The following is a 71,159-nucleotide window of genomic DNA, read 5'->3' on the forward strand; positions in this document are numbered from 1 at the left end:
ATCTTTGTATACCTCCATAGGTCATCAAGAAGGATTTGAGGCTATTGATAGAATCCTCTCGAAAGATTCCACCATGACTGATGAACAAGCCAATTTTATCTTAGATAGTATTCATTTTATTTTAAGACACAATTTCTTTTGGTTTGAGAATAATTTTTATTTACAAAAGTGTGGAACCGCCATGGGTACCAAATTTGCCCCCAGCTACGCAAACCTCTTTATGTCGGTTTGGGAGGATGACCATATTTGGTCAATTGCGGAGCTGGGTGCAAATTTGGTCCTATGGCGTAGATTTATAGATGACGTCATTTTTATCTGGAGAGGAGATGAAGAGAGCCTTTTAAAATTCATTTCATATATTAACGATAATGATCTGAATCTTAAGTTTACCTGTAATTATAGTAAAGAGAGAATTAATTTTTTAGATTTGTCTATTTATATTGAACAGGGGGCCATTAAGACTATGACTTATTTTAAAGAGGTGGATAAAAATAATTATATTTTACCTACAAGTTGTCACCACCCGAGTTGGCTGAAAAATGTACCTTACGGACAATTTAGGAGATTAAAAAGAAATTGTACCGATGAAGCCAATTTTAAAATTCAAAGTAAGTTTTTAGAAACTAGATTTCATGATAAACACTATGATAGTCAGATTTTAGATTCAGCTTTAGAAAAGGTTAATAATATCAAAAGAGATGATCTGTTGAAAGATGGAAGTAATAAAATTTATGATAAAAAAATTATGAAAGATTTTAATTTTTCTTTTATTACAAACTATAACAGGCAAGCTGGGAAAATCATCAATATTGTAAATAAGTACTGGCATATTGTAAAAAATGATGGTATTATTGGTGACAGTGTTCCAGACAAACCAGTAATCATCTTTAAAAGAGCGAGGACACTTAAAGACAAGCTTGCTCCAAGTGCTCTCCCAAAAAATCCTTCTAGTAATAGATGGTTACCAACAATAAATGTTTTTTTTGGCTGCACTATGTGCAAAGCTTGCAGATATAGGGCTACAGATAAATATGGGTTTGTCTCCAATAACACTAAAAAGAAGTTTTTAATCAAGAAACACATTACATGTAGGAGTAATCATATCATCTACCTCATAGAATGCCCATGTGGGCTACAATATGTTGGGAAAACAAAAAGACAAATAAACATTAGAATTCTTGAACATATTGGCAATATTAGACGCAATGTTTTAACACATCTTTTATCTGAGCATTTTATTAAAAAACATAATTGTGATCTTACAGGTTTTAAATTCAGTGCAATTGAACAAGTCCTCCCCCATTGGAGAGGGGGTGACAGAGAATTGGAATTAACTAAAAGGGAATCCTTTTGGATTTATACATTAAAAACATTGGTTCCAAATGGTTTGAATGCTGAATTTGATTTTAAAGCATTTTTGTAATTTAGCTGTTTTAAAATTATAGATATTTTTAGATGAGTTTATTAAATAAATTTTACTATATTGATTGTATTCTATTATGTTCATCTCTTAATATGTTTCTTTCTCATCTTATCACCACCAGAATGCATCAATCGTCGAATTTGCTATTATTAATATTGGATTTGCAATATATATTAGATCCTGTAATGTTCATGCTGTTTGGGGGCAGCATCAACACTTTTTTATACTTTTTAATTGTTATACAATTAGTTATTTTATTATCAATAGTTTGTATATACATTAGTTTGCTGATTTTAGAATAAGACTCTTAAAATCAGACTATGTGACCTATAGGTTATTTTATTGTTATTAACTTATAGTGTGCATATATTTATTAGTTTGCTTACTGTGACCTATATGTTATTTTATTGCTATTGTCTTAACTTATAGCGTGCACATGTATTAGTCTGTTCATTGTAATGATTGGATAAAGTTATTCAAAATCGCGCTGTCAATAAGTAAAGCACCTATCACAGCAAGGTAGTAGGTATATATACCGAGCTGTTAGTACCCATAAGCCACTCCTGAAGAAGACGTCATCACGTCGAAACGCGTCGAGTCGGGCTTCCGCCGCCATCTTGGTAGAGGAGGGAAAGAAGCAAGGGAACTCTCACGATCCTTAGCTCCGGCAGGAAGTGACGTCACGATCCGGAAGTGACGTTCGCGGACGCCGCCAGCGGGTAGAAGCAGACGAGACGATCTATGCTGCATCTGAGATAACATCCCCAATGCTGTATTTCCTTCTAATGCCGTAAGCCTCCAATTGACTTACTTATTAGATAAAGTTTATTTCCATCTACACTATGGCTGTTTTCTATTTTTCCAAGATGTGCTGACCCATATACCAAACCTCCGGAACGAGCTGCATCACAGAGTATTATTCACTCACATGCTTATATTCCTGCTACTTTTGTGAGTAGGAACTTGTTATTCACTTTCACTTTTTATTGTTTTTTACAATATTACACTATCCACTGTTTTTTTCTTTTTATGTGATTACATGCTCTATGCCTGCAAACGACAAGACATTACTATTGCCCTTATGGCACTGTAGAACATGGGTGGCGACTGGGGTTTCTCTTGAGTTTCGTATGTCACCTAAATGTCCTAAGATACGTTTCTTTAACTATGTGTTTTTCCTACATATGCTTTTCCACAGATGCAGGTAATCAAGTAGATTACTCCCGTTGTTTCACAGTTAATAAAACTCTTTATATTATGTGTCTTTGTCTTTGTTATATTAGTAAATGTTTTTGTTAATTTCATAGCCTTACAGGCCTTGCAGTGTGAGCATGTATAGGACCCCAAAGGTTTGTCACCTAACCAAGTTCTAATAGTTTGTGTTTGGAAATGACTCTGTACTAGATTATCACCAATATTTCTTGCTCTTCTATAACCCATAGTAGGATAGTCCAAAAGGACTTTTCTCAAATCATTGTCTTCCAAAAGGATGTTCCAATATTTTTGGAGAATATCTTTAATTTCTTTGGACTGATTAGAAAATGTACTTATAAATCTTATATTTGTATTTATTATTTATTTATAAAATATTTTACCAGGAAGTAATACATTGAGAGTTACCTCTCGTTTTCAAGTATGTCCTGGGCCCAGAGTAAGACAAATAATACATGGTTACAAATAGTTACATAAATGAACAGGGTATACATTATATACAAGACATTGTGTGCACAGTTAAAGAAAATATATAGTATGGGCATATGAAACAGTTACAGACCAGATTAAAATGTGAGACAGCCTTAGATTTGAAAGAACTTAAACTGGTGGTGGATGTGAGAGTCTCTGGTAGGTTGTTCCAGTTTTGGGGTGCACGGTAGGAGGAGGAATGGCCGGATACTTTGTTGAGCCTTGGGACCATGAACAGTCTTTTGGAGTCTGATCTCAGGTGATAGGTGCTGCATGTGGTAGGGGTGAGGAGCTTGTTCAGATAGCTGGGTAGCTTGCCCATGAAGAATTTAAAGGCAAGACAGGAAAGATGAACTTTGCGCCTAGACTATAGTGATGACCAATCTAGTTCTTTGAGCATTTCGCAGTGATGTGTGTTATAGTTGCATTGGAGTACAAAATGACAAATTGGATTGTAGAGGGTGTCAAGTTTGCTAAGGTAGGTTTGAGGTGCCGTGCCATATACCATGTCTCCATAGTCAATAATTAGCATTAGCATCTGCTGTGCGATACGCTTTCTGACCAGCAGACTTAGGGAGGATTTGTTCCTGTAAAGTACCCCTAGTTTTGCATACTGCACCGACACACTTTATTCGAGCAAATACCCGGTATGTACCTGGCAGATACCTGGAATGCGCCGCTCCTCACCTCTGACAAGCCCCGTTGCATTTGCCTTCTCAGCCTGGGTTCATGCCTGGCTGATGGGCGGCTGATCTGTTAAATGATAATGATTAGGATTTAATAGGCTGCAATGCTTCGCGTGTCTACCAGATGGCATAAATTCCTGAATTGTAATGCAGTATATATATATATACTGTGCAGTATTGCAGCCAACGGGAATAAAATGCTTCAATCCCTGCCGGAAAATAACTCAATGCACTCGGGCAGAAAACAGTCACAAACCTCAATACACCCGGGTATACCCGAATTCGTGGGACTAGCCGAGCTCGAATAAAGTGTGTCGCCAGTGTAGGTCTTGGTTGTCAGGGTATCAATGTGCATTCCGAATGTTAAGTGGGAGTCAAACCATAAGCCCAGGTATTTAAAACTAGTGACAGCGGTTAGGGTGGTGTTAGCGTTGGTTCTAATCAGGAGCTCAGTCGCTGGAAGCTTTAAAAATTAAGTCTTGGTCCCAAATACCATTGTTACAGTCTTGTCAGTGTTTAAAAACAGTTTGTTTTGGGAAATCCAGTTTTCGAGTCTCAAAAAGTCAGACTGAAGTATGTGTTGAAGGTCAGAGAGGCTATGGCTGTGTGCATATAGGATTGCTGTGTGTTTGCAATTAGGAAAGATTAGTTTTGTTATCCCAATTTTCCAAAGTAAGTGTGTCTTTTTACTGTAATTTTGTGTAACATAGTTGTGTGTGTTCATTAGGTGAATAAAAGCATTTTATTTTTATCTCTGCTTGCTCAATCAATGATCCCGGTAATTAAAAGTGGTAATAAACTGGTTCTCCCGTGACAAGCTTTATTTAATGGTATCAGTTGGTCTCTGGTTTAGGTGCTAAGAGTCTAGGTCTGTTAGATATAAGAGCTTTATGGTAGGCTTTATGAACCAAAGTCTTACTATATCCACGCTCGTGGAACCTGGCTTTCATATCTAAGGCTTGGAGTTTGTATTCTGTTATTGTTGAACAGTTCCGTCGTAGTCGGAGAAATTGTCCGATTGGGATATTATTGGTGATGTGTTTGGGATGATGACTTTGTGCTGCCAAGAGATTTTTTGTAGCCGTTGGCTTTCTATAGATAACTGTCTGTAGTTCTCCGTTTTCCTTTTTTAGGACTGTAATATCTAGGAACTCAATGCTTTCTTTTCTCACCTGATAGGTGAGTTTTAGATTGTTTTCATTTTTGTTAAGTATATTGACAAATTAATGTAATAGACTTTCTGTGCCCTTCCAAAATAACAGAATATCATCTATATACCTCAGCCACAATTCTATATTGTCAGTGTATTTCTCATTATCCGCCATGAAGACCACTGTTTCCTCCCACCAGCCCAGATATAGATTGGCATAGGTGGGAGCACATGTGGTCCCCATGGCGGTACCTTGTATTTGAAGGTAAATTGACTTATCAAAAAGAAATTGTGGCTGAGAGTATAGTCTAATATCTTTATGACAAAGTCATTGTGGGGTATTGCTCGTTCATCCCTGGCTTTCAAAAAGTGTTTGACCGCTTGTAATCCCGATTTGTGTGGTATACTAGAGTATAAACACTCCACATCCAGTCCCACCATCAATGTGTTTTGGTCCAAATATATGCCATATAGTTTCAACAGCACATCCTTGGTATCCCTCACATATGATGGTAGGGCGCTTAAAAATGGTCTCAGGAAACGGTCCAGATAGACACTTGTATTAGATGTTATATTTCCTATACCCCATACTATGGGTCTGCCAGGTGGAGGTGCAATACCTTTATGAATTTTAGGCAGTTGATAAAATGTGGCCATCTGTGGAGTAGTAATTAGCATAAAGTTAAATTCTTTTTGAGAAATAAGTTTGTCATCCAAAGCTTTTTTCAAGATAGCATTGAGTTCCTTAATATAGATATTTGTCGGATCCGTTGGTAGTGTCTTGTAACATTTTTGATCTGTGAGAATGCATTTGCATTCTAGAACATAGTCCTCTTGATTCATTATTACAATGTTCCCTCCTTTGTCGGATTGTTTTATAATAATACTTTTATCTTTCTCCAAATCCCTTAGGGCCAGTTTCTCATAATATGTAAGATTTTGGTGACCCCTCTTAGTTGGTAATTTCAAAATATCTCTTGCAACAACATCCACATTATTACATGTCTTGGGTGGTGGTACAAAGGAAGACCTATTTTTAAGTTCTGTGAAGGGTCCCTCTCCTGGATTGCGTGTGTTTTCTTCCAATAAGCTATTCAGAATCCCAACCATTTCCTCATCTCTGGAATCAAAATCTTCATATGGTGTGTCCCGATTTTTTAGTTGTGTACGTCTATTGAAGATTTTGTTTAAATTCAGTTTTCGGGAAAACAGGTTGAGATCCTTAATAGTTTCAAATATGTCCATCTGATTTGTGGGACAAAAGGATAGACCCTTTGATAGTACTGTATAATGGTCCGGATTAAGGATTTTATTTGACAAATTGATTACTTGAGTTGTCTCATGTATCGATGGCGAGGACCCCTTTTCCTCCCTTGTTCTTGGTAAGCCCATCTTTCTCAATCCCGTAGATCTCTCTGATGGTAATCCCCCCTTCCCCCTTCTTGTTTTCCTCTTGCTGGTATGTGTGTATAGAGGCCCGGATCCTCTAAAAAAGAGGAAGAGGTTCCCTGTCTTTGGGGTAGGGGAAGAGGTAATTGTGGTGGTGGGTGTGATGGGTCTAAACTGTTTACATTAGGATCTTGTTCTGTCTCGCTTGCTGACGCATCCCAATCAGTCGAGGAGTCTTGGGGTCTATAGGTATGTTTATATGCGTTTTCGTATTCTAAATTGAAAAATTCTGCCCTCTTTGTAATCAGCAAAGTCACGTAGATATTTTTTATGTTTTCTTTCTTTAATATCCTTTTTAAGTTTTGCTATGTTTTCTTGTAATTTAATTTCTAATTCCACAAATTCTGGATTTATTTTCCATGTTTCTAAATCCGCCAAAAGCCCATCAATTTCTTTTTTTTATATTTTCCAGTTTATTTGATTCAAAATCTATAAGTAATTGTATCAGTTGTGCTGAACAATCCAGGAGTATTTTTTCCCAATTGGAAATAAAATTTACACCTGTAATTTGGTGAGAAGGAGGTAGTCTAACTCTTAGTCCTCTTGGTACCAAATTTGCGTTGTTATAATGTTTTAGACTTGTCACTTCCCACCAAATTTTTGTTTGTTTTGTATATGCTTTATCTAGATCATGAAAGAAGCCCTTTATATCTTTTGTGTTGGTACCCTCTTCAGGTAAAGCTATACCTGAGAAATATCTAAAGCTTCAGTGGTCCATAAATCAAAGTTCTGTGTTGTATTTAGAAAACCAGTCATTCTTGATATTTACCAAATAACAGTTTTTATTAAGCTATTTTATAGCCGTATTGAGTACTCTAGTTGAGTGGGAGCTAGAATGGTTGAAAGGGACACAAGTGTCCCTATAGGTAAGTAACTAGCAACAAAAATATACAATTCTGCTCTCCTATTACAGGTAAGTGTATAAATCAAGGTGCAAAAGAGGAATTTACAAATACCAAAATATGAACCTATTGATCCCCAAAGGGATCAAAAGAAAGACCCTCTAATCGCATGCACTCTATGATTATAATTGGTTTAAATGGTAAATACTATAGCTCCCTCCAAATAGATAGGATCTTAATAAAGTCCTTGATGACCTCTGTCAGTTCTTCTATTGTGAAATCCGTCTCTAGGGATTCTCTGTCCAATCTGCTCAATCTTGGTAGGCCCGAACTCCTTAGGAACTCCCTCAGAGCCGTTTTCGTTTTTAGCGTTCTGTGCCACTTTATCTCTGCTATATAACTTTTCATAGAAAGATTTAAATTTGTTTACTATTAATTTTGGGTTGGCCGTGGTTGTACCCTTTTTGTGTACGGATTTCTTGAATATTAAAATTTGGATGTCTGTTTCTCAATTTGCGTGCTAGCAAAGTATCTGGTCTGTTTGCTTTCTCGTAAAACTTCCTCTTTGACCAACTCAGGGAATTCACGGCCTGGGAGGTTAGCAACATATTCAACTCGGTCTTAATATCCCGTATTTCTTGTAATACTCGGGGATCCATTTGTTTCTTATGCCTATCTGATAGCCTCTCTACTGTAGTTTATTCCTTAAAATGCCCATTTTTTTCGTTCCTCTTTCTTTTATGCCTAGCAGCAACACTAATCAACACCCCACTCACTGTTGCCTTGTGCCACCCATAATGTAAACTGGGAATCCACCATCCCGGTATTCGCCTGAAAATAATGTTCGATCTCCTGAACTATGTTCTGACAGATATCTGGAATTTTAAGGATAGATTCATTCACTTTCCAATTTGCTCCCGGCCTATCCAAGTGGATGTGTTCTCACTGTAGCTCTATTAGTGCGTGGTCTGAGCATGAAATATCATGAATCCCTGTTTGGGCGACCTTTGGGACCAGTCTACTAGAGATAAAGAAGTAGTCGATTCTGCTATATGTTCTATGTGGATGTGAGAAGAACGTGTAATTTCTATCCCCAGGGTGTGTGTCTCTTCAGATGTCAACCTGCTGATTTTCCCATAGCGCCTTCAGTAAGACCTGCCGAGTCTTTTTGTTTATCTCTTTAGCCTGACCCGATCCATCCATCTTAGAATTCATCGCAAGGTTGAAATCCCCTCCTACAATTATCCTCCCCTTAGCGGTGGTACTTAATATTCTAAAGAATTTGTCAAAAAAAGTGGTGTCTTGTTCATGTACTGTCCCGATAATGATCAGATATCTCCCTGCTCTGTCTTTTTTGCTAGTTTCCACCACTAATGGGAACTTTATTATGAATTAGGATTGCCACCCCTTCTTTCTTTCTACTCCCCGAGGATAGAAAGAATTGCTGGAATTGCTTATCTAGAAATTTGGGAGAGCTTGCTGAACTAAAGTGGGTCTCCTGAATCAATACCATGTCTGCCCCTCTCCTTTTATATTCGGACACTGCTACTCTCCGTTTGACCAGGCTGTTCAGACCTTTAACGTTTTGGGATAGTACCTTAATAGATATCTGGGTCGGCCTGCTTCCCTATGTACCCTGAAGCTTCTGACTCACTCAGCAATACCCGTCCAGGACCGCTATGTTCCTTTCTTTCAGCTCCCGCACCACTCAGACCTGTCTTCTTGAGGACCCCCGGCTCGGAGAGGACCCAACACCCTTGGGAAAGGAAAGGCGGAAGGTAGGAAAAAAGCAAAAAGATAACAAAAAATAAACAACACATATAAGCGACGGACCAGGTCCAGACCTGGCCCATCCCTTGCGCCCTAAGGGGGTGTCGAACCCCTGGCTCTGCCAAACCTGGCTGCCACTGAACCGGGCACACCCGGTTACCCGTCTCCCTCGGGACTTTGTGATGACCATGACAACCCATCATGCGTCACTATCCGAGACGCAGACGAATCACCGGGGTGCTTCCACCTCCAGTGCCTACTTATCTTATCTGCTTCTCTAACTTGTGGTAACTTTGAACCCGTTTTTATGTGCTACTAACCCGAATCCCAGATCTCTGTCCCTGAGACCACTGTAACTTGTCAACTTCCCCTAACCAACTCAGCCTGAACACTCACCCCCCTTCCTCCTGGCTCCTCTAGCATAGCTAATCTTTGTTATTACTTTCCCGGTTTCATCTCCTCCCCTTCCCGCCACCCTCTCCGTTTTATGCCTCTCCTGGGCTAATCCCTTGGGCTTTTTTGTTGCTCCTGATCCTTAGATCTAGATCTCCACCCCCCGCTCATATGATGTTTCGCTCGATCTACCCTGATTGTAGGGAACCCCCGCTCCCCCTAAGATCCTCCTAGATGTGGTCCTCTACTCCTCTCTCATAAGAGCCCCCACCTCCTCTTCATCTATACCCACCTGGGACCAACCAACCCTCCCCTCTAGTCTCCATACCCCCTCTCATCTTCTTATCCCTACTTCTGTCCTCCCCATAATTTAGTCATGCCCCCTCCCTTACCCACTTGGCACTGCCCCCTTCCCCCAACTGACCCTCCTTCCCCTCTCCCCTCTCTATGAACCAGACCTCCCGGCCACTAGGCCCCCACTCTGCGCTCTCCCCCTGTGGAGGGGCACTCAGAGACCTCCTGCCTCCCCCTGAGTATCTCACTCCCACCCCCCTTGTGGGTCTCTGCAGCAGCGTTTGTTAAGGACCCTCTTCTATGTCGTTTGTGTCCTCTGTTGGGTGCCGGATGCCGCCCCAGTCCCTCCATCTCACCCTCCCAGTCCAGACCACAGAAGCCTGACCACCCGAAGAGGGGGCATATCACCACTCCGGGTAGGCACTCCTCGTCGGGACGGGCCCCAGAGGGAACAGGATCCACGTGCCCCAAGGCTCTTACTTCTGCCTGCAGGGCGAGCCAAGAAGATGGTCGCCAGGGGAAGCAGGACGTCGACCAACATGGCCGTGCGTTTCAGGCACCGGAACTAGCTGCTGTGCCAACTTTGTATTAACTTTGCACATGGCCGCCAAGGGGCGCAGGGCACCGTCTAAGATGGCTGCGCAAATTGACTTGATAATATGGCCGCCAGGGGGAGCCGGACATTCATCACCAAGCAGAACCGGGAGGCATGAAGCCAGGCACTCAAGTCTTGCCCCTTTAAGACCTTAATTGGGCTCAATTGACGGCAGCTGGCTGGGAATATCTAGCCCTTCCCGCGCAGCCGCTCCCACTCTGCTCCAGATCGCCTCGGGAGCCAGAACCTCCGCTGGAGACAGGTGAGTGGGGGATGTGGGACCCGGCCCAGCTTCCTCAAAAAGGCTTCTCTTCTGGGCCCCACAGCGTGTGCGTGACTCCATTCCTTGGCACCAAGAGACCAAAGGGGAACAGCCAACGATACCGGACCCCCTGGTCTCTCAACAGCCTGGTGATCTGTCCCAGGCCTCGCCGTTTGGCCAGTGTAGTTGGCACCAGGTCCTGGAACACCTGGAGCCTGATACCCTTAAACTCCAGGGACTTTGAGTCTCTAGCCTGCTGGCAGATAGCTTCCTTAATTTTATAATAGTGCAGCCGAATAATTCTGTCCCTGGGGGTGTCCCCCGCTTGCGGCTTCAACTGGAGGGCCCCGTGGCAACGGTCAAGATGGCGGTCTGCCTCCATCTTATCAGGGAACATGTGTTCCAGCCATTTTGTAATGAATTCGTCAGGGTCAGTAACGGACTCAGGAACCCCCCTCACCCCTATATTGTTCCTTCAGTCTCTGTTTTCGGCATCTTCCTGCCAGTCTGCCAGATCAGATATTTTAGTGCTCAGCTGTGCTACTATTTTATTAGTTTTCTGCAGCGCGACCACAGTTTCATCAAGCTTCGTCTCCAGAGCCCCCGTCCGCTCCCCAATACCATCCACATCTCTTCTCAAGTCCCACAACTCCTTCCTAAAAAACATCTTCATCTCCCTGCAGAACTCCTTTAGATCTTTCCGGGTGACCCATTCCTGATCCCCATCTGTCGTCTCCTGCGCCGACCTCTCACTCTCGCAGTCTGAGCCCGCGCTTTGCGGGGAGGGTTCTGCTACCTCCGCCATTGCCGCTCCGTTCTTTAAGAAATATTTGGAGACCAACTGGTTCTTCTTCTTCCCATTGGCCTTTGTGGACATCCCAGAACGTTCCACCTTTGAGAATATGTGTCTCCCACGGGTTTCACTTATTGTATGTACCGCTTATCTTAATTATAGGCGCCGGCAGGTAAGGAGCTCTCAGCTCAAGCTACCATTCACCCCGCCGTCGCGCATGCGCCGCCAACCAGTGTCTTTTAGGGTGAGATCAGAATCCCTTGTGACTTCTGTCTGCGTCCTGTTTATAGACAGACACTCCAAGTCTCACTGCTCATGTGTCCACGGTGCAGGGCCTGCAGAGAGAACCTCCCATCGCTGGGTAGAGCCATGCGTGCTGCTGGTGATGTCGCCAAGCGTTTCTGAGCACCAGGTGCATTCTGAGCTGACACTAATAGATGCTTGTTTGTGAGTATGTTTTTAAGCAATGTTATTTGTATATTAAACCTACTACACTATAGAAGATCTCTCTTGCGTTTCTTATTGCGGCTTTGTTCTATTCCGGAGGTGGTTAGAAGACCCCTCTATTCATGGAGTAGCATTAAGAGACTTTCACAGGGAATACTTTGTACACAAACTGTGGGACATTTCAGAGAATGGACTGTGAACTGAATACATTGGGTTCATTTCCCTTCACTCACGTGTTACAATGGACCCCCTTTCAGAGCGCTTTTCAGTCATTTTGTTTTCACATACTTTATACTGTAAGTAACCGTCCTTGCCCGGCTCCTAAGTAGTTTACAGCAAGTGTCTACTTGCAGTACATGGCATTGCTCAGTCTCCCGCATACTGTACCTCTCAGGGAACTGGATTCGTGCAGGTTGGGTGTAGATGAAGCAATGATGGAAAATGATGGGCACCAGGAACTTTAGTACAAACAGTAATCTTTATTATATTATCAGGTGGTTGTTCTCTTCACCTGTACACACATACTATATACATCCGCCTTGCTTGTTCTGGAGAACATCTCCCTAGTTACCCTCATCGTATTCCTAGTGAGGTACTGTGGCTTTTTCCTACTGAGTGTACTGGAACTGTCACTCCTCTTGGTAGCGCCCCTGTTGAAGCTTTGTAGTTGGGGCCTGTTGCAGGGCTTGTTTATTCAGCCTCAAAATATCGCATACAAAAATCATACAGCTTCTTTTCAGCATATGCAAACAAACAGAAAACAAGTCCTGAGCAGGGCTTTACCCTTTTCCCCACAAGGGCGGTTTAAAGTCCAGAGCAGCAATAAGCAACGATATACAGATGCAGCGGCCGTTATTCGAACATTTCACGCGTTGTATACCTCAGAATACCCATGTCATGGCGCGTGATTTCTCCCAACCGTACCGCCTTAAGACGCGTGTTGACTTGTGTTTTTATCGAGTGCAGAAAATGGCCTTTTAGTGTTCTGGTTTTTAAACACCTGCAAATTGGCACAGTAGCATAGTACTGTGCACATTACAATTCATTCATTTCTGCCACGGATACGCGAAGATTTGCACCCAAAGAAACAGAATCCATGAAATTCAAACACAGGTGTGCCTGGTGTGATTGGCGGCATGAATGCCGCGTGGAATACAGCAGAGCACACAAAAACGGCTCTGTGAAATGTTCAAATAACGGCCGCTGCATCTGTATCATTGGAAAAGACAGACCATGTACTGTAGCAAGCAGTTTTCCTCCAGCGTTCCATCTCACTGGTTCAGACAGACAGGCATGTGTGAGCAGACAGGGTTTTTAAAGCCCCTTAACGAGGCAGAAAAAGAAAAAGGACAGTGCGCAGCTAAAACAGGACCCACGTGAAAAGAGGCAAATGTTAACAAACTATTTGCCTCAGTAGTGCAAATATGTGCAGACAGGTAAGTAACCTTACAGTGATTAATATACTAGATTGCGTCTGCAGCCGTCGTAGGGGTGGCTCAGCACCCCTGGAGCTAAGAGAGTGAAACAAAACTATTTTGCGTTGTGTGCGCTGTGTTTTTACCTTAACGAGGCAGCTGGGACCTGACCAATTAACCAAACCTTTTCCCAGCTGAAAGTTAACCTGGTCACTGCTGCACTGCAGACCTAAACATAGGTCTGCCAGGCATAGGGCTGGTGTCTTATATTCTCCCTGTTACAGGGCCCTTCCGGGCTCCAACACACGTCCATCCCTTTAAGGATCCTTATTCCAGCTCCTGGCTCTGACTGAGCATCCTGGGTCTGAGTTAGGTACGGATCAGCCGCATGGGCCAATACTCCTATACCCTCGGTGTCCTATCTATGGGGCCTCTGTAGGGCATCGACTTCCTCTTACATATACACACTGTGTTTCTAGGTGTTGTCTTTAGGGGCGCTCTCAGTTGGTACTTTGTCTGCCTCTAAAACAATAGCCAAGTCCAAAAATGGTGCACTCACAATAGTTGAATGAACTGCCAGAAGGGCCCGGCAACAACGGTACTGTATGACAACACAAACCGACAACAGTCCAAGGAACAAAAAGAAGTCGCACCCCGTGGTCTATCGCAAAAAAGATAATAAATGTAAGAAAATGCGGCACACCACAAATAAGTCAAAAAATACTAATACCGGTGCTCCTAGTCCAGGGAAAAACCTGTGCAGTATTCCAAGTGTATATGGAAGAAGGGAGACGAGACAGGGCACTTCGGATTTAAATAGTAGTAAATAGTCAAATTCTGACTTCTCATTATGCCATTACTTCTTGAGAAAGGACTACATGGGCCGAAACGTTGATAAATTTGGCTAAATAAATTCACATTATTGAAATCTGAAGTGCCCTGTTTCGTCTCCCTTCTTCTCTATCACACAAAGAAAAAATGTATTGTGCCGAGAGCGATGTTTCTGTCCACTTGCGAACCTTTACTCTTAACTTCCACACAGGGGCGCTGAATTTTCTGGATGTACTGGTGACGTGAGAATGGAGGTCACCACCTTATATACTAAACCAACTGATAGAAACAGCCTATTGCACGCCACTAGTTTATCCTGCACTATTAAAAGCAGGGTTACCCTATTCACAGTTGTTGAGAGTAATGAGGCCCAAGTGAAATAGGCCCGAGTGCAGCAAAATTGCAAGCCCAAGTGAAAAAGTCCACCAGGTTAATCTTATTGCAGATAGATTTATTGCCGTAGGTTATAATAAATAGGAGGTGGTCAGGCAGGTGACTAGAGCACTATGAGTTGATAAAGATTAATTATTATGTGATCGAGTTAACGTATCAGACAATGTCAGGTTACCGGTTGTTACTACCTTCTCAGTACTTTCTAAGTATGTCAGAGGAACTTTTACTAAACCTTGGCATGTTTTGGCCAATGACTCTAAATGGAAGAGATATTCACAACAAAAGCTTTTATTTGCACTTAAGAAGAATCTGAGTCTGTGACTTGCATGTCCAAACGGATACTTCTGATAAATATGCACTAAAACCGTTCTGGGCCCGTTTAAACAGGGCTGTTACAAATGCCAAGGATGCATGATGTGCAGAAGAAGACTGATTGATGGGACATCGTTTAAACACCCAGTCTGGCAGAGAAATCAAAATCACGTCATTTCTCATGTCACTCTACGTCAGTGATTTACCTGATCCTGTGCCAGTGCAGTCTCATGTATGTTGGAAAGATGGACCAGACTTTCTGTGAACATATGAATGACAGCGGCCCAGTATACAGCTGGCTCTTAGAGGATGATACCTCGAAACCTGTAGCTATGCATTTTCTTGACCAAGGGCAGGGGCTGGCTGTAAAGTGTTATCTCAAACCTAACCAACTGGCCCTGGAACCAGGTAGAACACACACCAAACATAGATGCATGCTACACACATCGTACACACATGTACACACCACACAATATACATACAGATGTAATACACTTTATACTGTAGCACCCGATGGCAATAAATGCGTAATTGTGTGTGTATATATTGTGATACAATCACTGTCTCTAGGAGCTGGAATAGGGCAGCTATGGGACTTTCCAGTGTACAGAGAGTTAATTTCCCTAGAGAAGTCAGCAGCAGCTGCTAACTAATTGAGCAGGATGAACTCCTGATTGCGCATGGAGTTTTAAAAGTTAGGAAGTGACTACACGCTGAGAGAGACTGCTGTTTCTAGAGAAGGGGGACAGAGAAAAGTTCTCCCAAGCTGTGGAAGCTGACGCAGTCCCCTACGCTCGCTGGTCAGTGGTTGCGGAGCCTTCTGGGACTGCCTGGGTTATTAATCCCAGGAAGAAGAAGGATGGACGCTAGACCATGCTGAAGCAGGGATGTCCTGTCCTTAACATGGGACTTACAGAGGAGAGATTCTCTGAGCTCTCGTGGGGCTGTGCTTCCCTAGGAACAATGGACGCGAGACCTTGCTGAAGCGGGGACGTCTGCTCCATAACCTTGGAGTAACAGATAAGAGAAATGCTATATTGCTGTGTGTAGAGACTGTATATGTTTAGCTATAATAGTACCTGTTTTGGGGTGGTAACCAGTTTAGCTATCCATCCAGTTAGTAAGGGTTGAAGCTGAATGTGTAGTTAGTCTCCTAAGAGGAGTAGGCGTTTATTTTATGATTTGTTTTTTAATAAAAGGTACGGTGGGCCTGTTAGTGTTTTATTTGACCCTGTAAATGAACCCCATATAGATAAATGCTATGTCTCCTGCCTTAATCTGGGACATAAGATCCTACGCTGTGATGGAGACATCACTATATATATATATATATAATAAGAAAATTGTCCAGAGGTAAATAGCTGTTTAATGAAGAAATATATATACCGCGGCGGATTTAAAAAACCGAAGCCCCTAGGCATTTGCCTGTGTGGCCGCCTCCTTTCTGCCGCCCTCCTTTGGCATCCCAGCATCAAATGAAGCCACGAACGCAGGTCTCACGGCGGCGTGCTGCCATGGAAATGTGACATCATGACGTCATTTGCCTTGGCAACGAGACACCATGTGACGCCACATTCGTGACGTCTGTGGCGTCATTTGACGCTGGGATTCCAAAGGAGCAGGAGGGCGGCAGAAAGAGGCGGCCACACAGGCAAGTGCCTTCCCATTAGGTCCAATAGGCCCGAGAGTGCAGCAAAATTGCAAGCCCCACATTTTGCCGCCCTAGGCCTAGGCCTAATGGGAAATCTGACACTATATATATATATATACAGTGTTCGACAAACCTATACATTTGCTCGCCCCGGGCGAGTGGATTTTACTCCTGGGCGAGTAAATATTGGCCCAAGCAGCACACGTTTGGTACTAGGTGGCGAGTAGATTTTTTGGTGATTTGTCAACCACTGTATATATATATATATATATATATATATATATATATATATATATATATATATATATATATATATATATATATATTCCGGCGATGTTACAAAGCATTGTAACTCTCACTCCACACACACCTTGTGTAGAGCACTGTTTATACTGTGGGCTCTCCATTCATTTTTATTCACACTGATACACATACACACTCTTTCTTCACTTGCTTTCAGTTACCCTTTGACACCTCCAGCCATAAATCTCATCCACACCGGGGGAAGGACCAGCACAGATAACATTCCAAGAGACACTGTTTTTAAGTAATCCTTGCTTCATTCATTGTAACATCGCCGGAAGAAGAGATCAGTGTATCTCGAAAGCTCGCACAAATAAAAGCATTTCGTTAGCCACAGAACGGTATCATCTATTTATTTTTGATTATTGAAGCTCGGCTAACACGGTACTGATACCTCTACATGTATATGTATATATACACTGGCGACACACTTTATTCGAGCTCGGCTAGTCCCACGAATTCGGGTATACCCGGGTGTATTGAGGTTTGTGACTGTTTTCTGCCCGAGTGCATTGAGGTATTTTCCAAGCAGGGATTGAAGCATTTTATTCCCGCTGGCTGCAATACTGCACAGTATATATATATATACTGCATTACAATTCATGAATTTATGCCATCTGGTAGACACGCGAAGCATTGCAGCCTATTAAATCCTAATCATTATCATATAACAGATCAGCCGCCCGTCAGCCAGGCATGAACCCAGGCTGGGAAGGCAAACGCAACGGGGCTTGTCAGAGGTGAGGAGCGGCGCATTCCAGGTATCTGCCAGGTACATACTGGGTATTTGCTCGAATAAAGTGTGTCGGTGCAGTATATACATACATATATACAGCTGAACCCCGTTATAGCGCGACCCGTTATAACGCGGTTTTCACGTAGCTCCCGTTTTTTTTTTTTTTTTATTGTTTTAATTTTTTTTCATACTGCACACTGCCACACTGCCACACCGCCACACCACACACCACACACACTGCACACACTCTCACAGCACACTGCCATCACTCACTGCACACACTGCACACACTCTCACTGCACACACTCTCACTGCACCACAGCACACACACTCACTGCACACACACTCACTGCACACACACTCACTGCACACACACTCACTGCACACACACTCACTGCACACACACTCCCAGCACACTGCTCACAGCACACACTCTCACTGCACACTGCTCACAGCACACACTCTCACAGCACACTCACAGCACACACTCTCACAGCACACTCTCACAGCACACACTCACTGCACACTGCACACACTGCACACTCTCCCAGCACACTGCTCTCAGCACACACTCTCACAGCACACTCACAGCACACAGCACACACAGCTCTCACAGCACACACAGCACTTACAGCACACTCTCACAGCACTCAGCACACACTGCACACTCTCCCAGCACACAGCTCACAGCACACAGCACTCACAGCACACTCCTACAGCACACAGCACACAGCTCTCACAGCACACAGCACTCACAGCACACTCTCACAGCACACAGCTCTCACAGCACACAGCACTCACTCACAGCACTCACAACACACTCTCACAGCACTCAGAGCACACTACACCACACCTCCCACTCCCCCTCCCTACCTTTGGTGTCGGCTGCTGAGATCGGAGCGGAGCTGGCATCAGGAGGAGGGGGGGGTGTCAGGAGGAGGGGGAGTGTCGTGAAGAGGGGGGGTGAGTGAGGAGCAGGCTGGTAGTTGTGAGGCCTGGGGGGGGGAGGAAATGGATGCCTGTGGTGGGAGGTGAGGAGCAGGTTGCGGCTGGACTCACCTTTGCTAGGGGACGTGTAGGGCTTCCGGCCACCTCTTCCTTCCTTCCCTCCTCACTCCCTCCCTCCCGAGCATGCGCGTGGCGGCCATTTTTTTAAAAATTAGCGTGACCCCGGTTCTAGCAAGGTCGGATCGGGTGGCCCCCGAGGACCGCGCTATAACGGGGTTTAGCTGTATATATATATATATATTTATGGTTAACATAAGACAGACATAAGAGATAACAGTAGTAGCGACTTCAATAGTAGGGAAACTACTTGAAGGTTTAATACGGGATAATATTTAGGAATACCTAATGGAAAACAAAATTATTAGTAATAGTCAGCATGGATTTATGAAGGATAGATCTTGCCAAACTAAACTTATTTGTTTCTTTGAGGAGGTAAGTAGGAATTTAGACCAGGGTAATGCAGTTGATGTGGTCTACTTAGATTTTGCAAAGGCTTTTGATACGGTTTCACACAAGAGGTTGGTGTACACAATAAAGAAAATTGGACTCAGTAATAATATAAGAACCTGGATTGAAAACTGGTTAAAGGACAGACAACAGAGGGTTGTCATAAATGGAACTTTTTCAGGTTGGGCTAAAGTCGTGAGTGGAGTACCTCAGGGATCGGTACTGGGACCCCTGCTTTTTAACTTGTTTATTAAGGACCTTGAGGTTGGGATAGAGAGCAAAGTCTCCATCTTTGCTGATGATACTAAATTGTGTAAGGTAATAGAATCAGAGCAGGATGTAATTTCTCTTCCGAAGGACTTGGAGAGACTGGAAACGTGAGGAGAGAAATGGCAAATGAGGTTTAATACAGATAAATGTAAGGTTATGCATTTGGGATGCAAGAATAAAAAGGCGACTTACAAATTAAATGGAGATGTATTGGGGGAATCCTTGATGGAGAAGGATTTAGGAGTGCTTGTAGACTGCAGGCTTAGCAATAGTGCCCAATGTCATGCAGTAGCTGCAAATGCAAACAAGATCTTATCTTGCATCAAATGGGCAATGGATTGAAGGGAAGTAAACATAATTATGCCCCTTTACAAAGCACTAGTAAGACCACACCTTGAATATGGAGTACAATTTTGGGCACCAATCCTAAGAAAAGACATTATGGAACTAGAGAGAGTGCAGAGAAGAGCCACCAAATTAATAAAGGGGGTGGACAATCTAATTTATGAGGAGATACTAGCTAAATTAGATTTATTTACATTAGAAAAGAGGCGTCTAAGAGGGGATATGATAACTATATACAAATATATTCGGGGACAATACAAGGAGCTTTCAAAAGAACTATTCATCCCACAGGCAGTACTAAGGACTCGGGGCCATCCCTTAAGGTTGGAGGATGGAAATTTCACCAGCAACAAAGGAAAGGGTTCTTTACAGTAAGAGCAGTTAAAATGTGGAATTCATTACCCATGGAGACTGTGATGGCAGATACAATAGATTTGTTCAAAAAAAGGTTGGACATCTTTTTAGATGGGAAAGGTATACAGGGATATACCAAATAAGTATACATGGGAAGGATGTTGATCCAGGGATTAATCCGATTGCCAATTCTTGGAGTCAGGAAGGAATTAATTTTTCCCCTTAATGGGGTTTTTTGTTTGCCTTCCTCTGGATCAATAAGTAAGTATAGATTAGGATAAAGTATCTGTTGTCTAAATTTAGCATAGGTTGAACTTGATGGACCTACGTCTTTTTTCAACCTCATCTACTATGTAACTATGTAACAGTCTTGTTAGTGCCACTGATGTTAAAATGAGTCACTAGCCCAACAAAATAAAGGTGGTTAGTGGTGTCAAAGCTGTAAAAATGTTACAAAAAAACATTTAGTTATCAAATGAGTTTATTCAGAGTGCACACAGCGGAGACAGCTTCAAAACAAAAAGCTCTCTCCCAGATAATATGGTATGAGATAAATTTATACCCTAAAAACTAAAGCTCCACCCCTTTATGGGGGGGCTTGCGCGTCACTAAATATTACGTCATTTTGGAATACATAACAATACTAAAGCTTATGTAAGTTTGTAATACATAACAAATGATGTAAGTGTGCGTCAACTAAAATGACATAATCTTGTAATACATAACAAAAATGAAATGATACATACATTCTTTAAGGGGTTGAATGTGAGAAAGGATTTCTATCTCTGACTCCACCAGACACTTGAATGCTGAGAAGTCGGTTCTAATTCTGATCTCACTTATCAAGACTTCACCTGGCACTCAAATGTGAGAAGTCTTCTCCAATTCTAATCTCACTCCTCAAGGCTGTATGCCCCCTCCCTCCTTCTGCAGCTGGGCTGGCTAGAGCTAGTATCAGTAAACATTGAGAGTGAAACATCTTTTAACCCACTATAACTTTCATGCAGCGTTCATACAGGCCGAAGACAAAATGGATGACACAAACACAGCACATTACAACATAAATGACAGACAAGGACTAGAACAATAACAAGATGGCTGCCAAAAATAGTCAGACAAAATGGCTGCTTAGACCCTAATGCTGTTTACGTCAGACCCCCTAAAGTCTCAACTTAGTCAGTGGGTTAGGGAACCGGATGGAGCCAGTGACGCGCTGCTGCTCAGATCGTGTCTTGTTGTCGATTGGTGATTTGTCTAGAAGATCAGAAGCGTTTCTGTGCGCTTATTGCACAATAAGTGATTTATTGGGTCAGAAACTCACAATGTTCTTCATTGTAAAAGCGCATGTAAAGGTTTCCAGCTGTATGTGTAAGTGTATTAATGTAACACACAGTGATAGCAGTATGTGTAAGTGTATTAGTGTAATACACAGTGATAGCAGTATGTGTAAGTGTATTAGTTTAACACACAGTGATAGCAGTATGTGTAAGTGTATTAGTGTAACACACAGTGATAGCAGTATGTGTAAGTGTATTAGTTTAACACACAGTGATAGCAGTATGTGTAAGTGTATTAGTTTAATACACAGTGACAGCAGGATGTGTAAGTGCATTAGTGTAACACACAGTGACGGCAGGATGTGTAAGTGCATTAGTGTAACACACAGTGAAGGCAGGATGTGTAAGTGCATTAGTGTAACACACAGTGACGGCAGGATGTGTAAGTGCATTAGTGTAACACACAGTGATAGCAGTATGTGTAAGTGCATTAGTGTAACACACAGTGACAGTAGGATGTGTAAGTGCATTAGTATAACACACAGTGATAGCAGGATGTGTAAGTGCATTAGTGTAACACACAGTGATAGCAGTATGTGTAAGTGCATTAGTGCAACACACAGTGACAGTAGGATGTGTAAGTGTATTAGTTTAAAACACAGTGATAGCAGGATGTGTAAGTGCATTAGTGTAACACACAGTGATAGCAGTATGTGTAAGTGCATTAGTGTAACACACAGTGACAGTAGGATGTGTAAGTGCATTAGTATAACACACAGTGATAGCAGGATGTGTAAGTGCATTAGTGTAACACACAGTGATAGCAGTATGTGTAAGTGCATTAGTGCAACACACAGTGACAGTAGGATGTGTAAGTGTATTAGTTTAAAACACAGTGATAGCAGGATGTGTAAGTGCATTAGTGTAACACACAGTGATAGCAGTATGTGTAAGTGCATTAGTGTAACACACAGTGACAGTAGGATGTGTAAGTGCATTAGTATAACACACAGTGATAGCAGGATGTGTAAGTGCATTAGTGTAACACACAGTGATAGCAGTATGTGTAAGTGCATTAGTGCAACACACAGTGACAGTAGGATGTGTAAGTGTATTAGTTTAAAACACAGTGATAGCAGTATGTGTAAGTGCATTAAAGTAGAAAAAATGATCAGCAGTCCTGCCACTCCTGACCAAGATCCAGACTCACCAGTAAAAGAAGTTAAAAATAATTTATTGATCTACATAAAACGGATACAATCACAAACAGAAAGAAACCTCCTCCCACGCGTTTCAACCAAACTGGTCTAAAGTCACAAGCGTGACTCTGCACCTATTCCATCCCTGCACTTACCTCCATACTAGGCGTATAACTCCATTACATGCTCCGCTATATACCTTTATCACTTAGGCTCATATTGCCATAGTTAATCAGTTTGCCCTGGAGTTACAGATGGATACTTCTACCTGTGTAAGTTAATTAGTGTAACACACAGTGATATCAGTATGTGTAAGTGCATTTGTGTAACACACAGTGATTGCAGTATGTGTACGTGCATTAGGTGAAACACACACAGGGATAGCAGGATGTGTAAGTGCATTTGTGTAACACACGGTGATAGCAGGATGTGTAAGTGCATTAGTGTAACACACAGTGACAACAATATGTGTAAGTGCATTAGTGTAACACACAGTGACAGCTGGATGTGTAAGTGCATTCGTGTAACACACAGTGATTGCAGTATGTGTACGTACATTAGGTGAAACACACACAGGGATAGCAGGATGTGTAAGTGCATTAGTGTAACACACAGTGATTGCAGTATGTGTACGTGCATTAGGTGAAACACATACAGGGATAGCAGGATGTGTAAGTGCATTTGTGTAACACACAGTGATTGCAGTATGTGTACGTGCATTAGGTGAAACACATACAGGGATAGCAGGATGTGTAAGTGCATTTGTGTAACACACAGTGACAGCTGGATGTGTAAGTGCATTAGTGTAACACACAGTGATTGCAGTATGTGTATGTGCATTAGGTGAAACACATACAGGGATAGCAGGATGTGTAAGTGCATTTGTGTAACACACAGTGACAGCAGTGACAAAATAATATTGTTGAAATGAAGATACTGTTGATATATTTTTGAAATGGACTGGAGGGTGTCTCTGGAGAAGGATTGTAAGTGATGTTCAGTTTCCATTTTGTAAAAACTGTTGTTTTCAGTATCCATTTTGTGAGTAAGAATGTGTGGTGTGAATGGGAGGTTTTCGCTTTTAAGTAGATTACGACTGTGACAAAAGTAACGCCCACATTCTAGTGATAGTGTGTACCAGGTATCTATTCATGGCTGTTTGAGGCCAGTTTTAACCAGGTTTAATGAGCTATAAGATGATTGCTTTAAGAATTAAGGAGTGGTTCATATAATCTGCCTAGTAACACATTTTGAACAAAGTAAATGAAATGTATAAAGAGGCTGCCTGGACACTCCCTGGCAGAGAGAGGATGTGTAAGTGCATTAGTGTAACACACAGTGACAGTAGGATGTGTAAGTGCATTAGTGTAACACACAGTGACAGTAGGATGTGTAAGTGCATTAGTGTAACACACAGTGACAGTAGGATGTGTAAGTGCATTAGCGTAACACACAGTGACGGCAGGATGTGTAAGTGCATTAGCGTAACACACAGTGACAGCAGTATGTGTAAGTGCATTAGTGTAACACACAGTGACAGCAGTATGTGTAAGTGCATTAGCGTAACACACAGTGACAGCAGTATGTGTAAGTGCATTAGTGTAACACACAGTGACAGCAGTATGTGTAAGTGCATTAATGTCAATAGAGAGAGGTGATCTGGCACACAATCAATGAAGCACTATAATGTAACCTGCCGGTGCCCACGGACCAAGGGGGGTCGTCCTGCCAGGTCCCCAAGTGGTATCAAGGTAAAGAGAATAGTCCAGGCACACGGTTTTATCACAAAGTAGAAAATTTAATCCAGCATAAATCCAACGTTTCGACTGCACACAGGCAGTCTTTATCAAGGTGAGACCTTGATAAAGACTGCCTGTGTGCAGTCGAAACGTTGGATTTATGCTGGATTAAAGTTTCTACTTTGTGATAAGACCGTGTGCCTGGACTATTCTCTTTACCTTAAGTGCATTAGTGTAACACACAGTGACAGCAGGATGTATACGTGCTTTAGTGTAACACACAGTGATTGCAGGATGTGTAAGTGCATTAGTGTAACACACAGTGACAGCAGGATGTATACGTGCTTTAGTGTAACACACAGTGATTGCAGGATGTGTAAGTGCATTAGTGTAACACACAGTGACAGCAGGATGTATACGTGCTTTAGTGTAACACACAGTGATTGCAGGATGTGTAAGTGCATTAGTGTAACACACAGTGATGGCAGGATGTGTAAGTGCATTAGTGTAACACACAGTGACAGCAGGATGTATACGTGCTTTAGTGTAACACACAGTGATGGCAGGATGTGTACGTGCTTTAGTGTAACACACAGTGACGGCAGGATGTGTAAGTGCATTAGTGTAACACACAGTGATGGCAGGATGTGTAAGTGCATTAGTGTAACACACAGTGATGGCAGGATGTGTAAGTACATTAGTGTAACACACAGTGATAGCAGTATGTGCAAGTGCATTAGTGTAACACACAATGACAATAGGATGTGTAAGTGCATTAGTGTAACACACAGTGACAGCAGGATGTGTAAGTGCATTAGTGTAACACACAGTGACAACAGGATGTGTAAGTGCATTAGTGTAACACACAGTGATGGCAGGATGTGTAAGTGCATTAGTGTAACACACAGTGACGGCAGGATGTGTAAGTGCATTAGTGTAACACACAGTGATGACAGGATGTGTAAGTGCATTAGTGTAACACACAGTGATGGCATGATGTGTAAGTGCATTAGTGTAACACACAGTGATAGCAGTATGTGTAAGTGCATTAGTGTAACACACAGTGACAGTAGGATTGTAAGTGCATTAGTGTAACACACAGTGATAGCAGTATGTGCAAGTGCATTAGTGTAACACACAATGACAATAGGATGTGTAAGTGCATTAGTGTAACACACAGTGACAGCAGGATGTGTAAGTGCATTAGTGTAACACACAGTGACAGTAGGATGTGTAAGTGCATTAGTGTAACACACAATGACAGCAGGATGTGTAAGTGCAATAGTGTAACACACAGTGACGGCAGGATGTGTAAGTGCATTAGTGTAACACACAGTGATGACAGTATGTGTACTGTAAGTGCATTAGTGTAACACAGTGATAGCAGTATGTGTAAGTGCATTAGTGTAACACACAGTGATTGCAGTATGTGTAAATGCATTAGTGTAACACACAGTGATGACAGTATGTGTACTGTAAGTGCATTAGTGTAACACACAGTGATGGCAGGATGTGTAAGTGCATTAGTGTAACACACAGTGATGACAGGATGTGTAAGTGCATTAGTGTAACACACAGTGATGGCATGATGTGTAAGTGCATTAGTGTAACACACAGTGATAGCAGTATGTGTAAGTGCATTAGTGTAACACACAGTGACAGCAGGATGTGTAAGTGCATTAGTGTAACACACAGTGACAGTAGGATGTGTAAGTGCATTAGTGTAACACACAGTGACAGCAGGATGTGTAAGTGCATTAGTGTAACACACAGTGACAGCAGGATGTGTAAGTGCATTAGTGTAACACACAGTGACAGCAGGATGTGTAAGTGCATTAGTGTAACACACAGTGACAGTAGGATGTGTAAGTGCATTAGTGTAACACACAGTGACAGTAGGATGTGTAAGTGCATTAATGTAACACACAGTGACAGTAGGATGTGTAAGTGCATTAGTGTAACATACAGTGACAGTAGGATGTGTAAGTGCATTCGTGTAACACACAGTGACAGCAGTATGTGTAAGTGCATTAGTGTAACACACAGTGACAGCAGGATGTGTAAGTGCATTAGTGTAACACACAGTGACAGTAGGATGTGTAAGTGCATTAGTGTAACACGCAGTGAGTGTGATTGTATTGGTTGTGGGTGTAACTTCTCTCATCTTGTAGAATGGGACTTCCCCTCTCCCGCCCACTCTTGCCCAATCAGCTCTACCATTGGCTGCGTCAGCCCTCAGCTTGTGTCTGGTTAGCTGCTCTGGCTGTCAATCACCTGCCCAGCACACTTCCTGGTTGTAAATCCCCAGACTTGAGACAAGTTAGAGAGTAATGATACTTTGTAACTTAAATAGGAAGCCACCTTCATCCGCCTGTGTTACCCCACACACAGCCTATGGGGCACTTATAATACCCCACAGGAGGCAGATCACAAGACTGCAGCAAGGGAGACAAAACTACAGTAAGGTGTACTGGGCTGAAGAGCTGACAATCAAATACTGTGCAAACCTATTCCTTCCGAGGACATCAGAGGGGGGTTTCAGGGGACCTGAGAAGCAGTGAAATTGCAAGGTGCCCGAGGTAAGTACAACTCTGTAATAATATATTGTCTCACGTAGCAGGGACAGTCTACGCAGCGCTGTGCAGTAGAATTCCGAGTCCCTGCACAGAGTTTACAATCTAATGTGGCTGTCTGAGGAACAGGGGAATAAAGTCACTTGCCCAAGGTTAAAAGGAGCCGACGCCGGCACTTTAAATGGCTTCACCTACTTCAAAGGCAACGACATTCCCACTGAGCATCTCCTCCAGCCCTGAACCGTCCATATCAGAACATAGGAATGGGAAGTGACACGTTGAAGCAGGTTTATTAGAGTTGTCATGTGGTGAAAGCGCTCACCCGTTCAACACCCATGTGAAGTATGCATTGCAGTGCTAGCGAGTGTGTTGTCAGACTTTACCCCCTCACTGCTAGAGAGGCCAGAAGCGCAAAGCAGCCCCGATGTGTGGCTCCGGCGCACAAATTACGCTCAACCACAATGTTCCAAGGGGGAAGTTAGGATTTAAATTCTTCGGGAAAACAATATGGCCACCGGGATCAGTATTGCTCTGGTTGTCAATAGAAAGCCGCAACGTGGTCTTCTATAGGTGACCCCGGCAGCCATATTTGTAGTTGGCAGTTCCTTTGTCCACCTGTCCCAACTCCAATTCATCCCAAATGCTGCTGTCAGACTCCTCTACCTCACTGCCCCATTATGCAGGGCCGGCTGGGAAGACCGCGGGGCCTCTGTAAGCGCAGGTGCAGTAGCACCGATGGCACTGCCATCAAGCCGGCCCTGCCCGGGGCACTACGCATATCTCTACACTGGCTTCACATGTCCTCTAGAACACTGACTTACAAGGCCTTCAACAACACTGTTCCGCTTACATCTCCGCTCATCCCTAAATACATCCTAAACACCCCTATGTTCTGCCCATGACATCAGCCTTTCCTCCTGCCTTATTACCTCCTCTCCCTCCCACCTACAAGAATTCTCCCGTATTCCTTCCGCTCCCTGGAATTCCCTGCCACGCACCATCAGACTCTCCCCCAGATTCCAGACATTTAAAAGCTCCCAGAAAACTCACCTTTTCAATAAAGCCTATATGGTGTACCCCTAACATCCACATCCCCCCCCCCCCAACCCTATTGGGACCCGCTGTGTGGCTGGACCAATCTCCAACCTGAGGTATTTCAACATTGTCCCTCACTCCCTGTAGATTGTAAGCTCTTATGAGCAGGGCCCACGTTACCTCGTATCTGTTTGTGCATGGATTTGTATACAACTCTGTGTGTCATTATCAAATTACTGTACCCACATTGTACCACACTGCGGAATATATTGGTGCTTTACAAATTGATGATAATAATAATAATAATACACCAAGAGAAATAAAGCATGAGCATCACATCCCCTCCCCATTTGCCCACGGATAATTGGACAAACAAACAAAAAGAGAAGAGAGACCTGGGGGAGTGGATTGCCGCTTTGAAAGTACAGCACTTACCAATGTCACTGTGAAACTATTGGATTGTTAACTTTGTGGATTAGTATGTAATTGAACCAGTATCGCACAGCACTGTATAAATAATGCAGATCTCTCTCCTCTCACTCCCTAGATTTCTAGGCGTCCTCATCTCTCCTTGGATTCAGTGGACAGGAGAGAGTGAAATGTCCTCTCCACGTCTCTTTATCGCCACCCATGATTTCTCTGCCCCCCCTGCATCTTCCGAAGGGGCGAATGAGAAGGTGGAAAAGGGCAGCCTGCTAACTCCAGCACCCGCTCCACCCTCTGCCCTCGGTGCGGTGGATTACCCCTTGCTCTCTCCTCCTCCACTCTGGCTGACCGTGCTGGAATCACAGAGTGTGGTTGGGGTGGACATAAAGTCAGTGGTGGAGCTTGGGTCCCTGGCGGGGAAGGTGCTGCGGGCAGTGACGGACACGGAAGAGCGCCTGGAATTCTTCAAGGACCGGCGCAGGTTGAGGGAGGTGCTGGAGTTGGCCCCAGGGGACCCCGTTAGGGTGCAGGTGACCTCGGCCAGTGGGCGCAGAGAGAGAGGGGTGCTGTGCTACCGGGGACATGTGTTTAACAAGCAGGGGGTGCTTTATGGGGTGCAGCTGGTGGTAAGTATTTGAGGTTGTCGGGAGGGTAAAAGTTAACAAGGGAGAAAAGGAGAGCGCTGGAAAAAGGAAAAGAGGACAGAGGTTTGGTAAAAGGAACAGGAGATTTCATTTTGTACAAAATTTTATAGAGCCAAATATTTTATTCTATAAGGGATGAAATCTACAGGGACACATTATCTTGTACAGGGGATCTTACGAAAGGTCATTGAGAAGAAAGACATTTTATTAGAGAGGGATCCCATGAAAGTTTAAGGGACATATTTTCTGATAGAGGTGGTTCTCCATGAAGAAAAATAGTCTCTTGTAAGGGAGGATCCTGAGAGGAGGTGATTTTTCAGGATAAGGATGTCTTTCTCTGCTCTCTTTCCCCTCTCCCACCTAACCCTAACCCCTCACCCTCCCAGGGCTCAGCAGTGGGTAAAGGTTTCACGGACGGCTCATTCCGAGGTCACCAGTTCTTCTCCTGTGATGAAAATTGTGGGGTCTTCGTTCCGGGGAGCAGGCTGGAGCTGGGGCATGATGAGCCACCAGTCCGAAGGGGAGCAAGAACGGATGACACCCCGCTGGAAGAGGCTGGCCTGGGGTCCAGAAACCACCAAGATCAGCGTCCTCGGCAGGTGAACTTCCTTTCTCGAGGCGTCAGGCATCAGAGCCCCCCACGAGCTAACGAGAAGGACCGAGGCAGCGGTAATGCATATATACCCTACTGTGTCACCCCCTCCCTACAAACTCCATATAACTCCTCTGTCTACTCTACACAGTTATATATAGTTACATAGTAGATGAGGTTGAAAAAAGACATACATCCATCAAGTTCTAAATTTAGCATATTTTGACGACAGATACCTATCCTAAATTTGTATTTACAGTATTTTGATCCAGAGAAAGGCTAAAAAAAAACCCAATGACATATCATCCAATACTGTCTCATAAGGGGAAAACTAAATGAATGGCTGACTCCAAATAATGGATTTCACGTGTTTACGTATTTGGTATATCCCTGTATACCTTCCCTTTCTAAAAAGATGCCCAACCTTTTTTCAAAGATATCTATTGTATCTGCCATCACAGTCTCCATGGGTAATGAATCCCACATTGTAGCTGCCCTTACTGTAAAGAACCCTTTCCTTTGTTGCTCTTCAAATCTCCTTCCTCCAACCTTAAGGCAGCAGTGCGCAAATGGGGGTGCGGGAGATTTTTGTAGGGGGTCGCGGTGGTTGCAGAGGCCCTACGCTTTCCCCCACGGCATTTAAATGAAATGCCGGGGGATCGCGTGAGGTCTCTGCAACCTATTACCGAGATTCAGACGGCTTCAGACAGCAGCTGATGCTTTGCCATGGCAACGCTGCATCAAATGACGCTGCGGGGTCATTTGACGCAGGGAACAGAGGTAAGGGGGGGGGCAGCTGCAAAAGTTTGCACACCCCTGGCTTAAGGGATGCCCCCGAGTCCTGTGTACTGTCATTGGGATGAATAGTTCTTTTGAAAGCTCCTTGTACTGTCCCCGAATATATTTGTATATAGTTATCAGATCCCCTCTTAGACGCCTCTTTTCTAATATAACAAATGTAATTTAGCTAGCCTCTCCTCATAAATCAGATTATCCATCCCCTTCATTAATTTGGTGGTGCTTCTCTGGGCTTTTCTAATTCTATAATGCTTTCTTTATGGAGAGGTGCCCAAAACTACACACAAAAAGGAAGAGTACAGGCTTCACAGATTTTATAAATGCAATAATTTATTTAAGCCAAATAAAGTGACCATCGTTTCGTCTGTCACGGTTGCCTTTGTTAAAGAGTGGCATTCCTAACAGGCTGCAGTGACAGCCGAAACGTTGGACACTTTAGTTGGCTTCAATAAATTATTGCATTTATAAAATCCGTGAAGCCTCTACTCTTCCTTTTCTATGTCTCCTGTACCTGGGATTGCAGCGGGCCTTCCCTGTGTATCCTGTACCTGGGATTGCAGCGGGCCTTCCCTGTGTCTCCTGTACCTGGGATAGCAGCCGGCCTTCCCTGTGTCTCCTGTACCTGGGATAGCAGCCAGCCTTCCCTGTGTCTCCTGTACCTGGGATTGCAGCGGGCCTTCCCTGTGTCTCCTGTACCTGGGATAGCAGCCGGCCTTCCCTGTGTCTCCTGTACCTGGGATAGCAGCCGGCCTTCCCTGTGTATCCTGTACCTGGGATAGCAGCCGGCCTTCCCTGTGTCTCCTGTACCTGGGATTGCAGCGGGCCTTCCCTGTGTCTCCTGTACCTGGGATTGCAGCGGGCCTTCCCTGTGTCTCCTGTACCTGGGATAGCAGCGGGCCTTCCCTGTGTCTCCTGTACCTGGGATTGCAGCGGGCCTTCCCTGTGCATCCTGTACCTGGGATTGCAGCGGGCCTTCCCTGTGTCTCCTGTACCTGGGATTGCAGCCGGCCTTCCCTGTGTATCCTGTACCTGGGAAAGCAGCCGGCCTTCCCTGTGTCTCCTGTACCTGGGATAGCAGCGGGCCTTCCTTGTGTATCCTGTACCTGGGATTGCAGCGGGCCTTCCCTGTGTCTCCTGTACCTGGGATTGCAGCGGGCCTTCCCTGTGTCTCCTGTACCTGGGATAGCAGCGGGCCTTCCCTGTGTCTCCTGTACCTGGGATAGCAGCGGGCCTTCCCTGTGTCTCCTGTACCTGGGATAGCAGCGGGCCTTCCCTGTGTCTCCTGTACCTGGGATTGCAGCCGGCCTTCCCTGTGTCTCCTGTACCTGGGATTGCAGCCGGCCTTCCCTGTGTCTCCTGTACCTGGGATTGCAGCCGGCCTTCCCTGTGTCTCCTGTACCTGGGATTGCAGCGGGCCTTCCCTGTGTCTCCTGTACCTGGGATTGCAGCGGGCCTTCCCTGTGTCTCCTGTACCTGGGATTGCAGCGGGCCTTCCCTGTGTATCCTGTACCTGGGATTGCAGCGGGCCTTCCCTGTGTATCCTGTACTGTACCTGGGATTGCAGCGGGCCTTCCCTGTGTATCCTGTACCTGGGATAGCAGCGGGCCTTCCCTGTGTCTCCTGTACCTGGGATAGCAGCGGGCCTTCCCTGTGTCTCCTGTACCTGGGATAGCAGCGGGCCTTCCCTTTGTCTCCTGTACCTGGGATAGCAGCCGGCCTTCCCTGTGTCTCCTGTACCTGGGATAGCAGCGGGCCTTCCCTGTGTCTCCTGTACCTGGGATAGCAGCGGGCCTTCCCTGTGTATCCTGTACCTGGGATAGCAGCGGGCCTTCCCTGTGTCTCCTGTACCTGGGATAGCAGCGGGCCTTCCCTGTGTCTCCTGTACCTGGGATTGCAGCAGGCCTTCCCTGTGTATCCTGTACCTGGGATTGCAGCGGGCCTTCCCTGTGTATCCTGTACCTGGGATTGCAGCGGGCCTTCCCTGTGTATCCTGTACCTGGGATTGCAGCGGGCCTTCCCTGTGTATCCTGTACCTGGGATAGCAGCGGGCCTTCCCTGTGTCTCCTGTACCTGGGATAGCAGCGGGCCTTCCCTCATCGAGTTAGGCCGCGTCCAGTGTGAAGCTGAGCGTGCTTGTGCTCAGTGCGATCAAACACATTGTGACAATGTGTTGGTCCAGAGTGCATGTGAGCGCTCCGCACTCAGCTGCTTGCGGAAGCAATTTTTTGTGTCGCGCTTGCCCGGGTCACGTGCTGTTCAGCCAATGAAGGCGAACCGCTCTCATGACGTCACGGGTACGCCCCCCGGCTTGGGTTGCCAGGTGTCCGGTATTTGGTTACTCTGTCTGGTAAAAAATGAGAGATTAGATAATACCGAACGTGTATGTGTCCGGTATTATGTCTGCGGACTTAGTAACCAATAGCGGGATTTCCCCTGAGAAGGGAGAGAGCAGGGCTGCTGCTGCTAGGGGGCTGGGCAGCTTCCTCCATCCTGATTGGCGGCATTACACAGCAGCAGCCAATCAGGAGGAGGTGGCAGGAGCCTGGGAGGTGGGGCCAAAGAGCGGAGGAAAAGCATGGAGCAGAGAGAGGTGAAGCTGTGTCCTGCCTGTGTGTCCTGCGTCCTGCCTGTGTGTCCTGCGTCCTGCCTGTGTGTCCTGCGTCCTGCCTGTGTGTCCTGCGTCCTGCCTGTGTGTCCTGCGTCCTGCCTGTGTGTCCTGCGTCCTGTCTGTGTGTCCTGCCTGTGTGTCCTGCGTCCTGCCTGTGTGTCCTGCGTCCTGCCTGTGTGTCCTGCGTCCTGCCTGTGTGTCCTGCGTCCTGCTGTGTGTCTTGCGCCCTGCCTGTGTGTCCTGCGCCCTGCCTGTGTGTCCTGCGTCCTGCCTGTGTGTCCTGCGTCCTGCCTGTGTCTTGCGTCCTGCCTGTGTGTCCTGTGTCCTGCCTGTGTGTCCTGTGTCCCCTGCGTCCGTCCTGTCTCTGTCCTGTGTGGCCTGTGTCCCCCGCATGTGTGTCTTGCCTGTCCTGCGTCCTGCCTGTGTGTCCTGCTTCCTGCCTGTGTCCTGCCTGTGTGTCCTGTGTCCTGCCTGTGTGTCCTGCCTGTGTGTCCTGTGTCCTGCCTGTGTGTCCTGTGTCCTGCCTGTGTGTCCTGTGTCCTGCCTGTGTGTCCTGCGTCCTGCCTGTGTGTCCTGCGTCCTGCCTGTGTGTCCTGTGTCCTGCCTGTGTATCCTGTGTCCCCAGCGTCCGTCATGTGTATGTCCTTTGTGGCCTGTGTCCCCCGCCTGTGTGTCTTGCCTGTCCTGCGTCCTGCCTGTGTCCTGCGTCCTGCCTGTGTGTCCTGTGTCCTGCCTGTGTGTGTCCCGTGTCGTGTGTCGTGTCCTGTATGTCTTGCCTGTCCTGTCTATGTGTCTTGCATCCTGCCTGTGTCCCCCGCCTGTGTGTCCCGTGTCGTGTCGTGTGTGTCCTGCCTGTGTGTCCTGCCTGTGTGTGCTGCCTGTGTGTGCTGCCTGTGTGTATTTGTTCTGTTTTGTCCGTGTGTGTGTGTCTTCTCTGGCTGTCCTATGGGGTTATAATGACAGGTAGGGGGTGAGAGAGGATGAAGGGAGGGGGGTGTGAATGGAGAAGGAATGAGAGAGAATGAAGGGAGGGGGGATGAGGGAGGATGAAGGGAGGGGGGATGAGGGAGGATGAAGGGAGGGGGGATGAGGGAGGATGAAGGGAGGGGGGATGAGGGAGGATGAAGGGAGAGGGGATGAGGAGGGATGAGGGGGGATGAGGGGGGATGAGCGAGGATGAAGGGAGGGGTGGGAGAATGAAGGGAGGGGGGATGAAGGGAAGGGGGATGAAGGGAAGGGTGGGAGGATGAAGCAAGGAGTGGGAGGATGAAGGGAGGGGGGATGAGCGAGGATGAAAGAAGTGGGATGAGCGGGAATGAAGGGAGGGGGGATGAGTGAGGATGAAGGGAGTGGGGTGGGAGGGTGAGAGGATAAGGGGAGAGAGGATGAGGAGGGGTACAGTATTGCTCGCCATGGGTCTGTATGACTGCAGGTCAGTTATTTATAAATGATCTGACCATTACGTCATTTGTTCTAAATGTCACTCAAAGCGCGCACCAATTTGCACTATTTCATATTCTTTTTCCTAAAAAAATCCTCGGAAGGGCTCTCCCTCCCTCTTCCTCCCTCTCTCCCTCTCCCTCCCATTCCCTCCCTCTCCCTCCCATTCCCTCCCAAGACTCCTCCCCAGATTTTTTACGAAACAGAATATAAATTGGTGCAAACTGGTGAATACTTGGAGTGAAATTTAGAAAAAATTACAGTCGGTTCCTTTTATAAATAACAGTCTTCCTCATCAACGATTATCGCGCGCGTCGCACCTTTCACTATTTTGTCGAGCATTTTTAGACAAGCCACCTGGCAACCCTACCTCTAGCACGACCCTCACACATGCAAGTAGCTGGCCAGGAATCGCCCGGGCAACATGAGCGCCTGACATCACGGGCTCTCACCCTGGACGAGGCCTTAGAGTGCCCCGGTATCCGTATCCTGTGTTTATTTTTGATTATTGGTGTGTAACATTTTCCCACATTACATTGCCCAAGACTATACTCCATTTTCAATTTGTGTTCTTACGAAGGCCCAGATTATGGTGCCGGCGTCGCAGCGTGCACACGCTTGCGTGCGCGCACCCGGCAAGCACTCTGCTTTATTATTTTATGGGACCTACCCCCATGCCTGCGCGCCGACAGGCGCGTTGATGTGGCCGCGTTTTGAAAATACAACCAATTTTGTATTTTCAGGCAGCTGCCGCGTGACGTCAGCGCACGTGAGCTGGTTCAGCCAATGAGGACGAACCAGCTTTGTGATGCCCCCGCCACGCGTCTACGATCTCCTGCAGCCAAGTTGACAAATCGCTTGGGCTGCAGGAGTGCGTGTGGTAGCGAGCACGTTCTCACGCGGCTGAGCCGGGACAATAATCCCTGCCTAAGGCTTTATAAAGGGTCCACATTTAGACAAAGAAGCCATGATATAGTTAATTTCTATATGTTTTTTCTTCTCATAAGTACGGGTCATTTAATTCAATCCTTGGTCAAAGCAGATCAAACCTGCAACCATGTCAGGGTAGACCCTATCCGTAGGTCCTACACTACCAACTTTATACTGTGTCATTTGTATTTCCTCCACTACATAGAGAAAAGAGGAAACAAAACAGTTATATCGCCTTTGCAGTAGCAATACACTTGGGAAGTATACAGTATATAGATTATTTCCTTGCACTTTATTTTTTGGGGTTTTTTTCTCACTATTTTTATATGGGCACTTGTGGTTTTTAAGGCTAAGGCCCCGCTCCCTCAGTCAGCGCGCCCGCACTGCATGCAGGCAGCGCGCTGAGAGGCACAGACCGCTATCTGCGGTCTGTAGGGAGAGGGAGCCGGAGCGGGGGGGGGGCGTGGTTTGAACGGAGGGTCCGTCTGTACATATCCCCCTCCCCTCCTCCGGTGTGCAGGAGCCCGGAGGCCAGGCTCCCTCCTCCTGAATGAAACTGAGCCGGCAAAAAAAAAAAACAGGCCGCCTCCCTACGAGCTCCTTCCCTGCTCCCCTGCTTACCTCCTCATTGGCTCACACGCGCACCACGTGAGGCTTCAACGCTCCAGAACACCTTCTTCTTAGCGCTGGCGGCTGACGCGTCAAAGCACGTAGTGAGCCACGGAGGGAGGAGGCAGCGGGGACCAACGGATTGCAGGTAAGGGGCTGGTGGCTGGTGCCACCGGACGCAGCGGGACCAAGCCCTAATGGCACTGTACAGCACACACAGTGCTCCTACATTTGTAACCCCTTAGGCCGCGCTTATAGTGCTGCCGATGGCGACACGACTGATGATGTCACCCGTAGCCGTCGCCACCAGCGAAAGTTATAATTAGATTTTTCGCGACTGTCGCCAGCGATGTCACGAAAGGGGGCGGGCCGCGGTCTCTGATTGGTTTAGAGACAGTCACATGTGGCGACTGTCTCTCAAAAATCAAGTAGACCCGGCTTAAAAAAAAATTGCCGTGACGTCGCTCTGTCACTCTGTCGCCTTCGCGCTTACTATAATTGCTTTCGACGGAGTCAATGTATTTGATTCAGAGTGACGTTGCCGTCACAAGGCACTATAAGTGCAGCCTTAGGTATGGCATACATGTCCCACATCCCATGCTATTGGATGTATCATTGTTTTTTCCCCCTCTTTTCTCTATGCAGGAGGAGGAAATACACAGGACACAATATAACATTGGCAGTGTATATACCTGATGATAGGGTCGGCCTTGCTGTGGATACAACTTGAAATGTTCGGGCCAAAAGATTTAACTAAATGAGTCATACATATAGCAATTCATTGAATATTTAGTTATATTGAACGTGCATTGGGGCTTCTTTATTTCCTGTATTTGGAGGTCACTTTCCCAGTATGGCTCCAAATGACACAAATATATACATATTTAATACTGTGGGACTGTATTTTGAGCTAAGATTGTGTATGTCTAATAACTCTACATACGTCCCACTCTGCACTATGGACAGGGCCAGGTTCTAGAAGCTGCACTATGGACAGGGCCAGGTTCTAGAAGCTGCACTACGGACAGGGCCAGGTTCTAGAAGCTGCACTACGGACAGGGCCAGGTTCTAGAAGCTGCACTACGGACAGGGCCAGGTTCTAGAAGCTGCACTGGTTCTGGACAAGTGTAGAAGTGAGAGTTCTTCATAGATGTAACTGTGAGCGGAGTTTCCCAAAGCTCACGTTACTTCTTCATGTGTACTATGGTATAAGTAAAGTGCACATGAAGGTCACACAAGAAAAGATTATCTATGACGAACTCTCTTATTGGTCCAGTAAAAGCGAACATCTGCACTCATGACTTTTGCCCACATCTCTATAACTCCATCAAGCACACACATTCTTTCCCAACCTGGCAATCCGATCCTGGTTCCTCCAGCACGGAAGGAGATAATTAGTCTCCAAAAAGCTTATGCGACCTCATGACTGAAAGGTTAAAGTGACCCCATCCTTGGTTTGTGCCATTTTTTTTACAGTGCGTCAAACAGAAATCCTTTTGCACAGCTCATATTGTACAATGAGATACCAGCCTACAGTTAATCAGGCTCCTGCAAAAGGTAGTGCCTTTTGCCTAACCAATTGCTTCCATAATCAACTCTATCCTGTCTGCTGGCCATATCCCAAAGACCTGGAAAACTGCCAGAGTTGTCCCAACTGTCAAAAGTGGGGACAAAAACACTGTCTCAAACTACAGGCCAATCTCTCTTCTCCCAATACTATCCAAAGTCATGGAAAAATGTGTCCACTCCCAATTAAGCGATTAATATACCCAGACAAATTTCCTTAGCCAATTTCAATCTGGCTTTCGCCCCAAACACTCCACGGTAACGACCCTGCTAAAAGTTTACAATGAAATCCAGTGTGGAATGGAACTGGGACACTTGTGCAATATTCCTACTGTAGATTTTGCAAAGGCTTTTGATACTGTTGATCATGCTATCCTGCTTAACAAACTCCAGAGCTCTGGAATAGGGAAGCATGCTTTAAACTGGTTTCAGCCCTACCTATCAGGTAGATCCCAACATTTGTCTATCTCAGGCTCTAACTCCAACCCCTTGGATATCACCTGTGGTGTCCCCCAAGGCTGTGATCTGTGGCCCCTACCCTTCTCAGTCTTCATCAATGATCTTCCTACAGCTTGTAAGGGAGCTTCAATACACATGTATGCAGATGACACATCCTATATGCACACAGCCCTAGCCTCTCCGACCTTGAACACATACGTCAATCTGAATTTTTGAGACGTGAAAATTGGATTTCCCAAAACAAACTGTTTTTAAACACTGACAAGACTGTAACAATGGTATTTGGGACAAAGGCTAATTTTTTTAAGCTTCCAGTGACTGAGCTCCAGATCAGAACCAACGCTAGCACCACCCTAACTCCTGTTACTAGTTTTGTATGTCTTTATTTATATAGCGCCATAAATGTACATAGCGCTTCACAGTAGTAATACATGTTGTAATCATATAAATAACAAATAATATATATAACAGGTCATGGGAATAAGTGCTTCAGACATAAAAGTAACATTAAGGAAGAGGAGTGCCTGCTCCGAGGAGCTTACAATCTAATTGGTAGGTAGGGGAACATATAGAGACAGTAGGAGGGAATTCTAGTAAGTGCGTCTGCAGGGGGCCAAGCTTTATGTATCATGTGTCCAGGATAATCCAGTGCTATTCATATGCTTCTTTAAGCAAGTGTGTCTTAAGGTGGGTCTTAAAGGTGGATAGAGAGGGTGCTAGTCGGGTATTGAGGGGAAGGGCATTACAGAGGTGTGGGGCAGAAAGTGAGGAAGGTTTAAGGCGGGAGAGGGCTTTAGATACAAAGGGGGTAGAGAGAAGACATCCTTGAGAAGAACGCAAGAGTCGGGATGGTGCATAGCGAGAAATTAGGGCTGAGATGTAAGGAGGGGCAGAAGAGTGTAAAGCTTTAAAAGTGAGGAGGAGAATTGAGTGTGTAGTTTTAAATACTTGGGCATATGGTTTGACTCCAATTTAACATTTGGGATGCACATTGATACCCTGACATCCAAAACCTATGCCAAACTAGGTGTACTTTACAGGAACAAATCCTCCCTTAGGCCGCGCTTATAGTGCCAGCGATGCTGACGTCACGCTGCGGTCACTGGAAAAATCAAATTGAAATGGCTTCCAGCGATTGCGACCAAGCCGTTGCATCGCTCCTACTATAAGCGCACGCGACGGCATCAATACATTTGTTTTGACGCGGCATTGCTGTCGCCAACACTATAAGCACGGCCTAATTCTGTTGGTCAGAAAGCGTATTGCACAGCAGATGCTAATGCCAATTAGCAACCATGGGGACATAGTATATGGCTGGGCACCCCAAACCCGCCTTAGCAAACTTGACACCCTCTACAATTCAATATGCCGTTTTGTTCTCCAATGCAACTACAACACACATCACTGCGAAATGCTCAAAGAACTAGATTGGTCATCACTTGAGTCGAGGCGCAAAGTTCACCTTTCCTGTCTTGCCTTCAAATACTTTCTGGGCAAGCTACCCATCTATCTGAACAAGCTCCTCACCCCTACCACACGCAGCACTTATCATCTGAGATCTGACTCCAAAAGACTGTTCATGGTCCCAAGGTTCAGCAAAGTATCCCTCCGCTCCTCCTTCTCTTACCGTGCACCCCAAAACTGGAACAACCTACCGGAGACTCTCACATCCACAACCAGTTTAAGTTCTTTCAAAAATAAAGCTGCCTCACATTTTAATCTGGTCTGTAACTGTTACATACGCCTATAATATATATTATCTCTAACTGTGCATGCTATGTCTTGTATATAATGTATACCCCGTTCACTTATGTAACTGTATTTGTAACCATGTATTATTTGTCATCTCAACACTCTGCCCAGGACATACTTGGAAACAGTTTATAAACACATTGTGGAATGCTCTAAACACATGTATAGGTCTTCTGATGAAAAGAAGAAAAAAATATATAACTCCTTGGCTGGAGTACCTTTCCGCTATCAAATAATGAAATATCTCATATACAATCCATTCAACTGGCAGTATCCCACTTGGCGCTGTAGTAAGGTATACCCACAATAAAGTGTCCAGGCACATATAAGCCTTGTATAGTGTAATGAATGATGAAAGAGATAAATCTCAAGGACTCACATACTGTATAGTGCAGCATCCTTGGGTGATAGTCCACGTCCTCAGGTACAGGTGTGCTTCAGTCTTCAATCAGGAACAACAGCAAAAGCAAAAAAGACACAGCACTATTCCCAGCAGATAAATGATCAAAAAAGCAGTGTTCCCACCTTGATAAAGAGCTAACGCTTGAAACGCGTACAGTAGGTGTGGGCATTTTTGCCTGTGTATGCTGCTTTTCTCCATGTTGCTAATAAATGAGTTTTTTTTTCACTTTTGGGAACGCTCTCCTTTTTTTGATCACTCATCTGCTGGGAGTAGTGCTGTGTCTTTTTTGCTTTTGCTGTTAATACTTGAAAACAAGAGGCAACTCTCAATGTATTACTTCCTGGTAACACATTTTATAAATAAATAGTGATTGGTATGTGGTTTTGTTACAGAAGAGCAGCCACCCCCAGCAGAGGAGAGCAACGACAAGTGGCGTATTCCAGAGGAACACATGGGACAAGGTTAGGGTAGAAACCATGAGAGGAAGGGGGGGGGGGAGAGACAATGTGAACACTACTAGAGCTGCACATATTTGATGATGGAGTACAAGTGTGATGAGGTGAAAGAGGCCATATACAGAGAGAGTTGTGCTGCTGTGGCTGGGATTGGAAGTGGCCACATTGAGCTGAATGGAATAAAGAGGGCTCTGATTAGTTGGATGGGAAGTATGGAGAGGCTGTGTTGAGCTGTATGGAGTGATAATAAAGGCTTCATACTCTTTCACCATACAGTTGAGGAGCCCAGATCGCTGACCACTTCACCTGAGGGGCAGGAGCCACCCTCTTCCTTCCCGCCTTCCTCTGAGGATCACCATCCACCCTCCAGCCTGTACTGCCCCCCCAGAAATGGGAGCACTTCCCCTCACCTGTCTGAAGAAGAACCTTTAGGACGGGGGCTGGAACTGAACTCCATGGTGGAAGTTCACGACCCCCCAATTTATGGGGTGATCCGCTGGATTGGGCAGATCCCAGATTCCCCTGATTCCATTGCTGGACTCGAGATGGTAATTCAACCCATCTGATCCTTCATTACAAAAAATACTTCTGATCCATAGCAATTGTGAGAGTAGACCTAATCCTGCCCTGTTACTGACCTTCCCTACTTCAGACCAGCAGAGCATTGTTTCTTAACTCCCTCCATGCTGGAAAGCCTGGCAGAGCATTGCACCTAGCCCCCTTAACTACTATTGAGGGACTGCTGATCCTTACCCCTTAACCATTGTTGTGGCAAGAAACAGAATTGCGCAATATGATATAGACGAAACAAAAACAAAGGATACACAGATATAAGTCACTATCTATACTAAATCTATACTAAATGAATTAATCTCTCCTTGCCGCTGGCCCAAACTCTCACCCAGAGAGAAAAGTCAATATAGTGCTGGAAAAAGGACCTAAGAGAGAGAGAGACAAAAACAGAACATAGTGTACTCTGTATAATATAGATACATATTCCCTGCTATAAATAGATATACTGTACTTACAAGATAACAATTCACGCTCCTCTATGAAGATGCAGGTGCTGGACTCGGTCAGGACAAATCTTCACCACCTATAGACGCTCCCTCTGAACTGATAGGCTCAGCTGTGAAAGTAATGTTTTCAGAGCAAGAAGACGCGCTGACTGGCTGCTTCATGCGCTGCTGATCGATCTGATTGCCTTTACAGAGCAGATTAAAATGTTGTACTAACCCCCACCATAAAAGTAGAGAGAGTGACTTTGTATAGCGATGCAAGGACAAGGAGCATAAGGGTCTTGGGCTGATCAGTCCAGCACCTGCATCTTCATAGAGGAGCTCAGTTGAGTCTGGCGGAGTGGATTTTCTCTAACAACAGATCCAGCTAAGGTTACTTACTCTGCTTGATTTGTATTGTTATCTTGTAAGTGTATCTATTTATAGCAGGGAATATTTATCTATATTATACAGAGTAGTAGTCTGTGTTCTATTTTTGTCTTTCTCTCTCTTGTGTGCTATAGGTCCTTTTTCCAGTACTATATTAACCATTGTTGTGCTGCAGAACCATGCAGAAGAACTCCCCTTCTCCTCTTCGACAATAAAACAATTCTTTGTACAGCTAAGCGCTGTGTTACTAGACAGTCCTGCAAAGCCCCTCTCTTTTCTTCCCCAGGAGGCTGAGATGCTGTCCGTCTGCACAGACGGGACATACAGGGGGAGTCGTTATTTTCACTGCGGCCCCAATAAGGCTCTGTTTGTCAAACTACGAAACTGCCGGCCAGACTCGCGCTTCTACTCTCTGCACGGCCCGACCAATCCGATCCTGCGATGTAACTCCATTGGTGAGCTTGACGCCTGCACAGTTTAGAGAAACAGAGCTTGGCCCCATGGTACCTGTCACGAGTGAATAGCACATATATACAATAACCAGGCCAGATTGAACAAGACTAGGATATAGTAAACTGAATGAGTTTATTTCCTATGAGCAGAACAGACAATACATCAAGCAAATAACATTACAGAAATAGTTACACTTACTGAGGTTGGACAAGGAGATATTCAGCCGAATAGCAGCTCCTTAGTTGTTATAAGTCACAACAAGCACGACAAAACGACAGCAAGAAGCAACCAACACAGGAATAAGGGGTGCACGCAACTATATAGACGCAGACACCCATTCCTACCATGGCAGTTCAGTTATTGGTGAAGAAAAATCTTGACCCAATCACAGGTTGCCAGGTAATGCAAAAAGCTGGGTTTACCCAGCCCCTCATTAATACAACCCTCCCCTGTAGCTAATTGGGCCAGCCCATTTATAAAAAACTATGACATGATGCCTTCGTTGCCATCCTGTCTAGAAAAAATGCTTATTGGGCAGGGGTCTTTCATGTAGGGTGTCACTTTTGACAGGTGAAATGGTTATCACCTACTTGTGAGATCTGGCTGCATATGCAATGAGGCTTTCAAGTGGCCTCCTTTGATTGTACAATTACATATCAAAGGGACCATTTGGCGAGCTTCCAAACTTATATCCAAAGTTATAGTAAAAACAGCGATAACATAACTATTTCTCCCATATTTTAAATCAGATTAACAATATCTATGCAACCTGTGTTCGTTGCATAGGAAAGCATATCCAAATTTCAGCCTTGTAGCACAAAAACATACAGAGATATGGTTCTATGGGGTTTACATTATGACAAATACACAGTTAACCCTCTCTCCATGTTAATACATAACATAGCAATTAATTCTACTGAAGCAGGGGGATGCAGATCAACATATACACAATATGGTTAACCCTTTCCCTCCCGACATGATTTCTACACATACAGGAATATAACACAGACTGCTGGGGGAATACATCTCAGACCTGGGGCAATTCTGCTCAAGCAGGGGGATGCAGATCAACATATACACAGATCCCATTAACCCCTTATACCCCGATCATGACAGTACGTATGCTGTGCCCAGAGGGTAGTTTGCGTGTGATGGGCAAGGCTGGCATTGCCCTCTCTGCCTCTCTGTTTCTCTTAGCATTCCGGGACTACACCAGCGAGTGTGTGGAGGAGGATACTCCCCCTGCGATGGGCAGCGATGCTGCAGAATGTCTAACAGGATGGAAGAAGGGGATTCAGGGACACTGTAACTCCTGTTACCTGGACGCAACGCTCTTCTGGTGAGGAGCATTGCTCCTAAGCTTCTACCCTACCAGAGCATCTGAACTTCTTTCACAACCCTGTGCGAGACACATATCGATGCCTACTGTACTTACTGTATACTCACTATCTCTCTCTACTAATCTTCATCTCTGTTGCTCTCACACACTTTCTTGCATTCTTAATCTCTCTCATGCACCACTTTTGTCCTCTCTATCTGTATGTCTGGCACACTGTACTGTATCACTCTTCTTTCCATCGCTCTCTCTCTCACTCTGTTACACTCTTTCAGTATGTTCGCCTGCTCCTCTGTTCTGGACACAATGCTCCTGCGCCCTACGGACAAGAATGACCGTGATTCATACAGTGACACACGGGACTTGCTGCGCACCGAGATAGTGAACCCGCTCCGGAAGTGAGTGCCAATAGCAAGCAGGAGATTTCAGGTGGGGTTAAGAGTAAGGGTCTTTAATAATGTCTTGCCAACTGTAACCTGGCATTGAGAATACATTGCTAATACTAGCATTTGGGCTGTGATAAAGGTTGTTGTCTTAAAGATTCACAACAACCTGCCCCATCTTTCTCTATGATCTGCTTTTTATCTCTCGTTTGCTCTGTTTTCTATTCATTCTTTTGCCTTCTATTTCTTCTCTTCCCTTGCCTCCCCCTTTCATTTTTTCTTTTTCATTTTCCTCCCCATTTCTCTACAATCTTTCTCAATTTGTTCCAGTAGAAGTTCTCCCTTTTCCCTATGCCTCTTTCCATTACATTCTTCCCTCTTCTCTCTCTCTCACCCTGTGTCCTTGCCGTCCCCTCAGGAACGGTTACGTATGTGCCACCAAAGTGATGGCTCTGAGGAAGATTTTGGAAGCAGCTGGAAAGAGTACAGGCTTTACTAGTGAAGAGAAAGGTGATGGGATTGTGCATCTCTGTACACTGTCTGGCCTTTGTATAGCTGAGAGAGCTTGTGTGGATAAGAGAGGACTCCTTGTTAACTCACTATTACAAGTATGGCCACTCTTGGTCACTGTGTGTCTCTCTCTGTGTGAGGTGAAGGGGCAGGTCAGTGTAGACACTGCTCAGTCTTTCTTTTGAGTCTAGAATTCTAGGTGCACAAGTCTAGGATCACCTGCGATGTTACAGCCCTTGGTATGCTGAACTGTATTTCCATGTACAGTACCTGTTCTGTGAACAATCCAGACCTAGACATTTAATATTCTGACGTTCTTCAATAGTCACCTACTTCATCTGCTTTCCCTTAATAGTTTGTACTCCACTTGATGCTCCCTCTCTATCCCCTCTTTGTGAACAGACCCAGAGGAATTTCTAAACAAGTTATTCCAGGTCCTGCGGGTGGAGCCTCTCTTTTATATCAGGTAAAAATTATGTGTCATGGCATGATAACCACTTCCCATGTCCTGTCTCTATGCTCTTCCTTTAACTCTTTCTCCTTCTTTTATCACTCCTGCCATCACCTTTGATCTCCAATCCCTTCTTCTTCATACTGTATCGCTAACCTGTGTTAGCTTATCTTCTCCGTAACACATCCCCTATCGATGTAGGACATCAAAGAAGAAGCCTCAGGGTTGCATATTCTACCAGATCTTCATGGAGAAAAGGAAGTCGGTGGATGTACCCAGTGTCCAGCAGCTCCTAGAGTGGTCCATGATCACTAGTGACCTCAAGTTCACAGAGGTAAGAAAACTGGTAAGAGGTAAGAGGCCATGAAAACTGTGCCAATGCGACACTTGGTGCATGGAACTCATATGATGTGACAGAATCTTCAATACCATAAGGGTGTAAACTGGGGGACAGATGGGAAGCATCTGTGGAGACTGGAGAAAGTCCTGCGTTGTTGGAGGGGTGGATGCATGCAAAAGCCTCCTAGTAGAAAGCAGTAAATCAACTGATAACAAAAAATATAGAATATCCAATATTGAATAATTATATATAATAATGCATATTTACCTTAATTAAATGGGCCATGTGGTTTCTATCTGCCATTAACATCAATGTATCTTTTGGTTTATGTTCCTCCCCTTACCTCTTTTACAGGCTCCCTCCTGCCTTATCATCCAGATGCCAAGGAATGGGAAGAATTTCAAGATGTTCCCCACCATCCTTCCAACTCTGGAGCTGGACATTACAGACCTCCTGGAGGACAGTAAGTACTCAAGATTCAGACCACTATAGGACTCCAAACATAAGATGAGGGAGTTGGATATGGATCATGATTTGATGTAAGGATCATTGACCAATGTGTCACTGCCGCAGGTGGTCATTAATTGGATTGCTGGATGGTATAGAGGATGTCACATACAGATGTAGTCAGTGCCGCAGACCAACATGCAGAAATCCGTGGCCCTGGAAACAGTACATTTTGCAGCCCTGGAGGATTAAAGTGGGACCCCCGCAGCATTAATCCTACCGGGCCAGCCAGTCTGATAGAGCTGTGCAGAGGGACAGAACCAGTCTTTCTCCGTGTCTCCCAGAGCAGCTCAGAAGGTGAGAAGCAGTCAGTCCGGTCTGTCCCGCCCTTTAATGATGTAGATGTCTGAATACGGTCCTATAGTATTCTCCCTCATGATGTAGATACCCATATTCTGGCATCTACAACATCAAAAGGCCAGACAGACAGGACTGATACAAAAAAGAATACATGTACAGTACAATATTTAAAATAAATTACTTGCACCCCTTCATTACCTCAGTGGCTAACTGTTAAGGTAATGAAGGGGTTAACTCCTCCTCCCACCCTCCCCAGGGCAAGTAGCCCCTTCTCCCATCCCCAACAAGAGTACCTTCCCCACCCCCACAGTAATTGCCAATAGTCCTATAAGCCAACTCGGGCTAATAGCGCTTTTGCCCATTCAAAAGCATAATAATAAAATAAATAAAAACATACAACAATAAAAATGAACATATTAAATCCATTGATTGTCACTGTGGCCACCTAAGCCCTCAACAGGGACCTAAATAGCCACATTGACATTCACAGTAGACCCTAAATAAATAAATACAAAGATTACTTAACCCTGCCGGGATGAAGGCCACCCTCCCCATTCTCAGGCGCACCAATACATACCTCCAATAAAGGGCCGATGCCCAACAATAAAAAAAGAAATCCGAAAAACAATCCCTGACGATGGCCAATGAAAAGATAGCACAACATGTATGAAAAAGAATCCCATGCCACAAATATACAGAAACCCTGTAACAGCGGTAACATAGATCTATCCTGTCCTTGTGGGTTCTCAAGTTGCTTGAGCGGTCTCCGGAGTGTAGTTCTTCTTTTTTTCATGTAATCTTTTTTTGTACCAGTCCGGTCTGTCGTGCCCCATGATGATGTAGATGCCCGAATATGGGGATCTATATCACGAGGGGGAATACTATAGGACCATATTCGGTCATTAACGTCAAAGGGGTTGGACAAGACATTTATGTCCTGTCCAACTCCCTTAATGACTGCATATGGTCCTATAGTATTTCCCCTCGTGACATAGATTCCCATATTCGGGCATCTACATCATCATGGGGCAGGACAGACCGGACTAACTGCTTCTCACCTCCTGAGCTGCTCGGGGATACACGGAGACTGCTTCTCACCTCCTGAGCTGCTCGGGGATACACGGAGACTGCTTCTCACCTCCTGAGCTGCTCGGGGAGACACGGAGACTGCTTCTCACCTCCTGAGCTGCTCGGGGAGACACGGAGACTGCTTCTCACCTCCTGAGCTGCTCGGGGAGACACGGAGACTGCTTCTCACCTCCTGAGCTGCTCGGGGAGACACGGAGACTGCTTCTCACCTCCTGAGCTGCTCGGGGAGACACGGAGACTGCGTCTCACCTCCTGAGCTGTTTGGGGAGACACAGAGACTGCTTCTCACCTCCTGAGCTGCTCGGGGAGACACGGTGACTGCTTCTCACCTCCTGAGCTGCTCGGGGAGACACGGAGACTGCGTCTCACCTCTTGAGCTGCTCGGGCATACACGGAGACTGCTTCTCACCTCCTGAGCTGCTCGTGGAGACACGGAGACTGCTTCTCACCTCCTGAGCTGCTCGGGGAGACACGGAGACTGCTTCTCACCTCCTGAGCTTCTCGGGGAGACACGGAGACTGCGTCTCACCTCCTGAGCTGCTCGGGGAGACACGGAGACTGTTTCTCACCTCCTGAGCTGCTTGGGGAGACACAGAGACTGTTTCTCACCTCCCGAGCTGCTCGGTGAGACACAGAGACTGCTTCTCACCTCCTGAGCTGCTCTTCCAGATTGGTGGCAGGCCCAGGAGGATAATCAGGGTCCCATTCAGAGACATGGACCCTCGCAGAGTTTATCCTCCCGGCCACTTACTTGTTACGGGGCCACACACGGCTGCAGTGCGGCCCGGCGATCACGGCACAGGGAACAAGTCTTACCACATCTGTACAGAGTTAAACTCAGGCTTTTTACAAAGTTTTACATCTGTGCAGGGTCATTTTACCCTATCTGCAGCTTCAAGCTTTCTACCAAATCTGTGACGCATTGTCACACATTAACATCAAATAAAATCTTCGAGAAATGCTGGTGTTTGAGTGGCGTGACCATCCCTAAGTGAAGGGACATTAGTACATAAGAATAAAGGACCCTCTATACTAATGATATCTTCTGATAATGCAGAACCCAACAAATAAAGAAGTCCTAGCTGCGTTTGCTTCCTGTGCTGTATGGTTGCTCCATGTACACACTACTCTCTGTGCTTTTCTTCCAGCCCCTCGGCAGTGCTGTATCTGTCAGTCCCTGGCGCTGGTGGAATGTCATGAGTGCTATGAGGATGCCAGCATCACCCCGGGCCACATAAAGCAGTACTGTTCCATCTGCAGCACACAGGTACCACCTTCTCCCGCCAAGGAGAAGCAGATAAAACCACAGTATTTTCTCACAATAGGATGACGGGTCCTGACCCTGAACTTTCTTCCGGGCAGGTTCATCTTCACAGGCAGCGCAGTGGGCATCATCAGCGGGAGCTGCGTGTGCCAGGAGGTCTATGTGGGCAGGCTGTGTGTCCACGACAGTCCATGCAGCTGTATGCCGTGCTGTGCATAGAGACCAGTCACTATGTGGCCTTCGTCAGGCTGGGTACCCAGAATCCTCTCTGGGTTTTCTTTGACAGCATGGCTGACCGAGAAGGTAAGGTCTCGGTAGTGTCTATGCCTCCCTTTTGTGTCTGTGTATCTAGGTGACTCCTTGTCCCAGCTTCAGTGTCCGTTGGTTAGTGAGTCTCTGTTGATTTAACCACTTGTACCTGTAATGTACTCATCTCCCCTCCATTGTATCCTCTGTCTTTCCTTCTTATCCTCTCTCCTTCTTTGTCTGTTTCCTTACTTCTTCATCCCCTTCCCCTTGACTGTGCAACTAATCTTCATTTCTTCCCCTCCTCTCCCAAGTCTGTTGTTTTCTCCGCTCTCTCCTTATCAGTGTCTCCGTCTCCTCCCTCTACAGGGGGACAGAATGGGTTTAACATCCCGCGGGTCACCCCATGCCCAGAGGTGGCAGAGTATCTGAGTATGACCCCCAAGGAGCTGAGACAAGCTGACCTTAAAGGCATGCCCACGTACGCCCGCCGGCTGCTGTGTGACGCGTACATGTGTCTGTACTACAGCCCCGACCTCAGCCTGTACAAATAGAACACAGCCTGTGCTGCGGAATCTCAACACGCTGCTGCCTCAGCCTCGTACAGCTAGGAGAACAGGTCTAAAGTGGATAGATGGACCCAGTCTTCAATAACTGCTGTGTGACCTCCATGTCACTTTAACCTGCTGTCTGTCTCAGCTTCGCCCTGCCACCGACTCTCGTGGGACCTAGGACAAAGTCACTTTGCACCGTACTCTGAGCCTGGCCCTGCTGCTGACTTCCACCGTGACATTGGACCCAGGCACTCTACCTCACTTTGTGTCCAATTCTGAGAGCGGCTTTGCCGCTGACTCCTGTTTGACATTTGGCAGTAACTCTTTGCCCCCTTGGGCCTTGGTCTGGTCCTTAATACTGTACCTAAATCTATATGACTTTGGGACCAAATTAGTCCTTTAGACAAGGTCATTGCTCCCTGTACTGGTCCCACTGAAAGGTTAATAAACGGTACATGTCGTAATGAACATCAATGCGGTGTTGGCCTCTCTAGCAGTGAAGGCGTTAAAGATACTGTCCCTTACATTAAGGGACTACTAAGGGTGTCAAAAAGTACAAGCGTTCAGCCATGCAACACCCTTTTTGTGATGATTATATGTAACAAAATGCTGCAACGATTCCAACGTGGAGGGGATAAGGACATAAATATAATATCTTGGTGAATTTGCAGTGGTGGCTGCTTGCAGGAGACCCAAGAATATTTATCTTTACTAAAAAAAGCAAAAAAATAAAATGCCAGGTGAGTGACAGGAGTCGTGCGTGTGTCTGTGCGTGTGTCTGTGCGTGTGTCTGTGCGTGTGTCTGTGCGTGTCTCTCGCTCCCTATATCTACCTATTTAGAGCTATCTATATCACCAGATTTTCTACACTAAAAACCAGGACACATTAAAAAATTACTTTACTAAAAATTCATACGGTCCAGGACTTTAAGCCCGCGGGAACTTTGCCGCAAACAACCCGCCCCTGGAGTTCCTCCTCCACAAGCACTCGCCGCCCGTATGTCGCCGCACGGTATTTGGCCATGTGCCCGGCACCATGTTTAAATGTCCCACTTGTGTCCACTCTCTGTCGCTCATTTAACGCATCATCACCGCCGCTCATGTATCGCATCATCATTGCCGCTCACATATCGCTTTCATCACTGCCGCTCATGTATCGCATCATCGCCGCCACTCATGTATCGCATCATCGCCGCTGCTCTTGTATCGCATCATCATCGCCGCTCATGTATCGCATCATCGCCGCCGCTCATATATCGCATCATCGCCACTGCTCATGTATCGCATCATCGCCGCTGCTCATGTATCGCATCATCATCGCCGCTCATGTATCGCATCATCGCCGCCGCTCATGTATCGCATCATCGCCACTGCTCATGTATCGCATCATCACTGCCGCTCATGTATCGCATCATCATCGCCGCTGCTCATGTATCGCATCATCGCCGCCGCTCATGTATCGCATCATCGCCACTGCTCATGTATCGCATCATCATCGCCACTGCTCATGTATCGCATCATCGCCACTGCTCATGTATCGCATCATCATCGCCGCTCATGTATCGCATCATCGCCGCCGCTCATGTATCGCATCATCATCGCCGCTCATGTATCGCATCATCATCGCCGCTCATGTATCGCACCATCATCGCCGCTCATGTATCGCATCATCATCGCCGCTCATGTATCGCACCATCACCGTCGCTCGTGACTGTGCCGGACGCTGCCACTTAAAGTGCCGCCCTCCACCCTGCTCCTGCACGCTATATTGAAATGTCCCGCGCGTATGAGCGAGGGGAACGGGGCACTCGGAGCGACAGCCGTCCACCATAGTCACATGAGCGGCGGCGGTGAGTGGTGACAAGTGTGACATTTAAACATGGCCCGGGGCTCGCAGACAAACGTCCCGCAGGGTGTGCCCGGAGGTGAGTGCTGGTCCCGCGGGGTGTGCCCGGAGGTGAGTGCTGGTCCCGCGGGGTGTGCCCGGAGGTGAGTGCTGGTCCCGCGGGGTGTGCCCGGAGGTGAGTGCTGGTCCCGTGGGGTGTGCCCGGAGGTGAGTGCTGGTCCCGCGGGGTGTGCCTGGAGGTGAGTGCTGGTCCCGTGGGGTGTGCCCGGGGGTGAGTGCTGGTCCCGCGGGGTGTGCCCGGAGGTGAGTGCTGGTCCCGCGGGGTGTGCCCGGAGGTGAGTGCTGGTCCCGCGGGGTGTGCCCGGAGGTGAGTGCTGGTCCCGCGGGGTGTGCCCGGAGGTGAGTGCTGGTCCCGCGGGGTGTGCCCGGGGGTGAGTGCTGGTCCCGCGGGGTGTGCCCGGAGGTGAGTGCTGGACTCGCGGGGTGTGCCCGGAGGTGAGTGCTGGTCCCGCGGGGTGTGCCCGGAGATGAGTGCTGGTCCCGCGGGGTGTGCCCGGAGGTGAGTGCTGGTCCCGCGGGGTGTGCCCGGAGGTGGGTGCTGGACCCGCGGGGTGTGCCCGGAGGTGAGTACTGGTCCCGCGGGGTGTGCCCGGAGGTGAATGCTGGTCCCGCGGGGTGTGCCCGGAGGTGAGTGCTGGCCCCTCGGGGTGTGCCCGGAGGTGAGTGCTGGTCCCGCGGGGTGTGCCCGGAGGTGAGGGCTGGTCCCGCGGGGTGTGCCCGGAGGTGAGTGCTGGACCCGCGGGGTGTGCCTGGAGGTGAGTGCTGGTCCCGCGGGGTGTGCCCGGAGGTGAGTGCTGGTCCCGCGGGGTGTGCCCGGAGGTGAGTGCTGGACCCGCGGGGTGTGCCCGGAGGTGAGTGCTGGTCCCGCGGGGTGTGCCCGGAGGTGAGTGCTGGTCCCGCGGGGTGTGCCCGGAGGTGAGTGCTGGTCCCGCGGGGTGTGCCCGGAGGTGAGTGCTGGTCCCGCGGGGTGTGCCCGGAGGTGAGTGCTGGTCCCGCGGGGTGTGCCCGGAGGTGAGTGCTGGTCCCGCGGGTTGTGCCCGGAGGTGAGTGCTGGTCCCGCGGGGTGTGCCCGGAGGTGAGTGCTGGTCCCGCGGGGTGTGCCCGGAGGTGAGTGCTGGTCCCGCGGGGCGTGCCCGGAGGTGAGTGCTGGTCCCGCGGGGCGTGCCCGGAGGTGAGTGCTGGTCCCACGGTGCGTGCCCGGAGGTGAGTGCTGGTCCCGCGGGGCGTGCCCGGAGGTGAGTGCTGGTCCCGCGGGGTGTGCCCGGAGGTGAGTTCTGGTCCCGCGGGGTGTGCCCGGAGGCGAGTGCTGGTCCCGCGGGGTGTGCCCGGAGGTGAGTGCTGGACCCGCGGGGTGTGCCCGGAGGTGAGTGCTGGTCCCACGGGGTGTGCCCGGAGGTGAATGCTGGTCCCACGGGGTGTGCCCGGAGGTGAGTGCTGGTCCCGCGGGGTGTGCCCGGAGGTGAGTGCTGGTCCCGCGGGGTGTGCCCGGAGGTGAGTGCTGGTCCCGCGGGGTGTGCCCGGAGGTGAGTGCTGGTCCCGCGGGGTGTGCCCGGAGGTGAGTGCTGGTCCCGCGGGGTGTGCCCGGAGGTGAGTGCTGGTCCCGCGGGGTGTGCCCGGAGGTGAGTGCTGGACCCGCGGGGTGTGCCCGGAGGTGAGTGCTGGTCCCGCGGGGTGTGCCCGGAGATGAGTGCTGGTCCCGCGGGGTGTGCCCGGAGGTGAGTGCTGGTCCCGCGACCAAACATCCCATTCCCATTGTCTAATAGAGTCCCCATTTATGCTGCATTATTAATTCTCCCCCCGCCATGCTCTCTCTCCCCCCCGCCATGCTCTCTCTCCCCCCGCCATGCTCTCTCTCCCCCCTGCCATGCTCTCTCTCCCCCCTGCCATGCTCTCTCTCCCCCGCCCCCCGCCATGCTCTCTCTCCCCCTGCCATGCTCTCTCTCCCCCCCCGCCATGCTCTCTCTCCCCCCTGCCATGCTCTCTCTGCCCCCTGCCATGCTCTCTCTCCCCCCTGCCATGCTCTCTCTCCCCCCCCGCCATGCTCTCTCCCCCCCCCCCCCGCCATGCTCTCTCTCCCCCCCCCCCGCCATGCTGTCTCTCCCCCCGCCATGCTCTCTCTCTCCCCTCGCCATGCTCTCTCTCCCCCACGCCATGCTCTCTCTCCCCCACGCCATGCTCTCTCTCCCCCACGCCATGCTCTCTCTCCCCCCCCGCCATGCTCTCTCTCCCCCCAAACCATGCTCTTCCCCCCCCAAACCATGCTCTCTCTGCCCCACCCTGCCATGCTCTCTCTACCCCCCCTGCCATGCTCTCTGCTCCACCATGCTCTCCCCTGCCATGTTCTCACTCCCCCCACACCATGCTCTCCCCCCCAAACCATGCTCTCTCTGCCCCACCCTGCCATGCTCTCCCTACCCCCCTGCCATGCTCTCCCCCCCTCCATGCTCTCTGCCCCGCCATGCTCTCACTCCCCCCACGCCATGCTCTCCCCCCCAAACCATGCTCTCTCTGCCCCACCCTGCCATGCTCTCTCTGCCCCACCCTGCCATGCTCTCTCTGCCCCACCCTGCCATGCTCTCTCTACCCCCCCTGCCATGCTCTCTCTCCCCCCCCTGCCATGCTCTCTGCCCCACCCTGCCATGCTCTCTCTACCCCCACCCGCCATGCTCTCTCTCCCCCCGCCATGCTCTCTCTCCCCCCCCTGCCATGCTCTCCCCCCCCTGCCATGCTCTCTCCCCCCAGCCATGCTCTTTCTCCCCCCAGCCATGCTCTCTCTCCCCCGCCGTGCTCTCTCTCCCCTCGCCGTGCTCTCTCTCCCCCCGCCGTGCTCTCTATCTCCCCCTGCCATGCTCTCTCCCCCCCTGCCATGCTCTCTCCCCCCCCGCCATGCTCTCTCCCCCCCCGCCATGCTCCCTCTCCCCCCCCGCCATGCTCCCTCTCCCCCCCTGCCATGCTCTCTCTCCCCCCCTGCCGAGCTCTCTCCCCCCTGCCGTGCTCTCTCCCTCCCCCCGCCGTACTCTCTCTCTCCCCCGCTGTGCTCTCTCTCTCCCCCGCCGTGCTCTCTCTCCCCCTCGCCGTGCTCTCTCTCCCCCTCGCCGTGCTCTCTCCTTCCCCCCGCCGTGCTCTCTCTCCCCCCGCCGTGCTCTCTCTCCCCCGCCGTGCTCTCTCACCCCCGCCGTGCTCTCTCACCCCCGCCGTGCTCTCTCTCCCCCCCGCCGTGCTCTCTCTCCCCCCCCGCCGTGCTCTCTCTCTCCCCCGCCATGCTCTCTCCCCCCCACCGTGCTCTCTCCCCCCCTGCCATGCTCTCTCTCCCCCTTGCCATGCTCTCTCCCCCCCCATGCTCTCTCTCCCCCCCCATGCTCTCTCTCCCCCCCCCATGCTCTCTCCCTCCCCCCGCCATGCTTTCTCTCCCCCCTGCCGGGCTCTCTCCCCCCCGCTGTGCTCTCTCCCCCCCACCGTGCACTCTCCCCCCCTGCCATGCTCTCTCTCCCCCCTTGCCATGCTCTCTCTCCCCCCTTGCCATGCTCTCTCTCCCCCCCGCATGCTCTCCCCCCCCCGCATGCTCTCCCCCCCCCCGCATGCTCTCTCTCCCCCCCGCATGCTCTCTCTCCCCCCCCGCATGCTCTCTCTCCCCCCCGCATGCTCTCTCTCCCCCCGCCATGCTCTCTCTCCCCTCGCCATGCTTTCTCTCCCCCCAGCCATGCTCTCTCTCCCCCCTGCCATGCTTTCTCCCCCCCACGCCATGCTCTCTCCCCCTGCCATGCTTTCTCCCCCCCCCCACCGTGCTCTCTCCCCCCCCCACCGTGCTCTCTCCCCCTGCCATGCTTTCTCCCCCCCCCCCACCGTGCTCTCTCCCCCCCCACCGTGCTCTCTCCCCCCTGCCATGCTCTCTCCCCCCTTGCCATGCACTCTCTCCCCCCCTGCCATGCTCTCTCCCCCCCCCGCCGTGCTCTCTCTCCCCCCTGCCACGCTCTCTCTCCCCCCTTGCCACGCTCTCCCTCCCCCCGCCATGCTCTCTCTCCCCCCCGCCATGCTCTCTCTCCCCCGCCATGCTCTCTCCCCCCCGCCAAGCTCTCTCTCCCCCCCCGCCAAGCTCTCTCTCCCCCCCGCCATGCTCTCTCCCCCCCGCCAAGCTCTCTCCCCCCCCCCGCCAAGCTCTCTCTCCCCCCCGCCATGCTCTCTCTCCCCCCCGCCATGCTCTCCCCCCGCCATGCTCTCTCTCCCCCCCTGCCATGCTCTCTCTCTCCCCTGTCATGATCTCTTTCCCCCCCTGCCGTGCTCTCTCCCCCCTGCCGTGCTCTCTCCCACCCTTCCGTGCTCTCTCCCCCCTTCCGTGCTCTCTCTCCCCCACTGCCATGCTCTCTCTCCCCAAACCATGCTCTCCCCCCCCGCCATGCTCTCTCCCCCCTGCCATGCTCTCTCTCCCCCCTGCCATGCTCTCTCCCCCCTTCCGTGCTCTCTCTCCCCCCTGCCATGCTCTCTCTCCCCAAACCATGCTCTCCCCCCCGCCATGCTCTCTCCCCCCTGCCATGCTCTCTCCCCCCCTGCCATGCTCTCTCCCCCCCTCGCCATGCTCTCCCCCTCCCCCCTCCATGCTCTCTCACTCCCCCCTCCATGCTCTCTCACTCCCCCCGCCATGCTCTCTCTCCCCCCCCGCCATGCTCTCTCCCCCCCGCCATGCTTTCTCTCCCCCCCACCATGCTTTCTCTTCCCCCCCGCCATGCTCTCCCCCCTGCCATGCTCTCTCTCCCCCTGCCATGCTCTCTCCCCCCCTCGCCATGCTCTCCCCCTCCCCCCTCCATGCTCTCTCACTCCCCCCTCCATGCTCTCTCACTCCCCCCGCCATGCTCTCTCTCCCCCCCCGCCATGCTCTCTCCCCCCCGCCATGCTTTCTCTCCCCCCCGCCATGCTTTCTCTCCCCCCCCGCCATGCTCTCCCCCCTGCCATGCTCTCTCTCCCCCTGCCATGCTCTCTCTCCCCCTGCCATGCTCTCTCCGCCCCCGCCGTGCTCTCTCTCCCCCCCGCCGTGCTCTCTCTCCCCCCCCGCCGTGCTCTCTCCCCCCCGCCGTGCTCTCTCCCCCCCCACCGTGCTCTCTCCCCCCCCACGTGCTCTCTCCCCCCGACCGTGCTCTATCCCCCCCACCGTGCTCTCCCCCCCACCGCTCTCTCTCCCCCCCACCACTCTCTCTCCCCCCCACCGCTCTCTCTCCCCCCGCCATGCTCTCTCTCCCCCCGCCATGCTCTCTCTCCCCCCGCCATGCTCTCTCTCCCCCCGCCATGCTCTCTCTCCCCCCGCCATGCTCTCTCCCCCCCGCCATGCTCTCTCCCCCCCGCCATGCTTTCTCTCCCTCCCCAGTCATGCTCTCCCCCCTGCCATGCTCTCTCTCCCCCTGCCATGCTCTCTCCCCCCCGCCATGCTTTCTCTCCCCCCCGCCATGCTCTCTCCCTCCCCAGTCATGCTCTCCCCCCTGCCATGCTCTCTCTCCCCCTGCCATGCTCTCTCCCCCCCCAGTCATGCTCTCCCCCCCTGCCATGCTCTCTCCCCCCCTGCCATGCTCTCTCCCCCCCTGCCATGCTCTCTCCCCCCCCCGCCATGCTCTCTCCCTCCCCAGTCATGCTCTCCCCCCTGCCATGCTCTCACTCCCCCTGCCATGCTCTCTCCCCCCCTGCCATGCTCTCTCCCCCCCTGCCATGCTCTCTCCCCCCCCCCGCCGTGCTCTCTCCCCCTGCCATGCTCTCTCCCCCCCGCCGTGCTGTCTCCCCCCCGCCGTGCTCTCTCCCCCCCACCGTGCTCTCTCCCCCCCCACGTGCTCTCTCCCCCCCCACCGTGCTCTATCCCCCCCGCCGTGCTCTCCCCCCTGCCATGCTCTCTCTCCCCCTGCCATGCTCTCTCTCCCCCTGCCATGCTCTCTCCCCCCCTGCCATGCTCTCTCCCCCCCTGCCATGCTCTCTCCCCCCCCTGCCATGCTCTCTCCATCCCGCCATGCTCTCTCCCCCCCGCCATGCTCTCTCCCCCCCCCCACGCCGTGCTGTCTCCCCCCCGCCGTGCTGTCTCCCCCCCGCCGTGCTCTCTCCCCCTCACCGTGCTCTCTCCCCCCCACGTGCTCTCTCCCCCCCCACCGTGCTCTATCCCCCCCACCGTGCTCTCCCCCCCACCGTGCTCTCCCGCTCCCACCGCCATGCTCTCCCCCCGCCATGCTCTCTCTCCCCCCCTGCCATGCTCTCCCTCCCTGCCATGCTCTCTCTCCCCCCGCCATGCTCTCTCTCCCCCCGCCATGCTCTCTCGCCCCCCTGCCATGCTCTCTCTCCCCCCTGCCATGCTCTCTCTCTCCCCCGTCATGATCTCTTTCCCCCCCTGCTGTGCTCTCTCCCCCCCTGCCGTGCTCTCTCCCCCCCTTCTGTGCTCTCTCCCCCCCTTCCGTGCTCTCTCCCCCCTTCCGTGCTCTCTCCCCCCCCTTGCCATGCTCTCTCTCCCCCCAGCCATGCTCTCTCTCCCCCCGCCATGCTCTCTCTCCCCCCGCCATGCTCTCTCTCCCCCCTGCCATGCTCTCTTCCCCCCTGCCATGCTCTCTCTCCCCCTTGCCATGCTCTCTCCCCCCCCCGCATGCTCTCTCACTCCCCCCGCCATGCTCTCTCTCCCCCCCCCCGCCATGCTCTCTCCCCCCCGCCATGCTTTCTCTCCCCCCCGCCATGCTTTCTCTCCCCCCCCGCCATGCTCTCCCCCCTGCCATGCTCTCTCTCCCCCTGCCATGCTCTCTCCCCCCCTGCCATGCTCTCTCCCCCCCCCCCGCCGTGCTCTCTCTCCCCCCCGCCGTGCTCTCTCCCCCCCCGCCGTGCTCTCTCCCCCCCACCGTGCTCTCTCCCCCCCCCACTTGCTCTCTCCCCCCCACCGTGCTCTATCCCCCCCACCGTGCTCTATCCCCCCCACCGTGCTCTCCCCCCCACCGCTCTCTCTCCCCCCGCCATGTTCTCTCTCCCCCCGCCATGCTCTCTCTCCCCCCGCCATGCTCTCTCTCCCCCCGCCATGCTCTCTCTCCCCCCGCCATGCTCTCTCCCCCCCGCCATGCTTTCTCTCCCCCCCGCCATGCTCTCTCCCTCCCCAGTCATGCTCTCCCCCCTGCCATGCTCTCTCTCCCCCTGCCATGCTCTCTCCCCCCCTGCCATGCTCTCTCCCCCCCTGCCATGCTCTCTCCCCCCCCCCGCCGTGCTCTCTCTCCGCCCCCGCCGTGCTCTCTCCCCCCCCCGCCGTGCTCTCTCCCCCCCACCGTGCTCTCTCCCCCCCACCGTGCTCTCTCCCCCCCACGTGCTCTATCCCCCCCACCGTGCTCTCCCGCTCCCACCGCCATGCTCTCCCCCCCTGCCATGCTCTCTCTCCCCCCCTGCCATGCTCTCTCTCCCTCCCTGCCATGCTCTCTCTCCCCACACCATGCTCTCTCTCCCTCCCTGCCATGCTCTCTCTCCCCCCGCCACGCTCTCTCTCCCCCCTGCCATGCTCTCTCTCCCCCGTCATGATCTCTTTCCCCCCCTGCTGTGCTCTCTCCCCCCCTGCCGTGCTCTCTCCCCCCCTGCCGTGCTCTCTCCCCCCCTTCCGTGCTCTCTCTCCCCACACGTGCTCTCTCCCCCCCACCGTGCTCTCTCCCCCGCCATGCTCTCTCTCCCCCCGCCATGATATCTCTTCCCCCGCCATGCTCTCTTTCCCCCCCCGCCATGCTCTCTCTCCCCCCGCCATGATATCTCTTCCCCCGCCATGCTCTCTTTCCCCCCCCGCCATGCTCTCACTCCCCCCTGCCATGCTCTCACTCCCCCCTGCCATGCTCTCTCCCCCCCCGCCATGCTCTCTCCCCCCCGCCGTGCTCTCTCCCCCCCCACACCGTGCCCTCTCCCCCCACACCGTGCCCTCTCCCCCCACACCGTGCCCTCTCCCCCCACACCGTGCTCTCTCCCCCCACACCGTGCTCTCTCCCCCCACACCGTGCTCTCTCCCCCCACACCGTGCTCTCTCCTCCCACACCGTGCTCTCTATCCCCCTGCCATGCTCTCTCCCCCCCATCGTGCTCTCTCCCCCCAATCGTGCTCTATCCCCCCCACCGCGCTCTCCCCCCCACCGCTTTCTCCCCCCGCCATGCTCTCTCTCCCCCGTGCCATGCTCTCTCTCCCCCCGCCATGCTCTCTCTCCCCCGCCATGCTCTCTCCCCCCCGCCATGCTCTCTCTTCCCCCGCCATGCTCTCTCTTCCCCCGCCATGCTCTCTCCCCCCTGCCATGCTCTCTCCCCCCTGCCATGCTCTTTCTCCCCCCGCCATGCTTTCTCTCCCCCCCGCCATGCTCTCTCTCCCGCCACGCCATGCTCTCTCCCCCCCGCCGTGCTCTCTCTCTCCCCCGCCGTGCTCTCTCCCCCCCACGTGCTCTCTCCTCCACTGCCATGCTCTCTCTCCCCCTTGCCATGCTCTCTCCCCCCCCCCCGCATGCTCTCTCTCCCCCCCCCATGCTCTCTCTCCCCCCCCCCATGCTCTCTCTCCCCCGCCATGCTCTCTCCCCCCGCCATGCTCTCTCCCTCCCCCCGCCATGCTTTCTCTCCCCCCTGCCGGGCTCTCTCCCCCCCGCTGTGCTCTCTCCCCCCCACCGTGCACTCTCCCCCCCTGCCATGCTCTCTCTCCCCCCTTGCCATGCTCTCTCTCCCCCTTGCCATGCCCTCTCTCCCCCCCCGCATGCTCTCCCCCCCGCATGCTCTCCCCCCCCCCCCGCATGCTCTCTCTCCCCCCGCATGCTCTCTCTCCCCCCCCGCATGCTCTCTCTCCCCCCCGCATGCTCTCTCTCCCCCCGCCATGCTCTCTCTCCCCTCGCCATGCTCTCTCTCCCCCCAGCCATGCTCTCTCTCCCCCCTGCCATGCTTTCTCCCCCCCACGCCGTGCTCTCTCCCCCTGCCATGCTTTCTCCCCCCCCCACCGTGCTCTCTCCCCCCCCCACCGTGCTCTCTCCCCCCTGCCATGCTCTCTCTCCCCCCTTGCCATGCACTCTCTCCCCCCTGCCATGCTCTCTCCCCCCCTGCCATGCTCTCTCCCCCCCCCGCCGTGCTCTCTCCCCCTGCCATGATCTCTCTCCCCCCTGCCACGCTCTCTCTCCCCCCTGCCACGCTCTCTCTCCCCCCTTGCCACGCTCTCCCTCCCCCCGCCATGCTCTCTCCCCCCCGCCATGCTCTCTCTCCCCCCCGCCATGCTCTCTCTCTCCCCCGCCATGCTCTCTCTCCCTCGCCAAGCTCTCTCTCCCTCGCCAAGCTCTCTCTCCCCCTCCGCCAAGCTCTCTCTCCCCCCCGCCATGCTCTTTCCCCCCCGCCAAGCTCTCTCTCCCCCCGCCAAGCTCTCTCTCCCCCCGCCATGCTCTCCCCCCGCCATTCTCTCTCTCCCCCCCTGCCATGCTCTCTCTCTCCCCTGTCATGATCTCTTTCCCCCCCTGCCGTGCTCTCTCCCCCCTGCCGTGCTCTCTCCCACCCTTCCGTGCTCTCTCCCCCCTTCCGTGCTCTCTCTCCCCCACTGCCATGCTCTCTCTCCCCAAACCATGCTCTCCCCCCCCGCCATGCTCTCTCCCCCCTGCCATGCTCTCTCTCCCCCCCTGCCATGCTCTCTCCCCCCTTCCGTGCTCTCTCTCCCCCCCTGCCATGCTCTCTCTCCCCAAACCATGCTCCCCCCCCCCGCCATGCTCTCTCCCCCCTGCCATGCTCTCTCCCCCCCTGCCATGCTCTCTCCCCCCCTCGCCATGCTCTCCCCCTCCCCCCTCCATGCTCTCTCACTCCCCCCTCCATGCTCTCTCACTCCCCCCGCCATGCTCTCTCTCCCCCCCCGCCATGCTCTCTCCCCCCCGCCATGCTTTCTCTTCCCCCCCGCCATGCTCTCCCCCCTGCCATGCTCTCTCTTCCCCTGCCATGCTCTCTCTCCCCCTGCCATGCTCTCTCCCCCCCTCGCCATGCTCTCCCCCTCCCCCCTCCATGCTCTCTCACTCCCCCCTCCATGCTCTCTCACTCCCCCCGCCATGCTCTCTCTCCCCCCCGCCATGCTTTCTCTCCCCCCCCGCCATGCTCTCCCCCCTGACATGCTCTCTCTCCCCCTGCCATGCTTTCTCCCCCCCTGCCATGCTCTCTCCCCCCCCGCCGTGCTCTCTCTCCCCCCCCGCCGTGCTCTCTCCCCCCCCGCCGTGCTCTCTCCCCCCCACCGTGCTCTCTCCCCCCCCGTGTGCTCTCTCCCCCCGACCGTGCTCTATCCCCCCCACCGCTCTCTCTCCCCCCCACCGCTTTCTCTCCCCCCCACCGCTCTCTCTCCCCCCCACCGCTCTCTCTCCCCCCCACCGCTCTCTCTCCCCCCCACCGCTCTCTCTCCCCCCCACCGCTCTCTCTCCCCCCCACCGCTCTCTCTCCCCCCGCCATGCTCTCTCTCCCCCCGCCATGCTCTCTCTCCCCCCGCCATGCTCTCTCTCCCCCCGCCATGCTCTCTCTCCCCCCGCCATGCTCTCTCCCCCCCGCCATGCTCTCTCCCCCCCGCCATGCTCTCTCCCCCCTGCCATGCTCTCTCTCCCCCCCTGCCATGCTCTCTCCCCCCTTCCGTGCTCTCTCTCCCCCCCTGCCATGCTCTCTCTCCCCAAACCATGCTCTCCCCCCCCGCCATGCTCTCTCCCCCCTGCCATGCTCTCTCTCCCCCCCTGCCATGCTCTCTCCCCCCTTGCCATGCTCTCTCTCCCAAAACCATGCTCTCCCCCCCCGCCATGCTCTCTCCCCCCCTGCCATGCTCTCTCTCCCCAAACCATGCTCTCCCCCCCCGCCATGCTCTCTCCCCCCTGCCATGCTCTCTCCCCCCCTGCCATGCTCTCTCCCCCCCTCGCCATGCTCTCCCCCTCCCCCCTCCATGCTCTCTCACTCCCCCCTCCATGCTCTCTCACTGCCCCCGCCATGCTCTCTCTCCCCCCCCCGCCATGCTCTCTCCCCCCCGCCATGCTTTCTCTTCCCCCCCGCCATGCTCTCCCCCCCTGCCATGCTCTCTCTCCCCCTGCCATGCTCTCTCCCCCCTCGCCATGCTCTCCCCCTCCCCCCTCCATGCTCTCTCACTCCCCCCTCCATGCTCTCTCACTGCCCCCGCCATGCTCTCTCTCCCCCCCCCGCCATGCTCTCTCCCCCCCGCCATGCTTTCTCTTCCCCCCCGCCATGCTCTCCCCCCTGCCATGCTCTCTCTCCCCCTGCCATGCTCTCTCCCCCCTCGCCATGCTCTCCCCCTCCCCCCTCCATGCTCTCTCACTCCCCCCTCCATGCTCTCTCACTCCCCCCGCCATGCTCTCTCACTGCCCCCGCCATGCTCTCTCTCCCCCCCCCGCCATGCTCTCTCCCCCCCGCCATGCTTTCTCTTCCCCCCCGCCATGCTCTCCCCCCTGCCATGCTCTCTCTCCCCCTGCCATGCTCTCTCCCCCCTCGCCATGCTCTCCCCCTCCCCCCTCCATGCTCTCTCACTCCCCCCTCCATGCTCTCTCACTCCCCCCGCCATGCTCTCTCTCCCCCCCGCCATGCTCTCTCCCCCCCCGCCATGCTTTCTCTCCCCCCCGCCATGCTCTCCCCCCTGCCATGCTCTCTCTCCCCCTGCCATGCTTTCTCCCCCCCCGCCGTGCTCTCTCTCCCCCCCCGCCGTGCTCTCTCCCCCCCCGCCGTGCTCTCCCCCCGCCAAGCTCTCTCTCCCCCCGCCATGCTCTCTCTCCCCCCGCCATGCTCTCTCTCCCCCCCTGCCATGCTCTCTCTCTCCCCTGTCATGATCTCTTTCCCCCCCTGCCGTGCTCTCTCCCCCCTGCCGTGCTCTCTCCCACCCTTCCGTGCTCTCTCCCCCCTTCCGTGCTCTCTCTCCCCCACTGCCATGCTCTCTCTCCCCAAACCATGCTCTCCCCCCCCGCCATGCTCTCTCCCCCCTGCCATGCTCTCTCTCCCCCCCTGCCATGCTCTCTCCCCCCTTCCGTGCTCTCTCTCCCCCCCTGCCATGCTCTCTCTCCCCATGCCATGCTCTCTCCCCCCTGCCATGCTCTCTCCCCCCCTGCCATGCTCTCTCCCCCCCTCGCCATGCTCTCCCCCTCCCCCCTCCATGCTCTCTCACTCCCCCCTCCATGCTCTCTCACTCCCCCCTCCATGCTCTCTCCCCCCCGCCATGCTTTCTCTTCCCCCCCGCCATGCTCTCCCCCCTGCCATGCTCTCTCTCCCCCTGCCATGCTCTCTCCCCCCCTCGCCATGCTCTCCCCCTCCCCCCTCCATGCTCTCTCACTCCCCCCTCCATGCTCTCTCACTCCCCCCGCCATGCTCTCTCTCCCCCCCGCCATGCTCTCTCCCCCCCGCCATGCTTTCTCTCCCCCCCCGCCATGCTCTCCCCCCCCGCCATGCTCTCCCCCCTGCCATGCTCTCTCTCCCCCTGCCATGCTTTCTCCCCCCCTGCCATGCTCTCTCCCCCCCCGCCGTGCTCTCTCCCCCCCCGCCGTGCTCTCTCCCCCCCACCGTGCTCTCTCCCCCCCCACGTGCTCTCTCCCCCCGACCGTGCTCTATCCCCCCCACCGCTCTCTCTCCCCCCCACCGCTCTCTCTCCCCCCCACCGCTCTCTCTCCCCCCCACCGCTCTCTCTCCCCCCCACCGCTCTCTCTCCCCCCCACCGCTCTCTCTCCCCCCGCCATGCTCTCTCTCCCCCCGCCATGCTCTCTCTCCCCCCGCCATGCTCTCTCTCCCCCCGCCATGCTCTCTCCCCCCCGCCATGCTCTCTCCCCCCCGCCATGCTTTCTCTCCCTCCCCAGTCATGCTCTCCCCCCTGCCATGCTCTCTCTCCCGCTGCCATGCTCTCTCCCCCCCGCCATGCTTTCTCTCCCCCCCCGCCATGCTCTCTCCCTCCCCAGTCATGCTCTCCCCCCTGCCATGCTCTCTCTCCCCCTGCCATGCTCTCTCCCCCCCCAGTCATGCTCTCCCCCCTGCCATGCTCTCTCCCCCCCTGCCATGCTCTCTCCCCCCTGCCATGCTCTCTCCCCCCCCCGCCATGCTCTCTCCCTCCCCAGTCATGCTCTCCCCCCTGCCATGCTCTCACTCCCCCTGCCATGCTCTCTCCCCCCCTGCCATGCACTCTCCCCCCCAGCCATGCTCTCTCCCCCCCCCGCCGTGCTCTCTCCCCTTGCCATGCTCTCTCCCCCCCCGCCGTGCTGTCTCCCCCGCCGCCGTGCTCTCTCCCCCCCACCGTGCTCTCTCCCCCCCCACGTGCTCTCTCCCCCCCACCGTGCTCTATCCCCCCCACCGTGCTCTCCCCCCTGCCATGCTCTCTCTCCCCCTGCCATGCTCTCTCCCCCCCTGCCATGCTCTCTCCCCCCCTGCCATGCTCTCTCCCCCCCCTGCCATGCTCTCTCCCCCCCCCCCTGCCATGCTCTCTCCCCCCCCCCTGCCATGCTCTCTCCCCCCTGCCATGCTCTCTCCCCCCCCCACGCCGTGCTGTCTCCCCCCCCGCCGTGCTCTCTCCCCCCCCACGTGCTCTCTCCCCCCCCACCGTGCTCTATCCCCCCCACCGTGCTCTCCCGCTCCCACCGCCATGCTCTCCCCCCGCCATGCTCTCTCTCCCCCCCTGCCATGCTCTCTCTCCCTCCCTGCCATGCTCTCTCTCCCCCCGCCATGCTCTCTCTCCCCCCTGCCATGCTCTCTCTCCCCCCTGCCATGCTCTCTCTCTCCCCCGTCATGATCTCTTTCCCCCCCTGCTGTGCTCTCTCCCCCCCTGCCGTGCTCTCTCCCCCCCTTCTGTGCTCTCTCCCCCCCTTCCGTGCTCTCTCCCCCCTTCCGTGCTCTCTCCCCCCTTCCGTGCTCTCTCCCCCCTTCCGTGCTCTCTCCCCCCCCTTGCCATGCTCTCTCTCCCCCCAGCCATGCTCTCTCTCCCCCCGCCATGCTCTCTCCCCCTGCCATGCTCTCTCTCCCCCCTGCCATGCTCTCTCCCCCCCTGCCATGCTCTCTCTCCCCCTTGCCATGCTCTCTCCCCCCCCCCGCATGCTCTCTCACTCCCCCCGCCATGCTCTTTCTCCCCCCCCGCCATGATCTCTCCCCCCCGCCATGCTTTCTCTCCCCCCCGCCATGCTTTCTCTCCCCCCCGACATGCTTTCTCTCCCCCCCCGCCATGCTCTCCCCCCTGCCATGCTCTCTCTCCCCCTGCCATGCTCTCTCCCCCCCCCCCGCCGTGCTCTCTCTCCCCCCGCCGTGCTCTCTCCCCCCCCGCCGTGCTCTCTCCCCCCCACGTGCTCTCTCCCCCCCCCACGTGCTCTCTCCCCCCCACCGTGCTCTATCCCCCCCACCGTGCTCTCCCCCCCACCGCCATGCTCTCTCTCCCCCCGCCATGCTCTCTCTCCCCCCGCCATGCTCTCTCTCCCCCCGCCATGCTCTCTCTCCCCCCGCCATGCTCTCTCCCCCCCGCCATGCTTTCTCTCCCCCCCGCCATGCTCTCTCCCTCCCCAGTCATGCTCTCCCCCCTGCCATGCTCTCTCTCCCCCTGCCATGCTCTCTGCCCCCTGCCATGCTCTCTCCCCCCCTGCCATGCTCTCTCCCCCCCCCCGCCGTGCTCTCTCTCCCCCCCGCCGTGCTCTCTCCACCCCCTACGTGCTCTCTCCACCCCCGCCGTGCTCTCTCCCCCCCACCGTGCTCTCTCCCCCCCACCGTGCTCTCTCCCCCCCACCGTGCTCTATCCCCCCCACCGTGCTCTCCCGCTCCCACCGCCATGCTCTCCCCCCCTGCCATGCTCTCTCTCCCCCCCTGCCATGCTCTCTCTCCCTCCCTGCCATGCTCTCTCTCCCCCCGCCATGCTCTCTCTCCCTCCCTGCCATGCTCTCTCTCCCCCCGCCACGCTCTCTCTCCCCCCTGCCACGCTCTCTCTCCCCCGTCATGATCTCTTTCCCCCCCTGCTGTGCTCTCTCCCCCCCTGCCGTGCTCTCTCCCCCCCTGCCGTGCTCTCTCCCCCCCTGCCGTGCTCTCTCCCCCCCTTCCGTGCTCTCTCCCCCCCTTCCGTGCTCTCTCCCCCCCCTTGCCGTGCTCTCTCTCCCCACACCGTGCTCTCTCCCCCCCACCGTGCTCTCTCCCCCGCCATGCTCTCTCTCCCCCCGCCATGCTCTCTCTCCCCCCCCGCCATGATATCTCTTCCCCCGCCATGCTCTCTTTCCCCCCCTGCCATGCTCTCTCCCCCCCAGCCATGCTCTCTCTCCCCCCTGCCATGCTCTCTCTCCCCCCTGCCATGCTCTCTCTCCCCCTGCCATGCTCTCACTCCCCCCTGCCATGCTCTCTCCCCCCCCGCCATGCTCTCTCCCCCCCGCCATGCTCTCTCCCCCCCACACCGTGCCCTCTCCCCCCACACCGTGCCCTCTCCCCCCACACCGTGCCCTCTCCCCCCACACCGTGCTCTCTCCCCCCACACCGTGCTCTCTCCCCCCACACCGTGCTCTCTCCCCCCACACCGTGATCTCTATCCCCCTGCCATGCTCTCTCCCCCCCATCGTGCTCTATCCCCCCCACCGCGCTCTCCCCCCGCCATGCTCTCTCTCCCCCCGCCACGCAATCTCTCCCCCCGCCATGCTCTCTCTCCCCCGTGCCATGCTCTCTCTCCCCCCGCCATGCTCTCTCTCCCCCGCCATGCTCTCTCCCCCCGCCATGCTCTCTCTTCCCCCGCCATGCTCTCTCCCCCCTGCCATGCTCTCTCTCTCCCCCCGCCATGCTTTCTCTCCCCCCCGCCATGCTCTCTCTCCCGCCACACCATGCTCTCTCCCCCCCGCCGTGCTCTCTCTCTCCCCCGCCGTGCTCTCTTCCCCCCACGTGCTCTCCCCCCCACTGCCATGCTCTCTCTCCCCCTTGCCATGCTCTCTCCCCCCCCGCATGCTCTCTCTCCCCCCCGCATGCTCTCTCTCCCCCCCCGCATGCTCTCTCTCCCCCCCCGCATGCTCTCTCTCCCCCCCCGCATGCTCTCTCTCCCCCCTGCCATGCTCTCTCTCCCCCCCGCCATGCTCTCTCCCCCCTGCCATGCTCTCTCCCCCCCCCCGTGCTCTCTCCCCCCCTGCCGTGCAATCTCCCCCCCTGCCGTGCTCTCTCCCCCCCTGCCGTGCTCTCTCTGGCCCCTTGCCATGCTCTCTCTCCCCCCCCACATGCTCTCTCTCCCCCCCGCATGCTCTCTCTCCCCCCCGCTATGCTCTCTCTCCCCTCGCCATGCTCTCTCTCCCCTCGCCATGCTCTCTCTCCCCCCCGCCGTGCTCTCTTTCCCCCCTGCCGTGCTCTCTTTCCCCCCTGCCGTGCTCTCTCCCCCCCCCGCCGTGCTCTCTCCCCCCCCCGCCGTGCTCTCTCCCCCTGCCATGCTCTCTCTCCCCCCTTGCCATGCTCTCTCTCCCCCCCTGCCATGCTCTCCCCCCCCGCCATGCTCTCTCCCCCCGCCATGCTCTCTCCCCCCCGCCATGCTCTCTCCCCCCCGCCATGCTCTCTCCCCCCCGCCATGCTCTCTCCCCCTGCCATGCTCTCTCTCCCCCCTTGCCATGCTCTCTCTCCCCCCCTGCCATGCTCTCTCCCCCCCGCCGTGCTCTCTCCCCCCCGCTGTGCTCTCTCCTACTGCCATGCTCTCTCTCCCCCCCACCGTGCTCTCTCCCCCCTGCCACGCTCTCTCTCCCCCCTTGCCACGCTCTCCCTCCCCCTGCCATGCTCTCTCTCCCCCCTGCCATGCTCTCTCTCCCCCCGCCATGCTCTCTCCCACCGCCATGCTCTCCCCCCGCCATGCTCTCCCCCCGCCATGCTCTCTCTCCCTCCCTGCCATGCTCTCTCTCCCCCCGCCATGCTCTCTTTCCCCCCTGCCATGCTCTCTCCCCCCTGCCATGCTCTCTCTCCCCCCTGCCATGCTCTCTCTCCCCCCTGCCATGCTCTCTCTCTCCCCCGTCATGATCTCTTTCCCCCCCTGCCGTGCTCTCTCCCCCCCTGCCGTGCTCTCTACCCCCCTTCTGTGCTCTCTACCCCCTTCCGTGCTCTCTCCCCACTTCCGTGCTCTCTCCCCCCCCTTGCCATGCTCTCTCTCCCCACACCATGCTCTCTCCCCCCACCGTGCTCTCCCCCCCACCGTGCTCTCTCCCCCCGCCATGCTCTCTCTCCCCCCGCCATGCTCTCTCCCCCGCCATGCTCTCTCTTCCCCCGCCATGCTCTCTCTCCCCCCCCGCCACGCTCTCTCCCGCCACGCCATGCTCTCTCCCCCCCGCCATGCTCTCTCCCCCCTGCCATGCTCTCTCTCCCCCCGCCATGCTCTCTCCCCCCTCGCCATGCTCTCTCTCCCCCCGCCATGCTCTCTCTCCCCCCCGCCATGCTCTCTTTCCCCCCCTGCCATGCTCTCTCCCTCCCAGCCATGCTCTCTCTCCCCCTGCCATGCTTTCACTCCCCCTGCCATGCTCTCACTCCCCTCTGCCATGCTCTCTCCCCCCCACCATGCTCTCTCCCCCTGCCATGCTCTCACTCCCCCCACACCGTGCCCTCTCCCCCCACACCGTGCTCTCTCCCCCCACACCGTGCTCTCTCCCCCCACACCGTGCTCTCTCCTCCCACACCGTGCTCTCTCCTCCCACACCGTGCTCTCTCCTCCCACACCGTGCTCTCCCCCCACACCGTGCTCTCTCTCCCCCTGCCATGCTCACTCCCCCCCTGCCATGCTCTCACTCCCCCCTGCCATGCTCTCACTCCCCCCTGCCATGCTCTCTCCCCCCCGCCATGCTCTCTCCCCCCCGCCATGCTCTCACTCCCCCCCAGCCATGCTCTCTCTCCCCCCTGCCATGCTCTCTCTCCTCCCTGCCATGCTCTCTCCCCCCCGCCGTGCTCTCTCCCCCCCGCAGTGCTCTCCCCCCCCGACGTGCTCTCTCTCCCCCCGCGTGCTCTCTCTCCCCCCGACGTGCTCTCTCTCCCCCCGACGTGCTCTCCCTCCCCCTTGCCATGCTCTCTCTCCCCCCCGCCATGCTCTCTCTCCCCCCCGCCATGCTCTCTCTCCCCCCCGCCATGCTCTCTCTCCCTCCCTGCCATGCTCTCTCCCCCCCTGCCATGACCTCTCCCCCCCTGCCATGCTTTCTCCCCCCCCCGCCATGCTCTCTCCCCCTGCCATGCTTTCTCCCCCCCCCCACCGTGCTCTCTCCCCCCCCCCCCCACCGTGCTCTCTCCCCCCCCCCCACCGTGCTCTCTCCCCCCCCCCCCCCACCGTGCTCTCTCCCCCCTTCCATGCTCTCTCTCCCCCCTTGCCTGCACTCTCTCCCCCCCCGCCGTGCTCTCTCCCCCTGCCATGCTCTCTCTCCCCCCTGCCACGCTCTCTCTCCCCCCTTGCCACGCTCTCCCTCCCCCCGCCATGCTCTCTCTCCCCCCGCCAAGCTCTCTCTCCCCCCGCCATGCTCTCTCTCCCCCCCGCCATGCTCTCTCTCCCCCCCGCCATGCTCTCTCTCCCCCCCGCCATGCTCTCTCTCCCCCCCGCCATGCTCTCTCTACCTCCCTGCCATGCTCTCTCTCCCTGCCTGCCATGCTCTCTCCCCCCCTGCCATGCTCTCTTCCCCCCGCCATGACCTCTCCCCCCCGCCATGCTCTCTCTCCCCCCTCGCCATGCTCTCTCCCTCCCCCCGCCATGCTCTCTCCCTCCCCCCGCCATGCTCTCTGACCCCCTGCCATGCTCTCTCCCCCCCTGCCATGCTCTCTTCCCCCCCACTATGACCTCTCCCCCCCTGCCATGCTCTCTCTCCCCCTCGCCATGCTCTCTCCCTCCCCCCGCCATGCTCTTTCCCTCCCCCCGCCACGCTCTCTCCCCCCCGCCATGCTTTCTCTCCCCCCCGCCATGCTCTCTCCCTCCCCAGCCATGCTCTTTCTCCCCCCTGCCATGCTCTCTCTCCCCCCCGCCATGCTCTCTCTCCCCCCCGCCGTGCTCTCTCTCCCCCCCCGCCGTGCTCTCTCTCCCCCCCGCCGTGCTCTCTCTCCCCCCCGCCGTGCTCTCTCTCCCCCCCGCCGTGCTCTCTCTCCCCCCCGCCATGCTCTCTCTCCCCCCCGCCACGCTATCTCTCCCCCCCGCCACGCTCTCTCTCCCGCCACGCCATGCTCTCTCCCCCCCTGCCATGTTCTCTCTCCCCCCGCCATGCTCTCTCTCCCCTCGCCATGCTCTCTCTCCCCCCAGCCATGCTCTCTCCCCCCTCGCATGCTCTCTCTCCCCCCCCGCATGCTCTCTCTCCCCCCGCATGCTCTCTCTCCCCCCCGCCATGCTCTCTCTCCCCCCGCCATGCTCTCTCTCCCCCCCGCCATGCTCTCTCTCCCCCCCCGCCATGCTCTTTCTCCCCCCCGCCGTGCTCTCTCTCCCCCCTGCCATGCTCTCTCCCCCCCCGCCGTGCTCTCTCCCCCCCCGCCGTGCTCTCTTCTACTGCCATGCTCTCTCCCCCCTGCCACGCTCTCTCTCCCTCCTTGCCACGCTCTCCCTCCCCCCGCCATGCTCTCTCTCCTCCCGCCATTCTCTCTCTCCTCCCGCCATGCTCTCTCTCCCCCCTGCCATGCTCTCTCTCCCCCCTGCCATGCTCTCTCTCCCCCGCCATGCTCTCCCCCCGCCATGCTCTCTCTCCCCCCCTGCCATGCTCTCTCTCTCTCCCTCCCTGCCATGCTCTCTCTCCCCCCGCCATGCTCTCTCTCCCCCCTGCCATGCTCTCTCTCTCCCCCGTCATGATCTCTTTCCCCCCCTGCCGTGCTCTCTCCCCCCCTGCCGTGCTCTCTCCCCCCCTTCTGTGCTCTCTCCCCCCCTTCCGTGCTCTCTCCCCCCTTCCGTGCTCTCTCCCCCCTGCCATGCTCTCTCTCCCCCCTGCCATGCTCTCTCTCCTCCAGCCATGCTCTCTCTCCCCCCTGCCATGCTCTCTCTCCCCCCGCCATGCTCTCCCCCCGCCATGCTCTCTCTCCCCCCCTGCCATGCTCTCTCTCTCTCCCTCCCTGCCATGCTCTCTCTCCCCCCGCCATGCTCTCTCTCCCCCCTGCCATGCTCTCTTTCTCCCCCGTCATGATCTCTTTCCCCCCCTGCCGTGCTCTCTCCCCCCCTGCC

The 71,159-nt window shown here is 52.4% G+C and overlaps 1 protein-coding gene across 1 annotated transcript; it reads left to right on the top strand.

Moving 5' to 3' along the window:
- The first annotated feature begins 26,352 nt into the window (after positions 1-26,352).
- Positions 26,353-49,646, top strand: LOC142465192 (ubiquitin carboxyl-terminal hydrolase CYLD-like). Its single transcript, XM_075569179.1, has 15 exons — positions 26,353-26,646; positions 28,223-28,727; positions 29,132-29,414; positions 40,295-40,363; positions 40,634-40,905; positions 42,032-42,200; positions 43,396-43,537; positions 43,810-43,932; positions 44,336-44,427; positions 44,830-44,893; positions 45,080-45,212; positions 45,573-45,681; positions 48,263-48,381; positions 48,477-48,681; positions 48,994-49,646. The coding sequence occupies exons 2-15, from the start codon at positions 28,275-28,277 to the stop codon at positions 49,176-49,178; spliced, it is 2,418 nt and encodes an 805-aa protein (XP_075425294.1). The 5' UTR covers positions 26,353-26,646; positions 28,223-28,274; the 3' UTR covers positions 49,179-49,646.
- Positions 49,647-71,159: the final 21,513 nt, after the last annotated feature.

Source organism: Ascaphus truei, chromosome 13 (genome assembly GCF_040206685.1).
Source record: "Ascaphus truei isolate aAscTru1 chromosome 13, aAscTru1.hap1, whole genome shotgun sequence".
In the NCBI taxonomy this organism is placed as follows: domain Eukaryota; kingdom Metazoa; phylum Chordata; class Amphibia; order Anura; family Ascaphidae; genus Ascaphus; species Ascaphus truei.

What these genes read in the sequence shown, in the direction of transcription:
- LOC142465192 (XM_075569179.1), top strand. Translation starts at nt 28,275, where the DNA reads ATGTCCTCTCCACGTCTCTTTATCGCCACCCATGATTTCTCTGCCCCC. An exon ending in TTTATGGGGTGCAGCTGGTG is followed by an intron (nt 28,728 to 29,131) that starts GTAAGTATTTGA and finishes TCACCCTCCCAG; the next exon opens with GGCTCAGCAGTGGGTAAAGG. An exon ending in GTTCCATCTGCAGCACACAG is followed by an intron (nt 48,382 to 48,476) that starts GTACCACCTTCT and finishes TCTTCCGGGCAG; the next exon opens with GTTCATCTTCACAGGCAGCG.